Source organism: Schistocerca nitens, chromosome 1 (genome assembly GCF_023898315.1).
Source record: "Schistocerca nitens isolate TAMUIC-IGC-003100 chromosome 1, iqSchNite1.1, whole genome shotgun sequence".
Lineage (NCBI taxonomy): Eukaryota > Metazoa > Arthropoda > Insecta > Orthoptera > Acrididae > Schistocerca > Schistocerca nitens.
This window is the reverse complement of record NC_064614.1, coordinates 847148653-847220741: the sequence shown is the minus strand read 5'-3', so window position 1 is coordinate 847220741 and position 72089 is coordinate 847148653. Positions and strand designations below refer to the sequence as shown.

Sequence of the window (72089 nt, the reverse complement as noted above, 5' to 3'; positions counted from 1 at the left end):
TACGGGACTTAACTTCGAAGGTCATCAGTCCCTAAGCTTACACACTACTTAACTTAAATTATCCTAAGGACAAACACACACACTCATGCCCAAGGGAGGACTCGAACCTCCGCCGCGACCAGCCGCACAGCCCATGACTGCAACGCCCTAGACCGCTCGGCTAATCCCGCGCGGCTGCTGCGGTTTACTGGGATGTGCACACACGTAGTAAAAAGTATTTTTCCCTGTTTCATAAGAAGGAAATAAAAACCTACTGATGACGCTGATGAAACTTCAGCAAAACACGTCTCGGAAATACACTCATCGAAAAAAGGTTTGCATCACGTCGGTTCCGAGAGTTCCGGAATCTATACAGAAAACTGGAATAGAGATCAACATAAACATCATTTCCGCCCTTTTTATTGCTCATGGAAACTACACACTGCATCTTCTACCACCATACAGCGAAACTTTCAAAAGTGGTGGTCCAGACTGCTGTACACATCGGTACCTCTAATACTCAGTAGCACGTCCTCTTGCATTGATTCAAGGCTGTATTCGTCGTGGCATACTACCCACAAGTTCACCAAAGCACTGTTTGTCCAGATTGTCCCACTGCTCAACGGCCATTCGGCGTATATCCCTCGGGGTGGCTGCTGAGTCACGTCGTCCATAAACAGCCCTTTTCAGTCTAACCCAGGCATGTTCGATAGGTTTCATGTCTGGGTTACATGCTAGCCACTCTAGTCGAGCTATGTCATTATCCTGAGTGAATTCATTCACAAGATGTGCATGGGGGCGCGAATTGTCCATGAAGATGAGTGTCTCACCAGTATGCTGCCGAGTTGGTAGCACTATCGGTTGGAGGATGGCATTCACGTATCGTACAGCCCTTACGGCGCCTTCCATGACCACCACCGGCGTACGTCGGCCTCACATATTGCCACCCCAAAACATCAGGGAACCTCCACCTTGCAGCACTCAATGGACAGTGTATCTAAGGCATTCAGCCTGACTGGGTTGCCTCCAAATTGGTCTCCGATGATCGTCTAGTTGAAAGCATATCCGACATTCATCAGTGAAGGGAACGTGATGCCAACCCTGTAAGGGCCACTCGGCATGTTGTTGGGCCCATCTGTACCGCGCTGCATGGTGTCGTGGTTGCAACGAGGGACCTCGCCATGGGCGTCGGGAGTGAAGTTGCTCATCATGCAGCCTATTGCGCACAGTTTGAGCCGTAACACGACGTCCTGTGGCTGCACGAAATGCATTATTCAACATGGTGGCGTTTCTGTCAGTGCCCGCATCTCGTGGTCGTGCGGTAGCGTTCTCGCTTCCTACGCCCGGGTTCCCGGGTTCGATTCCCGGCGGGGTCAGGGATTTTCTCTGCCTCGTGATGGCTGGGTGTTGTGTGCTGTCCTTAGGTTAGTTAGGTTTAAGTAGTTCTAAGTTCTAGGGGACTGATGACCATAGATGTTAAGTCCCATAGAAAAAAAAAAAAAAAAAAAAGTTTCTGTCAGAGTTCCTCCGAGGCATATCCGTAGGCAGCGGTCATCCACTGCAATATTAGCCCTTGGGCGGGCTGAGCGAGGCATGATTTCTCCAGTTCCTGTCTAACTGTCTGTCTGTATCTCATCCATGTCCGATCAACATCGCTTTGGTTCTCTCCGAGACGCCTGACACTTCCCTTGTTGAGAGCCCTTTCTTGCACAAAGTAACAATGTGGAAGCGATCGAACCGCGGTATTGACCGTCTAGGCACGGTTGAACTACAAACAACACGAGCCGTGTAACTCTTTCCTGGTGGACTGAGTGGAAGAGATCGGCTGTCAGACCCACTCAGTGTAATAGGCGCTGCTCATGCATGGTTGTTCACATCTTTGGGTGGGTTTGATGACATCTCTGAGCAGTCAAAGGGATTGTGTCTGTGATAAAATATCCACAGTCAACGTTTATTTTCAGGAGTTCTGGGTACCGGGGTGATGCAAAACCTTTTTTTGATGTGTGTAGAAGAAAAAATAAATTTGTGGTTTGCTCAAGGCGGACCCAAGCAAATGGTTCAAATGGGTGTGAGCACTATGGGACTTAACATCTTAGGTCATAAGTCCCCTAGAACTTAGAACTACTTAAACCTAACTAACCTAAGGACATCACACACACCCATGCCCGAGGCAGGATTCGAACCTGCGACCGTAGCAGTCCCGCGGTTCCCGACTGCAGCGCCAGAACCGCACGGCCACCGCGGCCGGCGCGGACCCAATCCATAAACCAATCTAATTATAAGCAAACACAGACAGAGGAGCTTCAACTCGTATTATAGCACAATTGTTAAATAAATGATAACTGACAACTGTAGTACGTAACTCCAATTCTGTCTGGACTAAGTATAAATAACTTGAACAGATTTGACAAGGAGAGTTAGATAACCACCGGTAAATGATTTCACTTGTAGGATGAGAGGCACTGTACAGTGTTGTTGTAAGTCACCGCTGGATATTAAATTTTATGCTGATGGGTAGCAATTAATATGTCACTAAATACAACTGGCGATATACCCCCCTGGATCAGTGAGCCGGATGACGGCATTGTCCAGGGAGAGGGATGACTTCTGATGACTGCCGGGCTACTCGTTGCTGGTGCTTCAGTGTTGCTCCTCCGTGGTAACTGCTGCATCTGGAACTGGCCGACTTGGTGCTTTGATACCCGCTCTTGTGTGTGGCGGACACTCAATGTGCGTAGATAAAATAGTGCCATGAATGTAACACCGCCTGCGGTGAAGCAAGCGCCGCGAGTAGTAATGGGGGTGCTGCATGTTCCCGATGATTCTGCACTAGGGAAGATTGTAAACGTACTGGCTGAATACGTGGGTCATCGTGTTTTCTGTCAAGCCGACAGACTTGTGAAGGCTACAGTGGACCTATAGCCTGCCACCCCGCTAGTTGCAATTGTGTTGCGCATAGATGGGTTCGCAGGTTACATATAGCAAACGTGCCCCGTCCTCCTTACCAAGAAATTGTCATTCAAGTCATGAAAGATAATTTTACACCATGGGCTTCAGCAGAAAATTTTGCTACTGGCAGGGAGGAAAATTGCTTGTTTTGTTATGAAATGGTGTGGTGAGTTTGAAAACGTGATGTCCCCCAAAGATTATTTTGACGTGAGGCTCAGAAAACTTTTTGTGTCTCAAAATATTGACGGTTATCTATTTAGTTATTTTAAGGTTGATATCTAAACGGTAAGGTCGTTTCAGTGGCACTTGCAATGTATATTTTTATGTTATTAATAGTCATAAGAGTGTCACCTTTTTCATTTTAACGATCAGGAATTGCACTGTAAGGCAAAAAAGAAAAGAAAAGGCGCACCACGAGAGAGTTATTGGAATAGGACGGAAATCTGTAGATTTTATGTACAAGTACAGACAAACAAACTGAAACATGATAATGAAGGGAAGGCAAGATTCGTTTACAATTGTGGACGGGGCCGTAATCAGTTACTATTGGTTGCCTTTTACAGTTACACACATTAATTTTTAAAACAGTAATTCCAGACTCAACAATAAATAAAAAATACCACACGTTATTAATGAAGGAATAAACAACTGTGTAAATAATAGTGTTTTCAGTGCGTTGCAATTTAGCAAATCAACATAAAATGCAGATACAGATAATACTTAGAAAAAAAAGAACAAGCCACTGTGATCACGGCTGAAGGCCTAACCCACCAGGAATGGCAACACATTAAGAATTGTTTAAAACTCGCTGCAACTTACAAATTACAGGTATTGAAATATCAAAGGCAAGTCGCCACACACACAGCAGAAGGCATCAGACGTCAGGAATGGCAGTAAATAAGTTTTTAAGGCTTACTGCTAAAATAAAAATACCAAAATAATATTAAAGCAAATGACCACAATCACGGCTGAAGGCCTTACTCGTCAGGAACGGCAATAATATTAAAAATTTAGAAACCTGCTGTAAAACAGCAAATACAGTAACAAACGCTCCAGGAATCGACCTCTCAGAAGGTCTGGCAACAAACAAGTTCGCGAGCGGTGAGATAGGCAGTCAAGAGTTGCAGTCACTTCACATGATTGGCAACTCACACTAGTGGCAGTCTAACGAATGATTAATGATAATCTTGCTGAAGCCACCTGACGTCCGATAAACCAAATGCAGTGATGGAACAATACGCCAAAGCCGGAACCGGCGATCTGCACTACGTTCCCAGAATACTGTGTTTAGAGCGCCCGGAACGAGACGGGAGCCACTACCAGATTTCCATCCGATTCCACAAACCGTAAAATCTGAACAAACAAGTCACAGTACAGAACACCAGACAAACTAACAGTCACCAAAAACCCACTCGATTTGTGTGCGAGGCAAAACCGAAATGTAACCAACCAGAATCAGCAACCACACATCATTGCGGAGACAATCACAAGACGAGCCAAAACCAAGTACCTAATGAGTGACATCAAATTCATTAGGCACACAAACAAACTGTATTCACTGTGAAAACTCTGACGACGGTTGGCAGAATGAAAAAAATCTCTTCACTGCTTTATTAATTCGCAGTTGAGTAACCACACAGTGTAATCACTGAGCCAAGTGCCTTTAATACAGCCGGGTCTTTAAGTACTAAGCGGTATGCAGATCCACCAAACTGCACACGACGGCGTGATGATAATCTGTTACAACATCACATACTTACTACAGCGCCCACACGGGTGACTGACTCCACTCTACTTAGATTGAAATGCACACATCTTAAAGCTTGGCTGGATCCGGTTTACGAAGAGGACATACATCCTCATGACCACAGCCCCTCCATCCATGTCCTCCAGTCCATGCATGCCGCCAGCGGTCCCGGCGTATTCTAGCACTGTGCGGACCTGGCTCCTCCTCAGTCCCCAACCGAACTGGCACACTCACACGAGCCGGCAAAACAACGACGTCGCCTGAAAGATAGGGCAACAGTTACTACATATTGATAACCGCCACTGCTGCCACTAGCAGACTGGCAACGCTTGCGAAACGAGTGGCGTCAGTCAACACATCCGCAACCATGCCAACTAAACGATACCGTCTGGCCTCCAACAGAGTGCGGAAACCTACAAACAGCACCAATGCGAGCCGCAGCACAGCTCACAAAAAAAAAAAAGGTTCAAATGGCTCTGAGCACTATGCGACTTAACTTCCGAGGTCATCAGTCGCGTTGAACTTAGAACTACTTAAACCTAACTAACCGAAGGACATCACACACATCCATGCCCGAGGCAGGATTCGAACCAGCGACCGTTGCGGTCGCGCGGCTCCAGACTGTAGCGCATAGAACCGCTCGGCCACTCCGGCCGGCACAGCTCACAAAACTTTCACAAAAATTTAGTATATTATTCTAAAGAAAAATTCCATAAATTGGTGAAGTCAATAAAGCGTTGGTCTACGTACGGCGCTAATTAAATCAGTTATTCGACATGACACTGATTGATAGAGCTTTTGGAAGGTCTCCTGAGGTTATCATGCCAGATTCTGTCCACCTGTCACGTTATACAGTCGAAATTCCGAGCTGGTTGGCACGACCTGCCGATAATGGTCCTAACGTCCTCAGTTAAGGAGAGAACCAGCATCATCTGTCCTGGTTAACGGGCCGTAACGTGGTAGACAGTCAGGTCAGTCACTGTCGCACCGGTGTCTAGGCGTCCCCAGACACGTCTCTACTGGTCTTAGGGGCTCAGTTCGAAGAGAGATTCAGCACTAAAAACACTTCTACTACTGTCAATGAGATTCTAGGCCGAGACGTGTCCAGAGACGCCACGAAGAGCGGTGGAATACTAACTTGACTGCCGCCCGCCATACGGCCCGACAAACAGGAGTGGCCGGCCCCGGTGACCGAGCGGTTCTAGGCGCTTCAGTTCGGAACGACGCGACTGCTACGGTCGCAGGTTCGAATCCTGCCGCGGGCATGTATGTGTGTGATGTCCTTAGGTTAGTCACGTTTCAGTTAGTTCTAAGTTCTAGGGGACTGATGACCTCCGATGTTAAGTCCCATAGTGCTCAGAGCCATTTGAACCATTTGAACCAGGAGTGATGACTGTCGCGGCATTTCATTTCATAGCAGGACTCCTCTGGTTGTCATTCGTGGCACCCTTATAGAGCAGCTGACGATATTTTGCACCCCCTTTTGTTACGCTTCATAGCAAGACATCCTGGGCTTAAACTTAAGCATTACAATGCCCGCCCGCACACAGTGAGTGTTTCTACTGTCTTCAGTCACTACCTTGGCCAGCAAGGTTGTCGAAGCTCTCCACCAAGAGGACTCTTGGAGCATTATTGGCTGGGCCTTCCAACCAACTCGGTATTTTCACGATATAACGCGCCAATCGGACACAATTCGACACCGTAGCCCTCAAAATGAAATCAAATAACTCTGTCACTCATTGCCAAGCCGAATAACTGCTTCTATAATGGCTAGAGCTGGACCAACGAGTTATTGGCTTGCTTAATTTTTGAAGCTCTTTCTCTCAAATAAATCATTCAATACTTTTGAAATTGTAATCATTTGTTTGTCTGTACATGTACATCACGTCTACCGGTTTCCGTCCAATTCGGATAATTCCTTAGTGGTGCGTCGTATTTTGTCTTAGAGAGTAAGTGTATCCTCACTAGATGAAACACATCGTATCCAACTAGTTATGGACAAGACATAAAAAAATTTTTAGAAGAAATAATTACTCACGGTTCTATAATCTTAGGGTCAAAGAGAAAATTTAAAAACTTGGAAGAGGAAAAACTGCTAGAACAATGGAGTAATCACCAAGTTATTTTTCCTTGAGATCGGCGAACAGAGAACAAACTTTTGAATAAAGCCTTATTGAATTTTTATGCCATCTATGAAACTATGTTTCCTTATAAGACTTCACATCTGATTACGTTAATGGATTTACTTTCATGAGTTCCAGTTTTATTGTACTGGCGTAACTGAATATGCATAAAATGTATTTTGCAATCTTCATTAATTTTAAATGTTATTCGAAGTGAATCCCAGCGCGGTATACGACACGATAAATGGAGGAAATTTCTCAACATCACTCTCAAACCTCAAACTGGCTTGTAGGACCGACTTCTACCAACCTCGGACTGAACCATGGTAATATTCGTCTCCCCAGATTATCATGTTATTGTGCATCCATACCAACTGGAACGCAGAATTCACACATCTGTGAGTACATGTGGAGCAGTGTTGCTCCAGTAGACTTAGAGGAGGTTCCGATTCTAAAGAGGACGTCTTCTCAATCTTGAAATTTCACACCTATTTCCAATGTCTTCTAGCGCAGATATGGTACTTTTGGTTCTCGGATGACATAATTGGAGTTCTGCATCTCTATCTACATCTACGTAGATACCCCGCAAGCCACCACTACTGGTCATTTCCTTTCCTGTTGCAGTCGCAAATAGAGCGAGGGTAAAACGGCTATCTGTATACCTCCGTATTAGCCCTAATTTCTCGTGTCTGATCTTCGAGGACTTAACGCACAACGTTTGTTGGCGGCAGTACAATCGTTTGACAGCCAGCTTCAAATGCTGGTTCTCTAAATTTTCTCACTGGGTTAATCATACAATGAAGCGCCAAAGAAGCTGGTATAGACATGCGTATTCAAATACAGGATATGTAAATAGGCAGAATGTGGCGCTACGGTCGGCAGCGCCTACATTAGACGACAACTGGACAGTTGTTAGATCGGTTACTGCTGCTACAATGGCAGGTTATCCAGATGTTCAAAAATGTTCAAACGTGTGTGAAATCTTATGGGACTTAACTGCTAAGGTCATCAGTCCCTAAACTTACACACTACTTAATCTAAATTATCCTAAGGACAAATATACACACCCATAACCGAGGGAGGACTCGAACCTCCACCGAGAATATCAAGATTTGAATGAGTTTGAAGTGTTACAGTTGACGCACGAGCGATGAGACACAGCATCTCCGAGGTAGCGATGAAGTGGGGATTTTCCCGCACGATCATTTCACGAGTGTACCGTAAATGTCAGGAATCTGGTAAAACATTAAATGTCCGACATCGCTGCGGTCGGAGAAAAGATCCTGCAAGAACGGGACCAACGACGACTGAAGAGAATCGTTCAACGTGACCGAAATGCAACCTTTGTCTGGGCCCTTCAACGCCGACATTAGCCTATTGATGACAGGAAACATTTTTTTCGATCTGACGAGTCAAATTGTATTGAGCGGATAGACGAGTGCGGGTAAGGAGACTCTCATGAATACATGAACCCTGCATACCAGCAGGGGACTCTTCAAGTTGGTGGAGGCTCTGTAATGGTGTTGGGCGTGTGCAGTTAGGGTGAACGTCCTTTTTGATCACCTACATCCATTGTGCGTTCCGACGGACTTGGGCAATAACAGCAGGACAATTCGACACCCCACCCGTCCAGAAATGCTACAGAGTGGCTCCAGGAACACTCCTATGAGCTTAAACACTTCCGCTCGCCACCAAAATCCTCAGACATGAACATTATTAAGCGTATCTGGGACGCCTTGCAACATGCTGTTCAAAAGAGATCTCCACCCCTTCGTACTCTTATGGATTTATGAATAGCCCTGCAGGATTCATGGTGTTAGTTCCCTCCCTCCCTCCCCTCCCCCCCCCCCAGCACTATTTCAGTCATTAGTCGAGTCTATGCCACGTTGTGTTGCGGCGCTTCTGCGTGCGCGCAGCACCCCCACACAATATTAGGCAAGTGTACCTGTTTCTTTTGGCTCTTCAGTGTATGTTTACATATCTAAGGTTAATTTTATATTTACACACCTACAGTACAGCATGGCTGTGTTCTTCCAAGTGTTATGCAACAGATTGTTGGTCCGGCTTCTTTGTGTAGCTCGGTAAGGGTTGATCGAGGAAGTGACAGAAGAGATTAAAGACAGTATTTCTGCAACGTTCTTTCATGGTTCGCATCCATCTCGACAGTAGAACAGTGCGGAAACTACAGCCACACCAGTCATTATTCACAATTTCCTGAAAGTAGTGTGACAACTAAGTAACCCAAATATACAGCTCAGTCGAAAACAGTCTTGTAAGGATGCTGGGAGGAAATTTGTGTTGAGAATAATTAATAAGAAAAAAAAGATAAGTCGCACCATTGCCGATTTAACTAGCATGTCGTGACCCTCGCAAATTCAAGCTGCGTTCCAGAAAGAGCGTCCCCAAACCTGTTCTTAATTTGGCTCCCTCAAGCAGAGCTTTTGCTCACTTAACTTAAATTTATCACTGTCGAAAGAGACACATTTTAACACGTAATGGACATTTCAGTAACTGGCATCTCATTGACGCACAGATATCTGTGCATTAACGCATTTTAACATGTGCAAATGGATGAATTTGCATGCGCATCGATGTGGCTGGCTAATGTCAATGGAAATGAAATAGGAAACACCGCAAAAACCGATTTTTTTTCGTAACAGTTATTTCTCAGTACAGCTCCCTGAAACACTCTTACAAGCTTTCCGTACTGTTTCTGACCACTCTGCATTGTGAATTATGTGCTCAGATTCCTGGAAGGGGGAAGCACCCTCTCTTCCCCACCTTCTCCAACCAACTTTCCTGATGAGTGTCATAACTGATCGTACTTTCATTAATAAATTTTGATATAGCACTAAGTCAAATGCTTTTCTGAAGGCTAGAAATACAAACTCTACCTGTCTGCCTTGATCTATTGCCTTCAAGCCTTATGGCAAGTTGACAATCTCATTTGTTGACTGTATTTTCGCAGTATCCTTCCGATGAACTGAAGTCTGCCACCTGCTTTACTTACAATGTTACTGAAATCTAGAGGCACATGCCCTGAGACAACTCCACATATAGGCGATAACACAGCCCATAGTCCCGCGCAGTTAATAGATTTTCTCGACGCTCGTAAAAGTCGATCACCTCAATGGCAGCGGACGACCAATTTACGACAGGGAGCTCCGCCACTTACACTCTCAGTGGGACCCTAAAAGAAATCTGCAATAAATGACTTGTCCACTAACACTGAGGTTATCGATACTACTAACGAATGAGGGCGTCACACATTACTGAATTCTTAGAATAAGAGGTTAAGCACATTTCTTCGGTACAGGCTAATGGCGGATTCAAGTTCTAAAATGGCTCATTCATTTACCAAAACAATTAGTTCCTATATGACGATAGCAGTTTATTTGCTTTTAGGCCAACCCTCGTATTTCAGTAGGTGACGAATGTGCAAGGCTAGGCAACGCACCATTTGGTGACAGGTTTCCTTAAATATATTTACACGGTCTGTGCTTCTATACCGCGATGTGTATAGATTGTGGTAGTACTAACGCTTGAGTGCATTACACCTTACTGAATTCTTAGAGTCAGAGGTTGCGCACATTTCTACAGTAAAAAATATTTTTGAATACTGTCAGATACCCAATTAATGGTATAAAGGTTATTTACTAATTCTTCGTGATCAGATTGGGCCCTTCTGTAGCTCTCTTACATAGGACGAAGGTCTTGCAAGCACAGTATTTACTTACATAAGAAATAACAATAATTGTAATGTGACAGTGGTAATAAAATTATTTGAGTGTACTATGCAGAGACAATGTGATTAAATAGTACTAACAATGAACTAATAAAGTTAATTTGTAGTGATTCTACTATTGTTGTAAATAATAATAATAATAATAATAATAATAATAATAATAATAATAATAAAAGCCATAACAATAATAACAACAATACTCAGAGTGAAAGATATAAAAATAATTTATAGGTCTACAAAAACAGATATTTTCTGATATAGTGATTTCTGGAGAAGGGAAATTTAAGGAGACTGTACCATCTAAGAATATTGGGAAATGATGGAGATCTGGTTGGAAAAAAGTATGTAAAAGGGTAATAAGAGCGTGCAAAAACAATGGTAGTCAGTATTGTTCCTTCAGTAGATAGACCGTTAACTGTCGTTTGAAACTGGAGGCGTTATTCACTTTTCTAATATAATGAAGGAGGTGATTCCAGAGTCGGATTCCTGCTACTCAAAAGATCTTCGAGGAAGTGACTGAGCGATGGCGGGGGACATCAAGGATTTTGCCCTGATGGGAGTGGGTGTTTCTGTCATGATCAGACAAGAGCGCTAAGTTCGTGGAGATATATGAGGGACACTGAACGTTGATAAGACAGAAGAGGAGACAGAGTATATGGAAATCACTGCACTTGTTTGCACATAGGTAGGATAGCGATGCGTATGAAGGTGAAACATCATCGAAAAATCGAACGTCACATATTTAACGAATACAGGTGTTCATAACCAGTTGCATGTGCCTCGACGTTTCCTGTAAAAGACATTACAGGACAACATTGCTGTTATCAGTACTTGGACCTGTAAGTGTTTGTACAAGTTTCTTTTTCGGATCAAGAAGGAAGAGATTTTTCCATTTCTGTAGCTCATAGAGAGATGCTGTTGCCTAATTGCATGTTGCAGTTACGCGCACAGCCCAATTTAGATTTTCATCTTCTCATACTGTTACTCCTAGACTATTTGCTGAGGGAGAAAAGTTGATATTTGTCCCTTTTAGGAGTAGAGATGATAGGGGTTCCTGATTTTTGGACTAATGAGACTAGAATGACCAGTCAGTACTGCTTGTGTTTTAGATGGTCTAAGCTTCAATCCTTTATTCCGTGCCCATTTTGATAGTGCACACAGGTCAGAATAAAATTATCGATAGCTGCTGTCAGTTTTATTGGTACTGTAGCTAGATACAGCAAGACTTCATAACCATAGATGTGGTATGTGCAGTAGGTCAAAGCTGATGTCACATCATTTACAGACAATGAAAAGATTACGGGATCTAGTACTTATTCATGGCCGGCCAGAGTGGCCGAGCGGTTCTAGGCGCTACAGTCTGGAACCGCGCAACCTCTTCGGTCGTATGTTCGAATCCTGCTTCGGGCATGGATGTGTGTGATGTCCTTAGGTTAGTTAGGTTTAAGTAGTTCTAAGTTCTAGGGGACTGATGACCTCAGAAGTTAAGTCCCATAGTGCTCAGAGCCGTTTGAACCATTTGAACTTATTCGTGGGGGACGCCTTTTACCACTTGCCTCCTATGCAACTTTATATGCGAGACACGACGCACTGCTGGCGAGACGTCAGGTATGAGCGAAACCGTTGCACTCGCTTGAGAAATTTAGGTTGTTAAGGTTGGCAAATAAAATGTCGAAGTCGATAGTGTCAAAGTCGACAAAGAATTTGCTGAAGTCTAAGCGCCTCTTGTCCATCCTTGGCAAGCTACAGATCCTCTGTTATCTTTGTTAAGGTAGATATTGTGCTGCAATGCCTACGGAACCTGACTGGTATTCGTCTAGTACAGTGTTCTCAAACCTTTGTTCCGCGGAACACTGGCGTTCCGTGGCATCCGCGAAAACTATTAATAATATGGCGCTTTTCTTTTCCGGCACGTCGACCATATAAACAATTTTTTTAACTTACTGTTATTCTCTAGTATTAATACCGATTTATAGCTAAAGTAATCACTGAATAAAACATATATTTCTCGTTTTTAAGAGTGTTTTGATTTTCAAACTTAACAAGATGTTCCATAAATGTACCAGGATTCTAAAAATGTTCCACCAGCCGAAAATCTTGGCAGCCGCTGCTCTAATAGGCTGCTTTTAGTTGCACAGTTTGTTAGCTAGTCGTGGGCTATATAATTTAAAGCCTTAGAAAATGCAGGAAAACTGTTAGTAGATCGGTTATCATTGGGTTTTGTGGCAGCGTCCTTTTGAGGTAGTGACTTAACTAATCGCTATTTGCAGGCCACAGGGGAAACCCTTGTGGTTAAGGAATGGCTGAAGATACTTGCTGTAGTGTCTAGTAGTGAGTCAATAATAAGCTTCATCATTTGGAGAGTGATGCCATCGTGTTCAGTCGATACTGATCTAATACGCATATGGCTTCTTGAACCCTATTCCGAGTAACATGCTTTATACAGAACTTTTCGTAGTTGCGATAGTTTATCCCTACGAAGTAATCAAAGAGTCTGTCTTTCGTTTCGTGGTTCAGTTGTCGTTGTAAGTAATGAGAAGTTTCGGTTCCCGGCGGAGGTTCGAGTCCTCCTTCGGGCATGGGTGTGTGTGTTTGTCCTTAAGATAATTTAGGTTAAATAGTGTGTAAGCTTAGGGACTGATGACCTTAGCAGTTAAGTCCCATAAGATTTCACACACATTTGAACATTTGAGAAGTTCCGGTTCAGTTATTCGGCTGGGAAAATGGGATTAGCTGCAGCTTTCACTTTTCCTGTACCAAGACTACGCAGTTTTTTCCGCTGGACAGTGGTCTAAGTGTGTTGGCTATTCTATTGGCATGCCTTAGTTTAGCATTTCTGACAACTTGATTGATCCTGTGACAGTTCTGCTTGTAAGCAGATTGATTTCAAGGGATAGGGGTTATTTTGTATGCCCGATGTGGAGCGTCGCTGATACCCATGAGCTGTTTTAGTCTTTCAGTTGCCCAAGATGCTGGTTTCCTTCTTAATTTTCCGGTCTTTAGGGGAGCGTATTTGTCATGTGTTTGACTAAGTTTGTTAGTAAGTCTACCAAGTTTTTCGTTTACGAAGGGAGTACATGTCGTGTTCCAAAATGTTCCTTGCGTCTCAGTTGTAAGTTCAGATAAACTAATGTGTTTGAAGTCTCGGTTTCGGTTTCTTTATGGGAAATCCTAGTGAGTACGCCATAAATATTATGTCGTGGCTAGCAAGCCAAGTGCAGATATTTGAGAGTACTCAGGTATATCTATGAGAGTGTGACTACTGGCAGTGCGATAGGAAGGTGCGAGGTGAAAAAGAGATACGTTTGGAGAAGAGAGCACCCGCTGAAGTTCCACGCTAGACGGAGATCGTACAGAAAATTTATGTTGGTGTAACCAACTATAATTACATGTTCGTGTGTCGACTGGAGACTTGCGAGAAATGTTTTGAAGCAAGTAAACACATTTATTTTAGCATGTTTTTGGAGGAAACATATTAGGCACTTAAAGGATTTGATCTCCATGAACATACATTCCAGACGTTTATCTTCATTTTTGATGGGTTTACCGAAGTTTTGGGAAAATTTGGTTTTGTCCAGCACTCGGACGGAAGTATCACATACAAGTATGGGCCTTGAAATATATGGCAGAACTCGTCGAGATTATTACTTCTATTAACTTTTCTTAAAAAATTTAACTAAGTAAATAAAATATATAAAATCTTCAAACCAATAAAGAAAGTCACTTAAAGTCGTGAATAGAACAAAACTGTATAGAGTTATTTCTCAAATTTTACAATATAGAGTATCTCCTGGAACTAATACCTCGTATCCAGATGTAGGCCCGCTGTGTGGCGCTTAGCTCCTAGCGTACATGCTAGAGGCTTACTCCTTTCTAACAAATGGCTCTGAGCACTATGGGACTTAACTTCTGAGGTCATCAGTCCCCTAGAACTTAGAACTACTTAAACCTAACTAACCTAAGGACATCACACACATCCATGCCCGAGGCAGGTTTCGAACCTGCGACCGTAGCGGTCGCGCGGTTCCAGACTGAAGCACCTACAACCGCTCGGCCACTCCGGCCGGCTCTCCTTTCTAACAGTGAATATACATTTGTGACATAACTATGTGGTGGATACAACAGTAACCTCGAAGGGTGCAGAACAGTCCACAAGCCGCCTAAAATTATTACTTTTCCAGTCATCTGCAGTTTTCATGTTATAGGTTACACAAGCCAAAGAGAAAGAATTCTCTTCTTCTAATCCCATAGGCCGTATACTCGTAGTTGAAGGTGTAAAATGGCAGAACTGTTGGCTGGATCGGGGGTCAACTTCCGTTAGTAAAACACCAACAACCATTATTTTGGTTTTATTTGTTAGTCAACCAGTTTCGGCATTACACTATGCCATCTTCAGCCCTGCATATAATGAGTAACCCTCGGGTTCGAAACCAGTGCAGCACTGTCAACTGGTATCGTGAGGATTTTTTTCCCACCGACATGTGCGCTCCTTGGACTGGTTGTGTCTTCTGTGCGAATGACTGAAATTGCTGGAACCGAACGTTGAGAAAATTAGGAATAAACATACAGATCTAATTTTCTCACTACTGTATGCTATGCTAGCGTCTTTTAATGGCTGAAAACGTTCTGTAGCATCTAATGTATGCATCACGTAACAATCAGAATCTCACGAACTTTAGAACTACGTAGGCAACATTTTTTCTTCCTGTTGACTGGAATCCAGCTCATAAGACAACGGTTAGTATCGTTTGTCCACAACACTTTAGTCCATTATAAATGAATTTAAGAACGGTGTACATGTATTTCTGTTTTATAGATGTACGCTTATGAGCTATACAGTTCGCTTTTTTTATAATTATCACTCCCACTACTGGAAATTGGCTAACTGTTTCAGTATTGTTATGGAAACACTTAAACTATTTAAATTTTATCCCCCTCATACAGTTATAACTGGTGGAGACTTCAATCTACCCTCGATTTGTAGGTGAAAATACATGTTCAAAGCCAGTGGTAGACAGAAAACATCTAAGGAAATTGTACTAAGTGCTTTCTCTGAGAATTACTTTGAACAATTAGTTCATGAGTCCACATGAATTGTAAATTGTTGCGAAAATACACTTGACCTCTTAGCCACAAATAATCCTGATCTAATAGAGGGCGTCATGGCGGTCCAGGAATTAGTGAACACAAGGTCATTGTAGCGAGGCTGAAAACCGTATCAACCAAAACCACTAAAAAAAAACAAAAATATATCTATTTAAAACAGGGGATAAAAATTCGCTTGATTTCTTCCTAAGGGAGAGTCTCCATTCCTTCCACACTAATTATGTAAGTGTAGACCAGATATGGCTCTATTTCAAAGATACAGTATCGACAGCAATCGATAGATTCATATCGCATAAGTTAATAAGAGACGGGACTGATCCACCATGGTACGCAAAACACGTCAGAGCACAGTTGCAGAAGCAACGAAACAAGCATGCAAAATTCAGAAGAACGCAAAACCCAGATGAGTGCCTAAGTTTCACGGAAGCTCGAAATTTAGTGCGGACGTCAATGCGAGATGCTTTTAATAGTTTCCACAGTGAATCATTGTCTCAAAATATGGTAAAAAGCCCAAAGTGATTCTGGTCGTATGTAAAGTACACCAGTGGCGATAGCGATTGAAATGTTACCGAAGATGGTGCCACTAAAACGGAGTTACTGAATACAGTTTTCCGCAATTTCTTCACGAAATAAGACGAAGTAAATATTTCAGAATTTGGAACCAGAACAGCTTTTAGCATGAGTGACATAAAAGCAAATATCTTAGGTGTTGCGAACCAACTCAAATCACTTAAGAAAGGCAAGTCTTCCGGTCCATATGGTATACCAGTCACGTTACTTTCAGAGTATGCAGACACAATAGCGCCTTTCTTATCAATCATATACAACCGCTCACCTGACGAAAGGTCTGTTCCTAAACACTGGAATGTAGCACACGTCCCACCAATATTCAAGAAAGGAAATAGGAGTAACCCATTGAATTACAGACCCATATCACTGACCTCAATTTGCAGTAGGATTTTGGAGCATATACTGTACTCAAACATTATGAATCACCATGAAGACAATGACTTATTGATACATAACCAACACGGATTCAGAAAATATCGTTCTTGTGCAACACAGCTAGCTCTTTATTCCTACGAAGTAATGAGAGCTGTCGACAAGGGATCTCAGATCGATTCCATAGTTCTAGATTTCCAGAAGGCATTTGGTACCGTTCCTCACAAGCGACTACTAATCAAACTGCGTGCATATGGAGTATCGTCTCAGGTGTGTGACTGGATACGTGATTTCCTCTCAGAGAGTTCACAGTTCGTAGTGATAGACGGTAGATCGTACAGTAGAACAGAAGTGATATCTGGCGTTCCGCAAGGTAGTGTCATAGGCCCTCTGCTGTTCCTGATTTACGTAAATGATGTAGATGATAATCTGAGCAGCCCCCTTACATTGTATGCAGAAGACGCTGTAATTTACCGTGTAGTAAAATCCTCAGACGATCAATTCCAATTACAAAATTATCTAGAGAGTATTTCTGTATGGTCCGAAAAGTGGCAATTGGCACTAAACAAAGAAAAGTGCGAGGTCCTCCACATGGGTACTAAAAGAAATCCGATAAATTTTGGGTATACGATAAATCTCACAAATCTAAGGGCTGTCATTTTGACTAAATACCTAGGAATTAAAATTACGAGCAACTTAAATTGGAAAGCCCAGATAGACAATATTGTGGGGAAGGCGAAACAAAGACTGCGCTTTGTTGGCAGAACACTTAGAAGATGCGACAAACCCACTAAAGAGACAGCCTACATTATACTTGTCCGTCCTCTGCTGGAATATTGCTGCGCGGTGTGGGATCCTTACCAGGTGGGATTGACGGAGGACATCGAAAAAGTGCAAAGAAGGGCGGCTTGTTTCGTGTTATCGCGCAATAGGGGTGAGAGAGTCACTGATATGGTACGCGAGTTGGGGTGGCAATCACTGAAACAAAGGCGGTTTTCTTTGCGGCGAGATCTATTTACGAAATTTCAATCACCAACTTTCTCTTCCGAATGTGAAAATATTTTGTTGGCACCCAACTACGTAGAGAGAAATGATCATCATGATAAAATAAGAGAAATCAGAGCTCGAACGGAAAGATTTAGGTGTTCCTTCTTCACACGCACCATTCGAGAGTGGAATGGTAGAGAAGTACTAGGAAAATGGTTCGATGAACCCTCTGCCTGGCACTTAAGTGTGAATTGCAGAGGAAACATATAGCTGTAGATGTAAATTGCTGTTCTTGAATCTACTTACTACTGACGTTATATAAAATCTGTTTTGGTGTACTGCGCCTGTTCTGCTAAAGAATCTATTTCAACGTTTGTTACAAATATCTGAAAGGTCAAAACTAATGACGGAAGTATTTACAGATTTGTCGAAGTAATATTTTACAGTTAACTGCGTCTGTATTTTTATTTTCTTATGTAAGTCTAACAGCAAACGAAAAGCGTTAAGTCGATGGTAGCAAAGATATCCTTGCACTCGCGGAGGAATAGCCAGCATTATTATACCTCCATGCTCGCACTTATTTAAACAGATGCTAGCGAAGACGTTTAACCAGTTACCGCAGATTTTCACGTGTTTATTCTTTATGAGGTTGACAGCTTATTGTTTGATGACGATGCTCGATAAACGTAATCTCTGCTTCAAACAAAAGCTATGTGTTGATTTAGTGCTTAGTTATATTTCTTTAAACTTTTTCTAAAAATTTTAGCAAGAAGAAAACTTTTGTAATTGGTCTGTCATGAAGTCAATACGTAAGAAGTGCAGCTCACTACTCCGGAGAACCGCCGATGGCATAAGGAGCATTGGTATGTTTATTTCAGTGGTATTTTATTCATTCGCCTTTTTGCTGCTTTGCAAAAATATTTCCTCTATACTGGAGAGCGCACGATGATAATACGCGCGGAATTATTAAAAACCGTTTCTCAAAGAGATACTACGATAAGAAATGTATGAATGTAGCAGCCGTCTGGAGAAATATAATTTTGTCTGAGGCGTCATAACTTGTCATGTTCAAGTAGTTAGCGCATATTTGTGCGTGTATATTCTTCATGCGCTTGACAGCTTATTGTTTGGTGACGTTGCGTGATAAACGTGATCTTTGCATCAAACAAAAGCTATGTGGGGACTTAGTGGTTGTTTACATCTCTTTAAGCTTTCCTTACACATTTAGTAAGATTAGAATTTTACTTCGTGGTCCACATATTTTATGTACGTCGGAGAAAGCGTAATGTTTGTAGACACAGAATTATTATGAAATTTTACCGCGAGAGACATTACGACAAGAAAAGTAGGAATGTGACGATCGTCTGAAGAAACTGCTACGGTATGTCGTAATTTAATTTAGAATGTTGTTCAGTACACTGACAAGCGTAGAAAAGTCTATATGGCTTGAAAATGTTATTAGAACTGTAAATAAGTTTGAATTTTAAAAATTGTGTGTCCATCCATAGCACGGCAGATTCCACAAACAAATATTTCTTTTCCGTTTCCAGCTTCAGTCAGCACGGTATGCAGAGGCGTCTCATTTCTCGAAGTGTGACGTGTTTCTGAATTTTCTAAACATAAACTGCTACAATATTTCAACTAAAATGCGGAGTAATTTAAATGATTAGATGTCTTTTTCTGTATTGCGCTCACGTGAGTGTCGTTTCTCTCCGGCATCCTTAGCATTACAGGGAATAGAGGTTTCACTGGAAATATAAAGCGGTAGTTTGTGGGATATGTATTAATTCTTTCGTAACGGGATGGTAGGATAATTTACGCCGGATAGACCGACATATTCTTTGACAATCTGTAAGCGACGGCGAAATGTGTGCTGAATATCTTATAGGAATTAATGTTAAAGTTAACAATCCGTTTGTTAAAATGTTTCGTATTTCATTAACATACGCTGCCATATACTTCAGTGACCAACAAAACAATTGCGTCAACTTCTGATGAGATACAGTAGTAACTTCGATTTATTTTGTAATACAGCGTCTTCAAAAGAACATCTATAATTATTTTACTGAATTTGCGTACGTCGTAGCATAAAGAATATTTTGTTTTGTTTAGCTACGTTTTCTTTAGACTAACCTCACAAATGCGTTGCATACGGGTGCACTTCCACTTAGCAGAATATCACATCCAGAAATAATGCAAATATGACAGTAAGTTATATACTGGATATAATGAATGATGGGATTAATCATGATCAGCAAAAGTCGCAATCCGTGTCATGTGACTTAAATTTAAATATCCCCACTGGAGCCACTCCAATTTTGATGAAATTGTTACAGCTTGTACGTAGAGCTTTCGCATGAAGCTATACCAAATTACAGTTTGATAAGTAGTATGGTGACGCCACTAGCCATGCTCTTGGAAAGGCTATTTTTTTTCATATCGTGACAGATATGGGTAAGTCACCGAGTTTCCTTTTCTGTGGCTCATAGTTTGTAGGAAAATCGCATACTGGAACTTCGGAAAGTGTTCAACTTTTCAGGTATAACAGTCTAGTTGCTGGACACGTGCTCAGTGTGTAGAAGGTTTGCTGTCGAGAAAGTTCACAAAATCTTGTCACAGATCTGGAGCATGTTTTTTTATCTAGTGGTTTATGACAGAAAGACTATCTCAAGCTGATTTCTTCCTCATTCGCAACCACCTAGCAGGTTATAGGACTAGGCAATTGGCATCTTCATTACTCAAATAATTATTTATGTATTCAAGATTAAAATCCATTCAAAACTGAATAATCATCAATTCGTGTGATATTCAAAAGGATAGATCTCGAAAGAGTCCTCTTAGATTAGATTTTTCTTTACATAATTGAATAGAGCTTATTTTGTTTGATCATGAAAAGTATGTTTCATTTTGAGACAAACCAGTTCAAAGACAAAGAAGTTAAAAAAGCTTTGGCTGCTATAATGAGCGAAGAATGTACGTGGTTTTCTTATACGAATAACTGAAAATACTGTAAAATCTCTCAAAGCTGATATTAATTGTCGTTGTTTTTCTTAAAACAGAAATTAATTTGCCCAGCCTTTGAACTGATATTCTGTTAGGTTATTTCTGCGCTATTTCGGAATTGACAATACTTCTCACCGCGCAGTTTTTCAGGTGAAAAACCCAGCGTTCAACAGTTAAAGGAAAAGTCAAGGCCTTATTTCTATGCATTGTTTAAACTTTTTTTTTCAGACATACTAAACTCCAGCATCACTGCTTTTGTAATCCACCTTCAAGGTGACAAAGTCAAAGTCCGCAATTTTTTGACTGTTATAACAAATACAATTTTTCTTCGAGTTTCTTAATCAGTAGCCTATGATCTACGCGTTCAATTCATGCCTTACATGAACTAGGTGTCTGAAACCTTTTGGAACAAGACCCCCAGCAGCAGCAATGTTACGTGCTATTCCTTTTTGAGTCTCACTTCTTTCACTTCTATCATCCCTCAATGACGCCAGTTGAAATGTCAGAGGAAAGGTCTGAATAGCAGTTAGGCTTGTGTTGAGTGATTGCGATGGATTTAATTTTTCTGCTCCATCTTCTGCATGTGACGATGCTGGCTACTGCAATAATACTTTTCTTTTGCTGGAATTTAGTTTCGATATGTTGAGCGCAGTTTCTGACCAGATTTAACACTGATCTTTATCATAGCTTTCAACTGATCATATGTTTCCAAAGAAACAATTCAGAAGCTCTTTTTCACTGACTGGTTCTTCAGAGCAAAAGGATTACAACAGAATATCTGTACAATTCTCTTATCAAAAAACAATGCTTTGTGATGAAAGCATATTTAGGTATCTTAGCGAAACAAATTCACTTCTTCAGTAAAGTGACTGTTACTGCTTTGTCGAAAATTCTTTTACTCTCTTAAAACTTTTTTGAAATGCAAATTTTGTCAGGTGACATACAAAATAATTGCAGCCTAAAAAATTGATGCCACACCGCACTTAAATGATGCTTTCAACATCGATAAAGCTACGGTTTTACATATTAGAAAAGTCTGTATGTTCTTCACTCGTAATGGCAGTCAAAGCTTGTTTTTGAACTTTTTTTATTTTTCAGCATATTTGTCTCAGAATGAAAGGAACTTTTCCTCATCGAACTGAACAAGCTATTTCTAATAGTGCAAAGAAAAATCAAATATGTGAGGAGCCTTTTGAGATCTGCCCTTTTGAAAATAACACGAAATTAATGATAACATTTTTTTAATCGACTTTAATCTTGGATCCCTAAATAATTATTTGATTAATGAGGATGCAAGTTGCACAATCTGATTATAAGCTAGCAGGCTTCGAATGAGGAAGAAATCACCATCAAAAAGTCAATCTATCGTAAGATATTAGCTACGAAAACATGATCCAAATTTGTCACAAGTTTCATAAGCTACTTCTGCAGCAAATTGTGACAGATCCGCCTCACATGGATCTCATTTTTTATTTTAAGAAAATCAAAAGATTTAATAACAGCTTTAACTGATTTTTTACATCATTTTCAGACTGTGCGTCTTTAAAAAGTCCTCAAATTCTTCGCGCATAGTAGCTGTCAATCCATGTTTATGAACTTCCTTAATTACTTTCAGCTGGTCTTCTCGAAAATGAAACAAACATTTCCTGATCAAAAATAATAATCTCCTTTCAATAGCCCAAATAATACTAAATTTGAAAGGGCACTTTCCAGTTATATCCTTTTTAAAATCAGACGAAAGTGATGATTAAATTTTTAAACCGATTTCAGTTTGGGATATCTCAGTACTTACTCGAACAATCAAGATGCACTGGCTTATAGCATGGAGCGAATGAGGGAAAAAACAGCTTTAGAATGTCATTCTGTTGTAAGATATTAGCTGCGAAAACTTGATCCAAATTAGTCACGTTATGCGCTACTTGGACAGCTAATTGTGACAAATGCACTGCAAACTGATGGCATGTTAACCAACTGGGCTATTTTCCGTAACAAGTTGAACAGATTCACCTTCTTTCAGCATGGAGGTCACCGTAGATCATGAACCACAGTGAAGCAAATTTGGCAATGTATTCATATCTTCCGCAGTATAAAAAAAGGCCTTTAGAAAAGTGTGGCATGTCGCTCCTCCATATTATTTATTAAGCTATGATTTGGTTGGGCTTAATGTAATTGGAAGCCGATGAGTGGAGACTCCTACACCAGTTTACATGGAATGACTTAGTCTTTTTCTGCCGTTTATCATCGAAAGAATTTTACTGACAAATATCTTCATATGTTATTTGTATTCCCCTTTACTTTTAGTTCATTTTTTCCGTGACTCATTATATTTAATAAACTAAATGTGTGGGCAGTGTCAAAGATGAGCCATATTTTACATGAAATGTATTCGCGGTAGCGAATACGGAAAACCATCAGTTGTATAGACTTTAAATCTTAAACCGAAAATATAACTAGACGTAAAATGTGAAACGCTAACGTCTAAAGCACAATTTTTCCAAATAAAATTTTGTTGGCACTGCAACGTATAACCTCAACAGTTAAACACAGTCGCATGATCAACAAATATATATCACACAACACTAACAGCTGCTCAAGTACTTTTACAGTATCTGCTGCAGTATTATTTCAAGCAATCTGCAAGACACCATACTTAATTTGATGGAAAAACACCAAGAGATTTTTGAAAATTTTTACAAGTGATGATGATGTGGTGGATGACGTCATTCGTGTGCTTAAGGGCCCTTTTAACGATAGTTAGTTTGTAGATTTTATTGGATTTGTAGGGGGCGCTATAATTTGTGATGGTGCTGGCACAGTCGTTATCGTGATGCAGTTCTGTTAAATAGCTATCTGTACTCATAGCAGTTTTTGGCTTTGTGTACTGTGCTTTTCAGCTGAGCTGTATAGGTCAAGTGGATAGAAACGAAATTGTGACAGCAGACGTTGGCTCTTATTAGAGACGTAGAGAACAATCGATAGATATCGTAAACAAAATGGTGGCTATACACCATATCGTTGAGGAGACTTTGAAAGACAAACTACACATACAGCTCTGATTACGAGAATTACTACATTGGGAAAGAAAGAGTTCGAATTACAACTATTATAATCAGTCAAATATAAATAAGAGAAACAGCCTAATTGGCTAGCTTCAATGCTAATTAACTTGGAAGTAAAACGAATCTAGTATCGCAAAACTGGTTTAGAGCTGTAATAGGCATCAACACACAGTACTAAGGGAGAAAAAATTGTCGGAAATAAATCGCAGTTCGTATCGGAACAAACTCCTCAGGTCAAAGTTCAAGTGGAGACTGCTGTACGTCGTTCCGAATGCATATATTTACCGGTAAGAAATCAAATAGTTATCAAAAGAAGAACTTTAACACTTTATCGAAAAGAAAAAGAATCAGTATCGTAAAAAAAAGCACTATAGCTTTAGTGGGGACCATGACGAACACTACAAATCAAAATACGCATATACAGGTTGGTCAGACACAGTCTGAAAAGATTGTAAGGGTGTTGTACGATAGGTTGTATCAAGAAATAATTGTTTCGAAAATAATCGATACGTTTCACCTTTACCAGGTTAGAACTGAAGTTAGGCAATCAAGTCGTTGCGTAGGCCACGGTATCGGCAAACGTGTTCATCGTTTAGTTTCCTAAATCCGAAAAAGAGACCGATACAAAAATTGGACGTCGGACGGTAATCAGGATCGAACTCGGGCCGATGACTGATGAGTCCCGTGCGCCATCATCTACGCTATGATAGCAACTGATTTTGATTGTATCTGGCAGCCGCTTGAATTTGCGGGCGAAACAGCATAATTGGCTACCTTTAATGCTAATTAACTTGGAAATGGCAAAATATAAACTTTTTTTTTCTTAACAATTATTTCTCAGCACAATCTGCCACGTTACAAGTTGCTCAGACTTCCAGGCCACCCTGCATATCTATCGTAAATCGATCAACTATCATAATTCCCTCCGATACGGGAGATGCAGTACTTTGTTTCTCATAGATATCAGAGACTAAAAATTTAATTTCTCTCGAAACTATGAAATTATGACAACAAACAGCTCTACGTAATAAGTAATTTAAAATGGACATCAAGAAATGACACCACAATACCCATTACCATAACGTCACTGGTCAGAACCTACGGTTAGTGTTGCTAATTCCTCTTGACCCGGTCTAGTGATGTGTTCAGTAGGAGTTAGTCAGATAGTTAGCTATTTATTTTGATACCAACTATTTCATCCTGTTTTCGGATTTCTTTGTGTACTGTAGTGATTTTTCAGCTTTAGGTTTAGATGGTCGTCGTAAGGACTATTCATCACACAGAAAATTTAAAACAGCCTCTTGTGAAATTAAAAGCAATGGCGGTAACATTAAGAGTGCAATGAACATTTCTAAAAAAATTTTGAGGGAAGCAGCAACCAAATGACTCTTCATGTCGGCGTGATAGATACTCTAAACCTGAAGATAAACCATCAGACTTTCGAAAAAATGTCATCCAACAAATGGCCGCAGTCTGAGGATGAAATAACTGAAAATGTACGTTTGAAGTACAGCATTGTATGGTAATGAATCACGGATAGGTGGAAAAATGGAACAGAAGAGAATGGAAGCATTTGAGATGTGGTTCTACAGATGACTGTTGACAGTTATGTGGACAGGCAAGATATGGAATCAGGATATTCTCCGCATAATCGGCGAAGAGGGGAACGTACGAAAACAGTGGCAAGAAGAAGGGACAGGGTGATAGGAAATGTGTTAAGACATAAGGGTGTAACTATCATGGTACTAGATGGAGCCGCACATCGTACAAACTGCAGGGGTAGACACAGGCGGAACAAGTAATGTAGGATGTAGGGAGCAAGTGCTGCCCTGCTTTGAAGATGTTGGCACAAAAGAGGAAATATGTGGCGTGCCGCATCATATCTGTCAGAAGGCTGATATCTCAACTAGAAATGTGGAAATTTGGGTTAGTCCACGTCCAAAAGCACCAACTGACCGCGAATTTCCCGTTAGATTCAATACTTATTACTTTTAAGCGAAGACATTAAATTGTGGATGTTGCACAAATACTGTACGACATCCACAGTTTAGTGCTTTCCGTTTATAATTGTGGAGTTTTTTTTTTTAATACTTTATTAACACAATACATCAAACAATATGAAGATACAAAATAACCCACCACCTCAATAATTATGGTTCAAATGGCTCTGAGCACTATGGGACTCAACTGCTGTGGTCATAAGTCCCCTAGAACTTAGAACTACTTAAACCTAACTAACCTAAGGACAGCACACAACACCCAGCCCTCACAAGGCAGAGAAAATCCCTGACCCCGCCTGGAATCGAACCCAGGAACCCGGGCGTGGGAAGCGAGAACGCTACCGCACGACCACGAGATGCGGGCCCTCAATAATTAGTGAGTCTACATATTATACTAGTTGTCACCTAATACACACAGTAAATATACTTTATAGCCGCTATAAATCGTGAATCAGGACGAAGCAGCAATTCGAAACCGATCCTAAAATTAAGTACTGTGAGGAGACAAGGCAGGAAATTTAACACCAGGAATCGGAAAAGGAGGAGCATATCATTTCAGTCTTTAGAGATTCACAGGTATTGCGGCTGGAACAGACAGACTCACATATTCCAGTAATCTAAATGACACTGTATGATGCTTCAGAAGTAATCAGTGCCACAGTCTGAAATGAAGAAGGTATTTGCATCAGAACTGGCATGGTGTGCGCTTAATCTAGCAGCAACTTTACTCTAAATCACTGTAGCGAAACCAAAATTGAAACAGCGCTGTGGAGCTTCATATCGGAAGAACGGTGTCGAGTATAAGTGCCTATTTTTGTGATTGAAATTTTGGCATCTTTTCATGTGTTTTTCAGTTTTGTTGAAATATATTAGTTTTGTCAAACTTTAGTTCTTCGGTATTATTTTTTTGTAATAGTTGTTCTGTTTTATTCATGTATTCCTAATTATTCATTAGCACTATACAATTACGTTTGTCTGCTATTGCAGCTGTTGTCCCGCTTTCCTGAAGTTCTTTTTCTTATATTCTTAATTGTTAGTGCTTCTTTGTCATCTCTCCTTTCGCTTCTATGGATTTCCTTGGTTTGATGAAGCCATCCTTTTTTTGTGTTCTGTCAGTTTTCGAACTAGTCCTGCATTTACGTATATCGTATATGTCAATGTTTTGGTTTTCTTTTTCTTTTGCTACAAAACATTCAGTTTCTATTATGATTCCTTTATGCCTGAATTTGTTAATTCACACTTTTTAGTGTTGTATTTAAGCGCTTTAGCTAGCAAATTCTTTTTCTGCTTCGGTTAGTTGTTTGTCTCTAGGATTCATAACTTTTGAGTAAAGTGTGCGTGTCAAAATGTGTTGACTGTGTGAGTGTGTGCGGTATGTTCTCCTGCAGTTGCTTTCTTGGGAGTATATTTAATTTCCTCTTTGTTCCTTCTGCTGTTGTGTTGATGTTCTCTTAGCTGTTTGTCCTACAAACAGTACAGTTTCTTGTTTGGTTCAAGTTGTTTTGCATACTGTTGCTTAACTGAATTATGTACACAAGATCTCTGTGCTGTTAACATTGATTTCGGCTTTTCTTGAGAATCTCTTGAGAGAACCTGTGTTCGAAGATGACTGCGTGACCATTATGCTGTTACCGAAGTACATCTCACGTACAGTTGATGACTTTTAGATCAGAGAGATAAGGGCGTTTACACTCGTATATAAATTATAATTTTTCTTAGCTCAGCAAGCAGATTGAATATGAAAAAAAATCGATACCACTGGCATGATACAACCTACAATATTCATTGTGCCGTGGCCTGCAGAATGTTCACGTAGATGTAAATGAACGAAACAGTATAGACATAACGATGTCGGAATGCAAATAAGAAGTGCAAAAGGTTTACAAGAAGAAATTAGCGTGTTAAATTCTACCAAATCATAAGAAAGAATAGTCCCACGAGTAACTCCAGGCACACTACAAAAACCAATGTAAAACGCGTAATCACGAAGTAGCAATTGGAATTCCAGCAACTATGTACGGAAACCACGTTCATAGGAGAGATGACTTGTCTACGCAGACAACTAGCTCCATCTTCTCCACTGGCGATCATGGCATCAATCACTAATTAACAAACAACATTTCGAGACATTGCGGCTACAGTTAGTGAGCGTATAAATTCACGTTTGCTACCGAAGGTGTGGCGTAGTGGCAGGTATCGGCGGCTGTAAGTTCGACGTTCAGTCAGTAGCGTCGTTGATGATGTTCCCGGACGTGGTTTCCTATCCTCGATTTGTTCCTCAAGACGCCCTCACCAACCCTTCGAAGCTTGTCACAAGACTTCTAGGCCACCTTTACGGAAAGAAAAGCAGGGAATTCACGAAATTAGACAACTGAAAATAACTTACAGCTCAAAATAAACTGCCCTTCGTTTTTTAAGTCTGCCTGCATACTGCCGTATCCCGGTACCGTCCACTCTTCCAAAGACATGGGCCCCTTCTGTCTCCACCAGCTATCCTACGTCACATCACTTGACAACATGCACAAAGGAGAGGCTCCGTCTGTAGCAAGTCCCAAAGACATCAGTTAGCACCACAGATATCTGTAATGCCATGAGTGACATTCTTACAAGAGAATAATGTCAATAACCAAAGTGAGCAAAGATATTAAGTTAAAAGATACCACTACAGCGTTGTACCTCCCATGTATCAGAAAACTAACAGACATACACCAATCAGTGGCTAGACCATCTCTCCAAGTTTGTACTCGTAATACACACCACGGCGTAGCTGCAGAGCCACCACTAGGGGGCAGGTGTGTCAGAACATGCAGACGAATCATTTCGTTAAATTACACTACTGGCCATTATAGCTGCTACACCAAGAAGAAATGCAGATGATAAACGGGTATTCATCGGACAAATATATTATAGTAGAAATGACATGTGATTTCATTTTCACGCAGTTTGGGTACATAGATCCTGAGAAATCAGTACCCAGAACAACCACCTCTGGCCGTAATAACGGCCTTGATACGCCTGGGCATTGAGTCCAACAGAGCTTGGATTGCGTGTACAGGTACAGCTGCCCGTACAGCTTCAACTCGATATCACAGTTCATCAAGAGTAGAGTGGTGTATTTGTGACGAGCCAGTTGCTCGGCCATAATTGACCAGACGTTTTGAATTGGTGAGAGATCTGGAGAATGTGCTGGCCAGGACAGCAGTCGAACATTTTCTGTACCGAGGAAGGCCCTTACAGAACCCGCAACATGCGGTCGTGCATTATCCTGCTGAAATGTAGGGTTTCGCAGGGATCGAATGAAGGGTAGAACCACGGGTCGTAACACATCTGAAATGTAACGTCCACTGTTCAAAGGGCCGTCAATGAGAATAAGAGTAGACCGAGACGTGTAACCAATGGCACCCCATACCATCACGCCGGGTGATACGCCAGTATGGTGATGAATACACGCTTCCATTGTGCGTTCACCGCAATGTTGCCAAACACGGATGCGACCATCATGATGCTGTAAACAGAACCTGGATTCATCCTAAAAAATGACGTTTTGCCACTCGTGCACCCAGGTTCGTCGTTGATTACACCATCGCAGGCGCTCCTGTCTATGATGCAGCGTCAAGGGTAACCGCAGCCACGGTCTCCTAGCTGATAGTCCATGCTGCTGCAAACGTCGTCGAACTGTTCGTGCAGATGGTTGTTGTCTTGCAAACGTCGCCATTTGTTGCTCAGGGATCGAGACGTGGCTGCACGATCCATGCGGATAAGATGCCTGTCATCTCGACTGCTAGTGATACGAGGCCGTTGGGATCCAGCACTGCGTTCCGTATTACCCTCCTGAACCCACCGATTCCACATTCTGCTAACAGTCACTGGATCTCGACCAACGCGAGCAGCAATGTCGCGATACGATAAACCGCAATCAAAATGGTTCTGAGCACTATGCGACTTAACTTCTGAGGTCATCAGTCGCCTAGAACTTAGAACTAATTAAACCTAACCAACCTAAGGCCATCACACACATCCATGCCCGAGGCAGGATTTGAACCTGCGACCGTTCGCATTTCTCCTCCTTACACGAGGCATCAGAACAACGTTTCACCAGGCAACGCCGGTCACTGCTGTTTGTGTATGAGAAATCGGTTGGAAACTTTCCTCATGTCAGCACGTTGTAGGTGTCGCCATGGGCGTCAACCTTGTGTGAATGCTCTGAAAAGCTAATCATTTGCATATCACAGCATCTTGTTCCTGTCGGTTAAATTTCGCGTCTGTAGCCCGTCATCTTCGTGGTGTAGCAATTTTAATGTCCTGTAGTTTAATTCGTGACAGCAGATGGGCAACCCGATGAACAGGTTACATCTTCCTTGGTAGCAACAATGACTTGCACGTTCGTTCTCTTCCATTAATGTTGACGTTCGGTACGTCTCAAAAGGTGTCCATATTGAGCACCGGTAAGGGAGCGATGCTCTGTCAACTGCTATGTGTCTATTTTCGTATGTGTTTAGTTTCCACATAGTTCTCTTACTTAGTACTTAGGAATAAACGTGTAGAGACAATGCCACAGATAGTAAAAAAAAAGACAGCGATTGGTGTAAGTTTTTGTAGTCTACACAGACTTAGGTGTTGACTGACAGTCATACACTCCTGGAAATTGAAATAAGAACACCGTGAATTCATTGTCCCAGGAAGGGGAAACTTTATTGACACATTCCTGGGGTCAGATACATCACATGATCACACTGACAAAACCACAGGCACATAGACACAGGCAACAGAGCATGCACAATGTCGGCACTAGTACAGTGTATATCCACCTTTCGCAACAATGCAGGCTGCTATTCTCCCATGGAGACGATCGTAGAGATGCTGGATGTAGTCCTGTGGAACGGCTTGCCATGCCATTTCCACCTGGCGCCTCAGTTGGACCAGCGTTCGTGCTGGACGTGCAGACCGCGTGAGACGACGCTTCATCCAGTCCCAAACATGCTCAGTGGGGGACAGATCCGGAGATCTTGCTGGCCAGGGTAGTTGACTTACACCTTCTAGAGCACGTTGGGTGGCACGGGATACATGCGGACGTGCATTGTCCTGTTGGAACAGCAAGTTCCCTTGCCGGTCTAGGAATGGTAGAACGATGGGTTCGATGACGGTTTGGATGTACCGTGCACTATTCAGTGTCCCCTCGACGATCACCAGTGGTGTACGGCCAGTGTAGGAGATCGCTCCCCTTACCATGATGCCGGGTGTTGGCCCTGTGTGCCTCGGTCGTATGCAGTCCTGATTGTGGCGCTCACCTACACGGCGCCAAACACGCATACGACCATCATTGGCACCAAGGCAGAAGCGACTCTCATCGCTGAAGACGACACGTCTCCATTCGTCCCTCCATTCACGCCTGTCGCGACACCACTGGAGGCGGGCTGCACGATGTTGGGGCGTGAGCGGAAGACGTCCTAACGGTGTGTGGGACCGTAGCCCAGCTTCATGGAGACGGTTGCGAATGGTCCTCGCCAATACCCCAGGAGCAACAGTGTCCCTAATTTGCTGGGAAGTGGCGGTGCGGTCCCCTACGGCACTGCCTAGGATCCTACGGTCTTGGCGTGCATCCGTGCGTCGCTGCGGTCCGGTCCCAGGTCGACGGGCACGTGCACCTTCCGCCGACCACTGGCGACAACATCGATGTACTGTGGAGACCTCACGCCCCACGTGTTGAGCAATTCGGCGGTACGTCCACCCGGCCTCCCGCATGCCCACTATACGCCCTCGCTCAATGTCCGTCAACTGCACATACGGTTCACGTCCACGCTGTCGCGGCATGCTACCAGTGTTAAAGACTGCGATGGAGCTCCGTATGCCACGGCAAACTGGCTGACACTGACGGCGGCGGTGCACAAATGCTGCGCAGCTAGCGCCAGTCGACGGCCAACACCGCGGTTCCTGGTGTGTCCGCTGTGCCGTGCGTGTGATCATTGCTTGTACAGCCCTCTCGCAGTGTCCGGAGCAAGTATGGTGGGTCTGACACACCGGTGTCAATGTGTTCTTTTTTCCATTTCCAGGAGTGTATTTTCACTACGTGAATTGAGGATGTGCCTTATGCATGCACACCGTTCAAGATAGCTGTACGTTAGTAAAATTAAGCCCACTACATAATAAACTGAAATGTAATAAATTTAGGAATAGTAGAATGTGACAACTGTGTTGCCGCGCAGTGCGGACGGGTGGGACGCCAGACACTTCAACCGATGCGAGCTGCAGCGATGTCGGCGACAGCAGCGGCACTCCGGAGAAGCTGGCGCCGGGCCTGCGCTGCGCGGGCGACGCGTCGGCACACCCCAGCGGTGGCGGCGGCGACGGCGAGGTGCGGCCGAGGCGGCGGCAGCGGCGGAAGAAGGCGCGCACGCAGCGACAGATACGCTCGTACGCGCGCTACGTGCGCTCGCTCATGCGCACCATACACCCCAGGAGGCGCATCTCCAAGGCCGCCATCGCCGTCATGGACTCCTTCCTGTCCGACATGCAGGCACGTCTCTCGCTGTTAAAACACCAGTACATCTAGAGTGGTCATCGAACTGCGCCCCGCCGGCCTAATCAAGAATTCGTGCGGCCCGATGTTCTAAGCCATATTTTATAATAAAATGCATCGCCAGCTAGCAGCCCATTCCAAAAACGCCTAGTAATGTTATGAGCTTCCTAAAAGCGTAGTTTTCCTGTTTAGTTACAAAAAAAAATACTTACACAGGCAGTAATGTGTTAAGACGTAATTAATTTTAATTGCGTTTGGTAACTTCGGCCTTGAGCTAGTAAGCTGGTCGCCTCAGAGAGGTGAGCAGCGCTACCCCTGAGGGAATAGAGGATGTGAGAGTGGGATGGTTTACTGTTTGTCTTCCAGTGCTGACAACTCATGGGCGTGCGCAACTCTTACCGATGAGTTTTTGTGGTATAAATTTTGACTTAGAAGTAATCTGGATTCGTGAATACACATTACAGAGACAGTCGTCTCCATAGGCTGTATAACCCGTTCAGTTTACAATTTCCACTTTAGTTGGGCACGCTGCCAACTGTTGACGTGCGTTGCTATAGGTTGTTTCGGATGACGCACGAACGGTACAACTGCGCTCATTGACAATGTAGCACAGTTCGTGAACTTTACTTTTTATACGTGCAGCAGATAAAACAAGTGTACATTATGTTAACACATTCTTGTATTTACAAGCAGTCGAAATGAGGAATAATAATATAAAACTGTTGTATTACAATCGAATAATGCAGCTGTGAGTGCGTTTAGGAGCAATGGTACATTCGCTTTTAATCTATGCTTCTGCAGGAAATGAAAATAAAAGAAACTTGTTTTACGATCTAATAAGTGAAACAAACGCGTAACACGTTTTCTACTAACACATTCTTCTACAGAGAATCGTGTAAAATTTAAAAAAAAAACTTGTGTTTTTGTATGTAATAATTGGGCGTGCAGAATATGAAAATACTGTCGCCGTTACTACATTATTCTGTAGGAAATGATAGAGAAACTTTGGTGTAGGATGTAGTAACTCACAGAAAGGTGCCTACTGAGGGCATCGCCTTTTGAAATCGTGCAGACGGTGATGTATGTTGAGGTCCTAGGTATAACATCCTGGATCGATTCACCCCAGTGGGTCTTCGTTCGGAAGAAATGGACGAAGAACAATAATTTTCGCAACTTCACGCGAGAATGTATACTAATAAAAGAAAAAAAACACGTACTGTCAGCTGAAGTAATGCAGACGTGCCAGTGGACGCTTAATGTGCAAGAGGTTGTGCGTTCAAATCTTGTCAGGTGCTATGACTCTTTCTTATTTTCCGATCTTTCTGGAAATGACTTCGATAACTATATTATTAAATCTGCCTGTGAAAACTACATTTGTGACCGCATTACACAATCAGAAGAAACAGATTAATCAACTTTTGTTTTTTAATCAGTACATCGGCATTTTCAAACGTTTAAATATTACGATGGATAAAAAAATAATTAAAATCCCATCACTAGGATTCCAAATGAAAAAACAAAGACAGGAACAAAAAATTTGTCTTAATGAAAAAACTTAATTCAATGTTTTCAACAACATTTAATCCATGTGTAAGGGCAGAACACCTAGTCTTCTGCAAACAATTCTATCTCATCTACTGACTGGATACAGCTGTTGCCGATGTCCGAAGCCGCGGTCTCTGTCTAGTCTGAATCTGCCTCGTCCGATACATCCTCAGAATGAGGCAACGAAATTTCACACTCACTGTCTGACTAAAGTTGAATAATGACGCTCTCAATATCTTCGTCCATCAGCGCGTCTCTGTGCCAGTATTCGCTCATTATAGTTATCATATTATCACTGCCTTCTTCCTGTCGTCTGTCGTAATGCTCTCTATTTAACCCGTTGTCATTTGTTTATGGTGGCAAAGGGTAGTGCTGCTGACGTCGTTCGATGAAACTTTCTGTTTCATTTTATTCCCGTTAAGTTCGATGGGGTTCAGAACACAGTTGTAGGGTAGAGGGAGTAACACTGTGAGCCCTTTACCGGATTCCTTTAGTACTCTATCTATCGTATATATTGCCACCGTTTGTGATGTTTCACAACTTCCAAGAGTTACTTGCTTATTACATTTGCATCTACATACATCCTCTGCAAGCCACCATGAAGTGCGTTGCAAACGGTACCCTATACCACAACTGGACGTTTCCTATTCCATTCACGGAAAGAGCCTCCGTATGAGTCCTAATTTCTCGTATCAAATCTTCGTGGTCCCTAGCGAAATGTATGTTGGCGGCAGTAGGGTCGTTCTGCAGTCAGTTTTAAATGCCAGTTCTGTAACTTCCTCATTAGTGTTCTTCGAAATAAATGCCTTATTCCTTCCAGGGATTCCCACCTGAGCTCCCGAAGCATATCCGGAACACATGCGTGTTGATCGAACCTACCGGTAACAAATCTAGTAGCTCGCCTATGAATTCCTCCGTGTATTCCTTCCGTTATACCTGGTGCAGATCCCAAAAATTTGAGCAGTACTCAAGAACACGTCGCACTAGAATCATATGTGCGGCCTCATTTACAGATGAATCACACTTTCCTAAAATTCTCCCAATAAACCAAAGCCAACCAGTTGACTTCCCTACCACAATCCTCACATGCTCTTTCCATTCCGTATGGCTTCGCAACGTTAATCCCAGATATTTAAATGATGTGACTGTGTCAAGCAGGTCACCGCTGACATGCTCCGCAGGCATTAGCTGCGATAGATACTGGGGAAAACATCAGACATGGCCCGAGGGCCAATGCTTTTACGTGGAAGTTGTGGGGAGTTTCGGCAGGCACCGGGTCTCTAATAAAAGCTTCTTTTACCTTTAAAATTTTTCAACTATATTAACTTGATTGTAAAATAGCAAGTGAACAATCGTTATCATGAACAGCAATATCCTCAATATATTTTCTCAATGAAAGTTCCTGAAGTATTTTTTTAACAGATGAAGGAACAGCTCTCGGAATCAATATACAACGCTTAAAACTCAAAATCCCTTTCGAAGCAAAGGAAAAATACAAATTGCTTATCGCAAGGTTTAATAAAAGATCTAACGCCACATGACAATACATATTTTTTCTAGATACCACTTGCGATCTCTAAAGGTAATAAAATATTGATCACAAAATTTTGATTAAAACAATAACTTAAATGCAATGATATCTGATTACTATCAACGTACACTCAAACCCGTAGACTACGATGCGCATCTTATCACAAAATATTTTCCTTCCTTTTAAACACTTTATACCATAAACCTCCCTACATGTGATGCATACTACATCCTACATCTACATCTACATTTATACTCCGCAAGCCACCCAAAGGTGTGTGGCGGAGGGCACTTTACGTGCCACTGTCATTACCTCCCTTTCCTGTTCCAGTCGCGTATGGTTCGCGGGAAGAACGACTGCCGGAAAGCCTCCGTGCGCGCTCGAATCTCTCTAATTTTACATTCGTGATCTCCTCGGGAGGTATAAGTAGGGGGAAGGAATATATTTGATACCTCATCCAGAAACGCACGCTCTCGAAACCTGGACAGTAAGCTACACAGCTATGCAGAGCGCCTCTCTTGCAGAGTCTGCCACTTGAGTTTGCTAAACATCTCCGTAACGCTATCACGCTTACCAAATAACCTTGTGACGAAACGCGCCGCTCTTCTTTGATCTTCTCTATCTCCTCTGTCAACCCGACCTGGTACGGATCCCATACTGATGAGCAATACTCAAGCATAGGACGAACGAGTGTTTTGTAAGCCACCTCCTTTGTTGATGGACTACATTTTCTAAGGACTCTCCCAATGAATCTCAACCTGGCACCCGCCTTTCCAACAATTAATTTTATATGATCATTCCACTTCAAATCGTTCCGTACGCACATTCCCAGATATTTTACGGAAGTAACTGCTACCAGTGTTTGTTCCGTTATCATATAATCATACAATAAAGGATCCGGTACAACATACTGGATTGTATCGCTTAAGAAGCCTTCGAGCCAGTCGCATATCTGGGAGCCTATTCCGTATCCATTTAGTTAAGAATCCGCAGTGGGGTACCGTGTCGAATCCTTTTCGGAATTCTAGAATTAAGCACTTTCCCTGCTGCTCTTCGTCCATAGCTCACAATATATCATATGAGAAAAGAGCAAGCTGGGTTTCGCACGAGCGATGCTGATTCGTGGACGTGAGCTTTTCAGTGGCTCAAATGGCTCTGAGCACTATGCGACTTAACTTCTGAGGTCATCAGTCGCCTAGAATTTAGAACTAATTAAACCTAACTAACCTAAGGACATCACACACATCCATGCCCGAGGCAGGATTCGAACCTGCGACCGTGGCGGTCGCTCTGCTCCAGACTGTAGCGCCGAAAACCGCACGGCCACACCGGCCGGCGAGCTTTTCAGTCTCTAGAAAATTTACTATATTCGAACTCAGGATATACTCTAGAATTCTGCATCAAATCGATTTTGAGGATATTGTCTGTAATCCTAGTTAAATCCGCACCGAACGGAATTTTATGCTTAGTCAACCATGATTGTATATCTGCTTTAGGAGAAGATGTGTTAGGCGCTTTATTTTCGTGAAGTCAGTGGTAGAGTGCTTTGTATAATATAATACATCCATATGGAATATTTGATATTAGTCGCTCTTACAATCGTTTTACATAATTTCCATAACCGAGCTAGGTGGCGCAGTGGTTAGCACACTGGACTCGCATTCGGGAGGACGACGGTTCAATCCCGCGTCCGGCCATCCTGATTTAGGTTTTCCGTTATTTCCCTAAATCATTTCAGGCAAATGCCGGGATGGTTCCTTTGAAAGGGCACGGCCGACTTCCTTCCCCATCCTTCCCTAAACCGAGCTTGCGCTCCGTCTCCAATGACCTCGTTATCGACGGGACGTTACACACCAATATCCTCCTCCATAATTTCCATTATTTATTTGATTATGATAATCCTCCGATGTTGATCTAGAACCATAGATGAGCTCTAGTGCTCAGTGAACCCCACTTCTCTTCCAGCATGAAACACTATTGCTCTTTATTCAGAAACTTCATTTTTCCGCACACCTGGTACGTCAGTATGCTGCCAACATGTACTATCTGTATAGTGTGTTTGCACCCATGTTCCATCAGTATAAACTATGGGCAGAAACCCGTTTTTCGCACGTTTCTCTTGATGTTCTAACACAGGGTGCACACCATACTATGCCCTCCCTCTCATCCAGAAATATTCGTCTATTGTTACATCTTTTAAAACTAAACCCCAAATCATCCAAATTTTTCCACAAAGTGGTGCGTTTCCCAGTGAAATTAATGTCTGTATCCTCCTTTACCCAGTTGTAAGCGCCGCGCGGAGTAGCCGCGCGGTCTAGGGCCTCTTGCACGGTTCGTGCGGCTCCCCCCTTCGGAGGTTCGAGTCCTCCCTCGGGCATGGGTGTATGTGTGTGTGTTGTCCTTAGCGCAGGTTAGTTTAAATTAGATTAAGTAGTGTGTAAGCCTAGGGACCGATGACCTCATCAGTTTGGTCCCATAGGAGCTTACTACAAATTTCCAATTTTCCAGTTGTAAGGCTTTCGAAGAGTGGATATTTCTGTTTTAAAGTCGTAATATTCCAAGGATTTCTTTTTCAGTGAACAGTTATCAAAGTCGTCGAGACACTCCGTTTTCTTGCTGAGTCTGTTCTTCCTTAGTGCCACAGTTTTCTGACGACTCCCTCTGGCTTTCTTAATATCGTTAACAATACTACGCACTGCCCTTTAACACTCTTTCCTACTGCGGTTGCTGCTCTCTCCAGAGCTGTTTTGTAGCGGCATCTCGACAGAATTTAACTATGTTCTTAATAAAGACTTTTCCGTCTGAGTGTACTCTTCGATAACGTATATTTTCACGATGGCGGTCCATTCTGGCAGGCTCTAACAGTATACAGCAGTAGTAACGCACTATGACCATAACGTGACTGTACAATGCCAAGCCGCGGCCGTCATTCGCGTATCGCACCTTCGGTGCCGTCAGTATGTAAACAAAGCTTAGTTCCGCGTTCTGCCGTCGGAAATTGTAAAATGAATAGGTAGTACTTACTTGTAACAATTAATAAAATATTATACTAAGAGTTTTACAACTCAACACAATGAATAGAACAAATATGACATTCAAAAACTTTCATAAACATTTGTGATCGTGTCTGGTATCGCAAAGGCGTTTAGATAGCAGTACAATTACTCACACAAACAACACAACAACAGTTCGTCAGGCAGTTACAGTCTCACAACTTTGCGGGCGCTGGGAATGGCACCAGTATGAAACAGGATACAGTCAGCACCACTTGTTCCGAATAGTGGCGACTTTTGATGTTCAGTAGTTGGAGACCAGCGGCCACCATATCGCGTTCTTGCTATAGCTAGTCTATTAAGGACTCATGTTGTTGTTGTGGTCTTCAGTCCTGAGACTGGTTTGATGCAGCTCTCCATGCTACTCCATCCTGTGCAAGCTTCTTCATCTCCCAGTACCTACTGCAACCTACGTCCTTCTGAATGTGCTTAGTGTATTCATCTCTTGGTCTCCCTCTACGATTTTTACCCTCCACGCTGTCCTCCAATACTAAATAACACATTGATTTATGTAGGTTGATAGTTAACAAGATGATCGGTACACACGTGGCCAGAGGTTTCGCTCCACAATGTCAGTATTGGCTCTTGTGCAAAAAAGTTGGACGATTACTGCTCTATACAGTCATGAACGTCGAGTCCCATACTGTCCGATGATCTCTTCAAGCGGTTGAGGAAAGCAGAAGGCGTTTCAGAATGATACATCCGATAACAATGCCGGCGCTGTAACATGACACTACCGAATTTGTTTATACATCTGTTGAAGTTACGCGGTTAAGAACAACATTTTGTGTTCAGCCACAAATGTGTTCAGATATTCAGGACGCTTCCATATTTATCAGGAACCGATATTGTGGAACTGTATTGAACGCCTTCCTGAAGGCAAGGAATATGAAATCAATCTACGACGGTGCGGATTTCGTGTATGACAAAAGCGAGCAGATTTTAGAATGAATTTTCCCTCTGCAGCAGCGGAATGTACACTGATTTCAAACAGTCTCACACATTAAATTTGTGTGGAACTGGGAGTCGAACGGGGATCACGACCTTGGGGGTAAATGCTCTTACGGAGTGAACCATCGAGGCACGAGGCACGAATCGCCTTTAAAGTTTTACTTCTGCCAGTACCTCCCTCCTACCTTCAAATGTTCAATGAAATTCGCTGCGTCAGTAAGATCATGTAAGGGGAAAAGCAAGTTTCCTTATCGAAACCCCGGTCCAGTAAGCAATTTAAATCCGAAAGGGTGTTTCAGATCAACTGAAGAGTTAAACATTCTGGAAACTATCGACTAGACTGTGGCTAAGCACTTTCTTCGCACGATCGCTCTTTCCGGATGCCCTAGTCTTGCAAGGTTGCGAAAAATTGTGTGAAGTTTGCAAAGTAGGAAAGATGATATGGCCGATATGAAGTTGTAGCGTTGTGCCTTGATCCGCGTGTGCGTAGTTCATTACGGAAGGCGAACTACTCGCTGTTGAGACGAATGTCGTTACACGTATTGCCAAATGCACTGAGGTTGACGGACATCATTTTGAGCATTTATTGCATTAATATGATATTTACAGGTAAACACGCTGTAACAGCATGCGTTCTCAGAAATGATAAGCTCTCAAAGGTACATGTATCACATTGGAACAACCGAAATAAAATGTTCAAACGTACCTACGTTCTGTATTTTAATTTAAAAAACCTACCTGTTACCAACTGTTGGTCTAAAATTGTGTTTGTGACTATTATAGCGCCATCTGTCACAAAGCGAAAAAAGTGGTACAACTAAAACATTCATATTTCTTTACGTACTACGCGAATATGTAATAAAAAAATGGGGGTTCCTACTTTAAAGAAAGCAGTTGATATCCGTTTGACCTATGGCAGTGCCATCTAGCGGGCCACCCATAGTGCCACCTGGTTTCCCCCTTCAAGCTTAAACAAGTTTCGTTCTTGGTAATTTTTTCGTTTGATGTTTATTTCGTGAGATATTTGGTCCGGTCACTATCAATGGCCCACCCTATATATATATATATAGATATATATATATATATATATATATATATATATATATATATATATATATATATATATATATATATATTCAGAAGTCAAATCTTAATTAGCCAAAACATGTCGATGCCATTCTCATAAATTCATGAGGAAATGAAGTTTGAAATTTTCCAAGCGTCTTCAAAACACAAGAGTAAAACTACCTTTCTGCAGGTACGCAGACCATGTCGTACACAGCTAGCCTGCCACGTAGGGGTTCTGGGTTTCTTTCCTGGCTGATGCAAATATTTCGACAAACGCGCATTTTTTACAAGCATTAAGCCTGGGCCACTGATGTGGAAGATGAGCACTCTTCCACAGAACCACGCGGCCTGTCGAAAACGAATTTAAAACCCGATTTAAATGAGAATTTTTGAGACTTGCATCGAACTACGTTGGAGAAGTGATATTTGAATTCTGAACTTCACATAACATCACTATGAAACAATAAAAGAATCAGACTGCCATGCGCTGTTCCTGTTATTTGGGTCGATATGTGCAACTTACTTTCTGAAATCCGTACTTAGAAATTTTAACGTAAATATCAGTGAAATGATACAAAAGTACTCAACCTCACTTAAAAACTGGACAAACAAGTCGCAGCTAGGCAGGCATACAGATAAAGGCCGCAAACGATTCGTCTGATTGGATCGGGATTCCGTGCTATCAGCAATCGATCATTCTGATTTGTAATTTGCCCACGCACGAGCAGCCTGTCGCTTGCGTTCCACGATCGTGTGTGAGGCCCGTTGCAGTCCCACAATCACCATAGTCGGCAGTTGCAGTTAAGGCTGACAGAGTGACTGTGTGCGGCAGGTGCGGCTGAGCGAGGAGGCGCGTCGGTTGTGCCGCAAGGCGGGCCGGCGCACGCTGAAGGCGTCGGACGTGTGCGCCGCGGTGCAGCTGCTCCTGCCGGGGGAGCTGGCGGTGCACGCGCGGCGCGAGGCGGAGGCCGCGCTGCAGCTGGCCGCCGCCAGCAGAGCCACTGCCGGCGACAAGGCGGGGGCGGGCACCAGGACGCGCTCCCAGTCGCTGCCGCCCTCCTGACCTCCCGTGTTCCCTCTGTCTGTGTCTTACTGTTGTGCGTCTTGTTCTAATAAAGTTAACTAGAGTTAGGCAATCACTCTCTTTCTGGACTATCTCTCCACAGCGCTCCCGTGCAGTCGGGTGGAGTACCACTCGAGTCATCGCTCAGAGTCAGAACACTCTTAAGGACCCCATACACATTCAGACGAGCCTGGCCTCCTATCCTTCCCCCCCCCCCCCCGAACCCGCTCTACCCATTGGGTATGCCCGTACCCCTTTCGCCAGTGTGTTGGTGATGGGTACAACTGGCCCTAATTCATCGCCTATACAGGGTGTTACAAAAAGGTATGGCCAAACTTTCAGGAAACATTCCTCACACACAAATAAAGAAAAGACGTTATGTGGACATGTGTCCGGAAACGCTTAATTTCCGTGATAGAGCTCATTTTAGTTTCGTCAGTATGTACTGTACTTCCTCGATTCACGGCCAGTTGGCCCAATTGAAGGAAGGTAATGTTGACGTCGGTGCTTGTGTTGACATGCGACTCATTGCTCTACAATACTAGCATCAAGCACATCAGTACGTAGCATCAACAGGTTAGTGTTCATCACGAACGTGGTTTTGCAGTCAGTGTAATGTTTACAAATGCGGAGTTGCCAGATGCCCATTTGATGTATGGATCAGCACGGGGCAATAGCCGTGGCGCGGTACGTTTGTATCGAGGCAGATTTCCATAACGAAGGTGTCCCGACAGGAAAACGTTCGAAGCAATTGATCGGCGTCTTAGGGAGCACGGAACATTCCAGCCTATGACTCGCGACTGGGGAAGACCTAGAACGACTAGGACACCTGCAATGGACGAGGCAATTCTTCGTGCAGTTCACGATAACCCTAATGTCAGCGTCAGAGAAGTTGCTGCTGTACAAGGTAACGTTGACCACGTCACTGTATGGAGAGTGCTACGGGAGAACCAGTTGTTTCCGTACCACGTACAGCGTGTGCAGGCACTATCAGCAGCTGATTGGCTTCCACGGGTACACTTATGCGAATGGTTCATCCAACAATGTGTCAATCCTCATTTCAGTGCAAATGTTCTCTTTACGGATGAGGCTTCATTTCAACGTGATCAAATTGTAAATTTTCACAATCGACATGTGTGGGCTGACGAGAATCCGCACGCAATTGTGCAATCACGTCATCAACACAGATTTTCTGTCAACGTTTGGGCAGGCATTGTTGGTGATGTCTTGATTGGGCCCCATTTCCTTCCACCTACGCTCAATGGAGCACGTTATCATGATTTCACACGGGATACTCAACCTGTGCTGCTAGAACATGTGCCTTTGCAAGTACGACACAACATGTGGTTCGTGCATGATGGAGCTCCTGCACATTTCAGTCGAAGTGTTCGTACGCTTCCCAACAACAGATTCGGTGACCGATGGATTGGTAGAGTTGGACCAATTCCATGGCCTCCACGCTCTCCTGACGTCAGCCCTCCTAACTTTCATTGATGGGGTCATTTGAAAGCTCTTGTCTACGCAACCCCGGTACCAAATGTAGAGACTCTTCGTGCTCGTATTGTGGACGGCTGTGATACAATACGCCATTCTCCATGGCTGCATCAGCGCATCAGGGATTCCATGCGACGGAGGGTGGATGCATGTATCCTCGATAACGGAGGACATTTTAAACATTTCCTGTAACAAAGTGTTTGAAGTCACGCTGGTACGTTCTGTTGCTGTGTGTTTCCATTCCATGATTAATGTGATTTCAAGAGAAGTAATAAAATGAGCTCTAACATGGAAATTAAGCGTTTCCGGACACATGTCCACATAACATATTTTCTTTCTTTGTGTGTGAGGAATGTTTCCTGAAAATTTGGCCGTCCTTTTTGTAACACCCTGTATACAGGCGATGTGATCACGATCTGATCACTGTGTCAGCACCCACCCTTTCCCCTCTGGTGAGCGTCTGGATAGTGATCGGATTCCCCAGTGAGTGTATTTGTCACTACCAGTTCCCCTGGATGTGGGTAATGGGCTTATGTTCGGATTCCCTGCTGAGTGAGTCTGCCCCTAGTTACTCACCAGGATGTGGGCGATGGGCTCACGGTTGGGTCCGTACCTGACCGCTACCTGCCACCCCACAATCCGTCAGTGCAGGCGGGTAAAATCGACAGAGTAGTCGCCGTGGTCCACGCACAGTAAGACAGGTCAGCGAGCAGGTCGGCGGGTGAGTCACCACATCGGACAGGCTGTGAATGCGTGTCTTTAGCACCATGAGGTGCGCGAGCCCAATTACGCAACATATTCCTATGTAGACTTCGTCCGAAACGTATTTTGACGGACTTGGATTGTTTCTCTGCTTTGGTATACGTATACTATCGTGCTAAAGAAGTGTCACCGACCTCGCTTTTATCCACAAATCAGTTAAAATTATCATTTCTTCAACACCAGCAATGCAAGCCTTGCAGCATTCTAGAAACTTTCAAAAGTCTCTCAGATCTGACCACTAAATTGGAAAACGAGCACCGAGGACAGTCACTACTCGTCTCGGAACAGGTTTATAGTATATCCTCCATAAACAAAGTTGGATGACACCATAAAATTGAAAGTAATAACGAAACACACAGAAACAGCCAGGTATCTACGGGAAAAAATGTAATGTAACCGCTTATACTGAGTAATTCCGTTCCGATGACACAAATTTTTAGGTGTGATAGAGAAGGCTTCACTTTGAAGTAAGGGAAACGATCGACTCGAAAGTTATAAGTTAAAATCGTTCTCATACATCTGACTGGAATAGATGTACTGGTATTGTTGTTGCTAAGAGTGTACGATAGGCAGCTTCAGAGGTGGTAATATAGACAAAAACAAAACAGAAGTGTCTGTTAAATATGCACTCTAAAATTAATACCTAAAGAGTTTTATGCACTTGTTCATCTTCACTACTAAGAAACACATCCTTAATACTGAATTTTGATATTCTCAGTACGTTCTCCAGCTTTTATGTTCCGGTACAGGACCGTTTACCTTTTTTTCCATTATAACTTTGCTGCCGGGTGCCCTACTTGTCGCAAAAACTGTAAGTTAACTTCAGGAGACCAACAAGCGGTAATCTGTTTATGAATGGTGTAAACCTGTGTTCTAACTGTTATCTCATTGTAACTGTTTCTGTAAATTTCAAAACTGCGACATAGACAGTAGTGTGTTCCTTCTATGATCATAAAATTGTCTTCAGGCCTCTTCTAAAGCATGTCTTAATATAATGAAGCCAGAGTGACATCGTCAAAAAATTCACACAAAATGAGGTTATCTTCGCCAAACATATGTATGTATATTCAAAATATGAGTATTTTACTTATGCGCCACGATGCTGAGCTGATTGTGTGTGTCGTTCCGGTTGCATTGTACTAGGACGTTTTTTAAAACAGATCTGAATATGATTAACGCTGATCGAATCCGATAATCTAAGGACCAAACAATTTTGTGATCGTAGACAGAAATAAACAAATTTATTCTAATGTTTCTGTATAGTGTTCTGTTAGGCAGAGAAACCGCTTAAGATCCATACTCAGGATAATGATCGTTGACGCACCTTGTGGAACTGGTCTGCGTTTGGCTCCCCTCCAGTTTTCTCAGCCAAGTGCGCTGCGTGTTAAACAATACGATCAAGTCTACTTGCTCCTTGAACCAGACATGTGATCCATTAAAAAACTCGTGTTCTCACTGAAATCTCCAAGAGCATGAATACCACTTTCGTTAGATACAACGATAGCCACACAGTGGCTATTTAAGAAACAGAATAATACCATAACACAAGTACTGCCAATGTGGCTTACTCGTGTTCATTATGACTTTCTGTTTTGTCTACTAGGCCTAGTCACATTATCATCCAACCAAAAAGTGTCTGCAGCACCTATCTTTCCAGGCGAAGTTTACTAGAAAACTGTAACTAAGGTGTAACTACGAATTCACTCATTTTCGTCATGGGAAATGAAGTCTTTAACTCCATGAACCGAGCCAATGACTGAAACAGAAAATTCTTGTCTTTAGTGAAAATGTCGTGAAAACTGCAGATATTTGGATAAACCGATAATTTGTGAGATGTGTGTCTAGGGCAAACGTACGAGAAGTTCAACCGAAACCCAACATATACAAATAAAATACGTAGTTGTTTACACGTAAAGGCTAGTAAACATTACCAAACGACTAGTATTTAGAATTTTTTACAGCCAGTAGGGAGTCAACCTGTCTGTCGAGTCTTGGGAGATCCACTGACATCTTCGCACACAATCTTTGAAACTAGTCTGGTCACTGAAGAGATCAACCCAAAAGATGCATCTTTAAGCCATTGTTCCGCAGTAGCACAATCGCCAAACACAGCCGACAAGAGAAGCGATTAGAAACTACACCACTGATATATCCAAACAGTCAGCACCGATGCAGGTTCCGAGATGCCCTGGATAACCATTGTCGAGCCTTGGTTACCCCAGGTTCTCAACAAGCACCCTCGATAGATTTGTCTAAGCGCTTTTTACGACTCTCCGTGGAGGACACTTACCACCTTTGCCCTGCCTCCCTACTGCCCATTACCCTCAAATGTGGAATGATGTAATTCACGCGGACGTGAAGCTTCATATGGTCTGCCCAAGACTTCATTACGACATGAAGGTTGTTGAATTCGTGTGTATCCCATCACTTAGATAGTAGATAATACTATACATTCCACAGACAACTTAGAAGGCAAACACCACATAAAATGCTTAGGGAGTTTGTCGTTGCCCTGAAGGGAAAGTGGATACCAATTATCTCACAATGCAATGTACAGCAGGAGGAATGGTCGTTATTCAGCGATATGACGATCATCCGAAGCAAAACTGTGTAGTAAAAGTGAGCTGTAAATGCATATCGTAAAAGCTACGGGTACTGCTTCGTCTTTAATATTCAGGAACAAGTCTCTTCTACTGCAACCTCTTTGCTTTCCATATTTTGGGGAGAGGTAGTATGGATAAAACCAAGAAAACAAGACCACTTAACATGGACTCTAAAAGGCATACCTTAAGAGCTATAAGGTTTTCTAGCCTATGTTTAATAACTATTTTTTATTCTTTTAATCGAAACTACATCCTTCTGAATCTGCTTAGTGTATGCATCTCTTGGTCTCCCCCTACGATTTTTACCCTCCACGCTGCCCTCCAATACTAAATTGGTGAACCCTTGATGCCTCAGAACATGTCCTACCAACCGATCCCTTCTTCTGGTCAAGTTGTGCCACAAACTTCTCTTCTCCCCAATCCTATTCAGTACCACCTCATTAGTTATGTGATCTACCCATCTAATCTTCAGCATTCTTCTGTAGCACCACATTTCGAAAGCTTCTATTCTCTTCTTGTCCAAACTATTTATCGTCCATGTTTCACTTCCATACATGGCTACACTCCATACAAATACTTTCAGAAAAGACTTCCTGACACTTAAATCTATACTCGATGTTAACAAATTTCTCTTCTTCAGAAACGATTTCCTTGCCATTGCCAGTCTACATTTTATATCCTCTCTACTTCGACCATCATCAGTTATTTTGCTCCCCAAATAGCAAACCTCCTTTACTACTTTAAGTGTCTCATTTCCTAATCTAATACCCTCAGCATCACCCGACTTAATTCGACTACATTCCATTAACCTCGTTTTGCTTTTGTTGATGTTCATCTTATATCCTCCCTTCAAGACACCATCCATTCCGTTCAACTGCTCTTCCAAGTCCTTTGCTGTCTCGGACTGAATTACAATGTCATCGGCGAACCTCAAAGTTTTTATTTCTTCTCCATGGATTTTAATACCTACTCCGAATTTTTCTTTTGTTTCCTTCACTGCTTGCTCAATATACAGATTGAATAACATCGGGGAGAGGCTACAACCCTGTCTCACTCCTTTCCCAACCACTGCTTCCCTTTCATGCCCCTCGACTCTTATAACGGCCATCTGGTTTCTGTACAAATTGTAAATAGCCTTTCGCTCCCTGTATTTTACCCCTGCCACCTTTAGAATTTGAAAGAGAGTATTCCAGTCAACATTGTCAAAAGCTTTCTCTAAGTCTACAAATGCTAGAAACGTAGGTTTGCCTTTCCTTAATCTTTCTTCTAAGATAAGTCGTAAGGTCAGTATTGCCTCACGTGTTCCAGTACTTCTACGGAATCCAAACTGATCTTCCCCGAGGTCGGCTTCTACTAGTTTTTCCATTCGTCTGTAAAGAATTCGTGTTAGTATTTTGCAGCTGTGGCTTATTAAACTGATTGTTCGGTAATTCTCACATCTGTCAACACCTGCTTTCTTTGGGATTGGAATTATTATATTCTTCTTGAAGTCTGAGGGTATTTCGCCTGTTTCATACATCTTGCTCACCAGATGGTAGAGTTTTGTCAGGACTGGCTCTCCCAAGGCCGTCAGTAGTTCCAATGGAATGTTGTCTACTCCGGGGGCCTTGTTTCGACTCAGGTCTTTCAGTGCTCTGTCAAACTCTTCACGCAGTATCGTATCTCCCATTTCATCTTCATCTACATCCTCTTCCATTTCCATAATATTGTCCTCAAGTACATCGCCCTTGTATAGACCCTCTATATACTCCTTCCACCTTTCTGCTTTCCCTTCTTTGCTTAGAACTGGGTTTCCATCTGAGCTCTTGATGTTCATACAAGTGGTTCTCTTATCTCCAAAGGTCTCTTTAATTTTCCTGTAGGCAGTATCTGTCTTACCCCTAGTGAGCCGGCCGGTGTGGCCAAGCGGTTAAAGGCGCTACAGTTTGGAACCGCGTGGCCGCTACGGTCGCAGGTTCGAATCCTGCCTCGGGCAAGGATGTGTGTGATGTCCTTAGGTTGGTTAGGTTTAAGTAGTTCTAAGTTCTAGGGGACTGATGACCTTATAAGTTAAGTCCCATAGTGCTCAGAGCCATTTTAACCATTTGAACCCCTAGTGAGACAAGCCTCTACATCCTTACATTTGTCCTCTAGCCATCCCTGCTTAGCCATTTTGCACTTCCTGTCGATCTCATTTTTGAGACGTTTGTATTCCTTTTTGCCTGCTTCATTTACTGCATTTTTATATTTTCTCCTTTCATCAATTAAATTCAATATTTCTTCTGTTACCCAAGGATTTCTACTAGCCCTCGTCTTTTTACCTACTTGACCCTCTGCTGCCTTCACTACTTCATCCCTCAAAGCTACCCATTCTTCTTCTACTGTATTTCTTTCCCCCATTCCTGTCAATTGTTCCCTTATGCTCTCCCTGAAACTCTGTACAACCTCTGGTTCTTTCAGTTTATCGTTGTTTCCATCATTCGTCTAATTTCGTTCTTAGTAGCTAGGAGTATACTGAGGCAACAGAGAATCATGTAGTTCCTACTTCTAAAGAGTAGATGGTAGACCACCACAGCGGATGGCTGTGGTTGTGAGGGAGCGCGGGAGTGAAAAGCAGTAAAGTCGTAAAAGTCACAAGAGCAAGTGATAGGCGTAATGAAGGACGATATAGGAACGAAGAAGGAGCTGTATCGGAGTGCGGAGTGGAGATCTGAGAAACAGGATATTGGGGAGTGCAAGTCATGATTAGAGAACCGCTTGTCGAAGTGCTCAAGCATCAAAGAATTTTATATGGGTGTGCGTCCTCTTATTACATATATCTTGATGTCGAAAATTCGTGAGTAGAAAATAGATACCATGAACCATTTTGTACACGGTTTGAGTTCTAAATAACTTTGTGTAGGCTTTAACGTCGCAAGGGTTCGAAGAGAGAGTGAAGTGATAAATAGTGAGGCACTGACCAAATAAAATTATTGTAGATTTACAGTTAGTTTCGACGAAAGGTCAGGCACCTGATAAAGCACGCACTATGTTCTTTGGTTAAAGTTAGTTGTTTACAGGTTCGAAAACAATAAGTTTCCTGTTTATGGATGGTATTTTCCGCGTAGTTTTGTTGTCTCTTTAAAGAAAAACATACACACTGTCATTGCAGCCGGTTCATCCGCGATCGCCTTTCTGTGCGACGGAAAGGAGTAGTATGGTACCTATATTCTAGTGGGTGAAAGTAGTCTTGAGTATTGCAACTACATATCAACGTTCTATGAGTTGCTGACTTGCCGGAACTGACGTCAAAATTAATCTCTCATATGTTTAACCAAAGGTAGGTGAGGGATCATGCTGGCCACGGAAGAACTTAAAACATTAGGTATCATTCTATAGACATTTGAGTTTTATGTACCGTGCTTGATCGTTTTTCGTTAGTGGTGAAAGCAAATCTACCAATATTACTAATTTTCCATCAGAGTGTCGCCGATAAATATAACAGATACAAAAAATGTCTACTTGTGTTACCAACAGTACTGTAAAATTCATACTTGCTTCGGCTCTTTAGTCGCTCACGAGTAGCGCCTTCGATCGTAACGTGATGTCGCTCGCAAGCAGTCTATGCCTGCCCATTAGCCCAGAAGTCGGAATGCAGCGATCTGTGGTCTGTTTACGGAGACATCTACTTACGATAGAAGCGGCAAAATAAGGTCGACAAGAACTGGCTGTAGGAAGGCACAGAGCGTTGCATGGAGTTTAATAACAAACAAGATTGTTCAGGGATGCCTTCTGAGTGTTTTGCTCTACGACGGCTCGTTACAGAGTAAAGCCACTTAGTTCGTATTCTTGCTCCAAGTTGCTTTGCATCTGTACTGCACCGTAAATAGTGTTCAACAGTACAAATGTCGATGATATGTTCTGTGTACCTTGTATCCATTCTCTGACAGTACCTTCTGTTGACAACCGTAGTACCCATTTCATTCTCCCCCATCAAGCCTGCACTTAGTACTGCTCGATCTTGTATTGCATTTGTTTGTCCGTCAGTGATGGTTATATGTCAACAGTGATACACGGCTGTATGGATAGGCTTACTGATGAAGAATAGGTCGATAGGCACCTCGCGTGTGGCTTCATTGAATGTAGTGTAAGAGCGGCAGAACGACACTCTATGTTGAGCTGTCCCAGCAGCGAAGACAACCACATCAGATTACAATGTTTCGTCTAAGAGTTGTTGTTTCATGACTCCGTGTTTTTTTCATGCTTGTCATTGTGGCACGTGTATAAACTGACATGTTTACTGTCCCTGTACAATGACAAATGAAATGTAAATTAAGCAATACGATGTTCTGTATATCTTAAGGAGATGGAAGAATGCTGGCACACACTGCATCATAGAGCCGTAGCTGCAGTATCAGAGCTATAATATAGGATGTCCCAGGAGGCAAGGTGAATATTCAGGAATATGCCAGAAACGATCATCCGAAGCAAAAAAGTGTAGTAAACATGGACTCTGATATTCATACCTTAAGAGCCTCGAGCACCTCATCATTGACACTCTGAACCAATTCTCTTATACTATAAGCTCTTTGTTTCTAAATTTGGGAGGAGGTAGCAAGGACTAAAACAAGAAAAAAAGTCCAGTGAATATAGCCTCTAATATGCATACCTTAAGAGCGGTGGATTTCAAGAGCCTAGAACTTAACGCCATAAGCTTCGACTGACACAACGAAATGCTCTGTTTATCTGCTTTCAGAATCTAGAAAATGGGTAATGTCCAAGATATGTTGTCTTATATGCTGATTATATTGAGATCACACACAAATTAGAACATAAGAAACATAGACATCAGAGATCCTCTTTAATGAGTTGCTTTTAAACATAAGGTATTGTTTACGCCATATGCGCGTGTTATGACACACTACATAAATTAATAAAACGTTACTTGACAGGCAGTAAACAATGTCATGGGCTTTACTGCTATATAATTATTAGTGTTTCTACACTTTTCATCACACATACTCAAACGTTTAACTTTACTAATTATGATTCTCTATCATGTTTTAGAAACAACGTCAGTGGCTTTTGATCTGTCACTGAAACTAATAACAAACAGCTTAAATGGAACAATATTTTGTAATAGTTTTTAAATTTCGCTTTAAATGTCACCTTTGGCATAGCTTTCGTACAATTTGCCTCCGAGTTTTTTCATTCGCTACTTTTTCTTAATTTTCTTAATCTCACAAATATGAAGACAACAATTACAGATAAAGTAAAATAACATTAATTTTTGTGCCCAAACAAACTGCAGCAGTATATACTGTTGTTACTGGTATGTTGCAAATTTTTTTTAGAACGAAAAACTTGTTTTATATTTTCAATAGTGTACGCCTGAATCACAGGTTCATATATAGAGTAAAGATCGGTAATTTGGATAATTTCAGAATTCTTATATTTTTCTTGAAATTCATTTAGGTGCTTTTTAAATTTAATACATAATATTGTACATACATGTTTAAAGATGATCTACAATTTTTATAAAATAAAAATATCTACAATTTAACGCACAGTTTAGCTATCCGATTTACCCACCAATTTCTGAGAATTAAAAAAAATTGGTGGACAATGTATATATTGTGGGATACTATATCTAACTTTTACCTCTCCATTTCCCTTTTTAAATTTTCTAACCTACCTGCCCGATAAAGGGATCTGACATTCCACGCTCCGATCCCTTAATCGGGCAGGTAGGTTAGAAAATTTAAAAAGGGAAATGGATAGGTTAAAGTTAGATATAGTGGAAATTAGTGACTGGAATACTCTCTTTCAAATTCTAAAGGTGGCAGGGGTAAAATACAGGGAGCGAAAGGCTATTTACAATTTGTACAGAAACCAGATGGCAGTTATAAGAGTCGAGGGGCACGAAAGGGAAGCAGTGGTTGGGAAGGGAGTGAGACAGGGTTGTAGCCTCTCCCCGATGCTATTCAATCTGTATATTGAGCAAGCAGTAAAGGAAACGAAAGAAAAGTTCGGAGTAGGCATTAAAATCCATGGAGAAGAAATAAAAACTTTGAGGTTCGCCGATGACATTGTAATTCTGTCAGAGACAGCAAAGGACTTGGAAGAGCAGTTGAATGGAATGGACAGTGTCTTGAAAGGAGGATATAACATGAACATCAACAAAAGCAAAACGAGGATAATGGAATGTAGTCGAATTAATTCGGGTGATGCTGAGGGAATTAGATTAGGAAATGAGACACTTAAAGTAGTAAAGGAGTTTTGCTATTTGGGGAGCAACATAACTGATGATGGTTGAAGTAGAGAGGATATAAAATGTAGACTGGCAATGGCAAGGAAAGCGTTTCTGAAGAAGAGAAATTTGTTAACATCGAGTATAGATTTAAATGTCAGGAAGTCGTTTCTGAAAGTATTTGTATGGAGTGTAGCCATGTATGGAAGTGAAACATGGACTATAAATAGTTTAGACAAGAAGAGAATATAAGCTTTTGAAATGTGATGATACAGAAGAATGCTGAAGATTAGATGGGTAGATCACATAACTAATGAGGAGGTACTGAATACAATTGGGGAGAAGAGGAGTTTGTGGCACAACTTGACTAGAAGAAGGGATCGGTTGGTAGGACATGTTCTGAGGCATCAGGGGATCACAAATTTAGCATTGGAGGGCAGTGTGGAGGGTAGAAATCGTAGAGGGAGACCAAAAGATATATACACTAAGCAGATTCAGAAGGATGTAGGTTGCAGTAAGTACTGGGAGATGAAGAAGCTTGAACAGGGTAGAGTAGCGTGGAGAGCTGCATCAAACCAGTCTCAGGACTGAAGACCACAACAACAACAATATGTATAATACTAAATAAACTGAAAAATCAAACGAGACGTTATTTTTATACAAATTTAGATATTTACCTTCAAATAACAAACCCTGTACATAATTATGAGCATGAAAGATATAACATAACAAATAGCAATTATTTCTAATACTGAAATGTTTACACACACCGACATCACTTAAACTGCTTTCTTCCTTCCGTGCCAACATAACGCTCGTGGTACCATGTTTTGCAACTTTGACACCGATACCAATCCCCCTCTTCGGAAGAAAGTTCAGGTTAGTAGCTAATGTTGCAAAATCCATATTTAACAGTTACCTTCACTACCCTCAAATCTCAGGTCTCTTACCTCATTGCGATTGAGACTCGATTCTTCTTGCCCGCGCTCAATTCTGGACCATTTTTTTCTGTTTTGTCCAAATTCCTCTTCTCAGACTATTTACACTCTTTGTCAGATTTCATCTCGTGTTTCTCTTTCACAGTTTTAATATTTTCATGAGATGTGGTGTTATACACCTTAGGTGTCAGACGTTTGCCTTTCTTTCCAGGCTTTATTTGTGGGCTTGGAAGTGCCATTTTTACTGGAAAAATGCGTTTTGTTTCGGAGCTTGAGACGAATTCGTCTGTTTTAGTTCTACAGAAATGATTTCCTCTGCAAAATGGTAGTAGGTCTCCGATCAGGCGAACTTGAAGTCTTCAATGGCTTGTTAACTGAACGGATAAATTCCGGTGCATGAAAAACTGTTGACCGTTAATGGAACTGACGCCGTGAGTTTCCAGACGTGCGTCAAAAACAGTCCAAACTGAAATTTAGTGATAGCAGACCCAGGGATCCGATGACTCAACATTGTAGCCCCCTGATGGTAGTAACAATTTGGAGCCTTAAAAACGCATAGGTCATGCGGTTGGTACAATCGGAGGTAAGATGACAACTTAGATCCTATGTTTCAAACAAAATTTAATAGCTGATATGGGAAAATGTGATGTGTGACCACCCACAATTAACAAAACTTTCTCTGGAAAACGATGTTTCCCAAATTTTCAAGAAATTTCATGAATTCGTCATCACTGCTACAGCCACTCTCATTCATGCGTAGAAGTGATCCATTAGGTAGATTACTTCGTAGCTCACTCTCTTGTCGCACACGTTTGAGTATCACAAGCGGGGGGTACGTAAAAGCCAATGGCATTACAGTATGTTACAATAGTAATATTAGTTGCAACGTTCAACATTTGTAACGTTGACGATTCCCTTTTTCGCTTTCTCTGGCGCTATTTTAGGTGGTCTGTTATTGGTAAGACATTCGCTCTCATCCGTATTGTAGATACAGCTTGGACGGTTATGCAAGTCGAATTCGGTCATAACCTTTTGTAAGCGGTTTAAATAGGTTTGGACTGCCTCTTTGTTAAATCCTGCTGCTCTAGTTGTAGTCAGCCCTTCCGGTTGTCTTAAAGATAGGCTCTTTCTGTGACAAAAACTTCAATACCAACTTTTGCTTGCTGCACTTTTAGTGGCCATGATTCTGGTAGCTCACGGCTGCAACGTCTAGCATAAGAATATGCAGCAACAGAGCGTTCTCTCTGGGTTAATACGAAACTCCTTGCCTCCAAATATTTCAAACTGTCTACCGAAGTTTTCTTCAGATTTGCTCTAAATACTGATGTACGCCGAATATCACCAATCGGTTTAGGTATATGAAGCACCAAATCATCCATTACCAACATTTCGCACAAGTACATGAGAATAAGTGTTCTGTACTTTTAATAAGGCCTAAGGAACGTGTTTTCAACTAAGAAAATTGAAGGAGGGTAATTTGTTCTGGTACTCAACAAGGTCGGACTCTCTCCAGCCTTAGTTTTGCTTCTCGGCTCTCTCCTTTTGGTGCAAAGAAATTTAGTATGAAAGTTACATTAACTTCTAAAGCCTTTTCATGTTTGTTTGCTGTACGCAAATTTCAAACTTCTAAAGCTATTATAAGCCACTTTCAGGAGCGGCGTCGGGTAAACTCAGATCTAAAGTCTCTGTCGGAGCCGCTCTGTGAAAATGTGATGGTACTGTTCGGAGACTTTGTTGTATTTCCATTAAATAATACCAATCTGAGAGACATTTTCTGTGGCGTTGGTTACACTAACTTCATTCTCAAATTTAAGCGTCCAGTCATGTAGTTCCTCAGAAGTATTCTCACGATCCATTTTTTTCATTTCAAATGGGATTGTGCTGGATTGTAATCATCTGTAATAATAGCGAGCGGTCGCCAAAAGATATATTGTCCTTAACGTGAAATCTCGATAATCGTTATAACTCTCAAGTGAAACTAGTTCGATCCCAAAAGTAAATCAATATCAATTTGACAAGACTGAACTGACAAAGCTATGATAAAAAGTTAATAGTATGCGTATAACTTCACAGATGTTTTATTGCGCGTCTATGGACGAAATGTAAAGAATGATTATCAACTAATAACAGGTGATGTGACTTTTTACGCAGCCGTGTTATGGTAAATGCCAAACGTACTATAGCAGTGTAGCTCGTTATCTATCATAGCATGATTTCAGATTCGATCATTAGGTCGTACACGCACCGAGTAAAGCTTTTCACCTATATTAACTTTACACGTTACACCACGTGCATAGTGTGGATTAACTGTCGTCCAGGTATTGGTGTGTGGGGTGTAAGGTATTATTCCTAATCACAGGTCCCGCTCAAGTACATTAAAAACACTGAATAACTGCTGCTAAATTAGAGTATTGGTACAACAGGACACTTGAGTTGTTAAGATTATACCGGACTAACAAGTCCTCTCAATGTCAACTACGTTCAACATTTACTATACCGTTATCGAATTATTCGCTTAGCTAGAGACGATAAAATCCCGTTAATAAACACTGTAATGTCAAATATGCACCCCAAACCACTCTCATACTGAGACAATCAGTAATTAAGGACAGCTGGTTATTGTCTTGCCCGGAATGCAACGCAGATGAACAATAGTCAACAACGCTGCACGAGGCCGGCCGCGGTGGTCTAGCGGTTCTGGCGCTGCAGTCCGGAACCGCGGGACTGCTACGGTCGCAGGTTCGAATCCTGCCTCGGGCATGGGTGTGTGTGATGTCCTTAGGTTAGTTAGGTTTAAGTAGTTCTAAGTTTTAGGGGACTTATGACCTAAGATGTTGAGTCCCATAGTGCTCAGAGTCATTTGAACCATTCAACGCTGCACGAGAAGGTGCAGCTCCATTCGCAAACTAATTTCGAATAACTAGAAAGAGCAGGATGATCAACTGAAATACAGATAACAATAACATTATGCATTTGCATGCGACTATAACGTAAATGTTTAAGGGGGGGGGGGGAGGTCGTTCAGGAAATTGACCGAAAATGTCAATTTTCGACTTATATTTTATTTGTTAGTACAACTCATGGACAATAAGTTCCCTAAGTTTCAATGTTGAAATCGCATCCAAAGTGCCTGAAAATTCATCAAAAGTGTGACGCGGCCTCCGTGCCACGCCCACGTTTTGAAGCAGCATTTCAATACCAGCTCAGTGAAAACGATTCTGTGTATTACTTTCAACCAAAAGTGTATGGGATACAACTAGAAAGCCGTGACGCAAACTCTTTGGTCTTGTAGATCATCTCTGGCCGATCCTGCACTTCTCAAAAAGTGTGTTCATGGCAAAACCCAAAATCCAAATGAGTCTCCAGATTCAGTCACATGGAAACAATGCCAGAAAAATACATTTGCATCTGCAACAGTTTTCAGAATTGCAACTTACGATGCAGTTATTGTATATAATGATGGGATCGTCGGGAGGATGAAGGTATTAGAAAGAATGAGCTTCAAGATAGGAAATTTTACTTAAGACATCCTGACAAAAATAGATTTACAATGCGTTCCCCACACTCGTTTAATGAACAAAGTAAGAGCATATGGACTATCAGACCAATTGTGTGATTGGATTGAGGACTTCCTAGATAACAGAACGCAGCATGTCATTCTCAATGGAGAGAAGTTTTCCGAAGTAAGAGTGATTTCAGGTGTGCCACAGGGGAGTGTCATGGGACCATTGCTGTTCACAATATACATAAATGACCTGGTGGATGACATCGGAAGTTCACTGAGGCTTTTTGCAGATGATGCTGTGGTGTATCAAGAGGTTGTAACAATGGAAAATTGTACTGAAATGCAGGAGGATCTGCAGCGAATTGAGGCATGGTGCAGGGAATGGCAATTGAATTTCAATGTAGACAAGTGTAATGTGCTGCGAATACATAGAAAGATAGATCCCTTATCATTTAGCTACAAAATAGCAAGTCAGCAACTGGAAGCAGTTAATTACATAAATTATCTGGGAGTACGCATTAGGAGTGATTTAAAATGGAATGATCATATAAAATTGATCGTCGGTAAAGCAGATGCCAGACTGAGATTCATTAAAAGAATCCTAAGGAAATGCAATCCGAAAACAAAGGAAATAGGTTACAGTACGCTTGTTCGCCCACTGCTTGAATACTGCTCAGCGCCGGCCGCGGTGGTCTAGCGGTTCTAGAAGCTCAGTCCGGAACCGCGCGACTGCTACGGTCGCAGGTTCGAATCCTGCCTCGGGCATGGATGTGTGTGATGTCCTCAGGTTAGTTAGGTTTAACTAGTTCTAAGTTCTACGGGACTAATGACCTCAGAAGTTGAGTCCCATAGTGCTCAGAGCCATTTTTAACTGCTCAGCGGTGTGGGATCCGTACCAGATGGTGTTGATAGAAGAGATAGAGAAGATCCAACGGAGAGCAGCGCGCTTCGTTACAGGATCATTTAGTAATCGCGAAAGCGTTACGGAGATGATAGATAAACTCCAGTGGAAGACTCTGCAGGAGAGACGCTCAGTAGCTCGGTACGGGCTTTTGTTAAAGTTTCGAGAACATACCTTCACCGACGAGTCCAGCAGTATATTGCTCCCTCCTACGTATATCTCGCGAAGAGACCATGAGGATAAAATCAGAGAGATTAGAGCCCACACAGAAGCATACAGACAATCCTTCTTTCCACGAACAATACGAGACTGGAATAGAAGGGAGAACCGATAGAGGTACTCAGGGTACCCTCCGCCACACACCGTCAGGTGGCTTGCGGAGTATGGGTGTAGATGTAGATGTAGATGTAGAAGAGCAAATTTTGAAATTCTGATTGCTAGCTGAGATACGGGGCAAAGTGCTTGGAGTTTTGCATGAATTTAAAATTGTACTTGTAGAATTATAATTAAAAAATTATGAAAGTTCTCCTATTTGACCTATTGCGAGAAGCTTACAACATATAAAGAAATGAAACAGAGAAATTTTTGTAGAAATCTCTGGAATATTTTCTAAGGAAAGGGAACATACATTATTCTTTGAAAATTAAACTTCAAATTTCACTAAAAAAGAGTTTAATATACACTCCTGGAAATTGAAATAAGAACACCGTGAATTCATTGTCCCAGGAAGGGGAAACTTTATTGACACATTCCTGGGGTCAGATACATCACAAGATCACACTGACAGAACCACAGGCACATAGACACAGGCAACAGAACATGCACAATGTCGGCACTAGTACAGTGTATATCCACCTTTCGCAGCAATGCAGGCTGCTATTCTCCCATGGAGACGATCGTAGAGATGCTGGATGTAGTCCTGTGGAACGGCTTGCCATGCCATTTCCACCTGGCGCCTCAGTTGGACCAGCGTTCGTGCTGGACGTGCAGACCGCGTGAGACGACGCTTCATCCAGTCCCAAACATGCTCAATGGGGGACAGATCCGGAGATCGTGCTGGCCAGGGTAGTTGACTTACACCTTCTAGAGCACGTTGGGTGGCACGGGATACATGCGGACGTGCATTGTCCTGTTGGAACAGCAAGTTTCCTTGCCGGTCTAGGAATGGTAGAACGATGGGTTCGATGACGGTTTGGATGTACCGTGCACTATTCAGTGTCCCCTCGACGATCACCAGTGGTGTACGGCCAGTGTAGGAGATCGCTCCCCACACCATGATGCCGGGTGTTTGCCCTGTGTGCCTCGGTCGTACGCAGTCCTGATTGTGGCGCTCACCTGCACGGCGCCAAACACGCATACGACCATCATTGGCACCAAGGCAGAAGCGACTCTCATCGCTGAAGACGACACGTCTCCATTCGTCCCTCCATTCACGCCTGTCGCGACACCACTGGAGGCGGGCTGCACGATGTTGGGGCGTGAGCGGAAGACGGCCTAACGGTGTGCGGGACCGTAGCCCAGCTTCATAGAGACGGTTGCGAATGGTCCTCGCCGATACCCCAGGAGCAACAGTGTCCCTAATTTGCTGGGAAGTGGCGGTGCGGTCCCCTACGGCACTGCGTAGGATCCTACGGTCTTGGCGTGCATCCGTGCGTCGCTGCGGTCCGGTCCCAGGTCGACGGGCACGTGCACCTTCCGCCGACCACTGGCGACAACATCGATGTACTGTGGAGACCTCACGCCCCACGTGTTGAGCAATTCGGCGGTACGTCCACCCGGCCTCCCGCATGCCCACTATACGCCCTCGCTCAAAGTCCGTCAACTGCACATACGATTCACGTCCACGCTGTCGCGGCATGCTACCAGTGTTAAAGACTGCGATGGAGCTCCGTATGCCACGGCAAACTGGCTGACACTGACGGCGGCGGTGCACAAATGCTGCGCAGCTAGCGCCATTCGACGGCCAACACCGCGGTTCCTGGTGTGTCCGCTGTGCCGTGCGTGTGATCATTGCTTGTACAGCCCTCTCGCAGTGTCCGGAGCAAGTATGGTGGGTCTGACACACCGATGTCAATGTGTTCTTTTTTCCATTTCCAGGAGTGTATATACAATCAAAGGATTTCATACATAAATGTGTTAATTTCATGTAAAACATGGTACAAAATTTCGTTGTCATATCTCCAAAATTGTAGGTTTGGTGCATTTTTGAAATAGTGTGTGCTTTTCATCAACGTCCCCCCTTAAATGAAATAGTTATTGCAATCAGAATTAGTTAACAGTAATAGGCAACGACTGAGCACACGAAATGGCTAAAAAAATACACTTCAACAACGTAATAATTTTGAATTTGAAATGCAGGATGTCGAATTACTTAAGATCAAAATTCTCATTCAGTTAGTTTCCTAAGATAAGGAAACATCTGTCGAGATTGAATGTACCAGGCAGTACAACATATTGAATTAACAATGCTTTTAAGCACATGGTTATACACTGTTGATGTTATATTTCAAACAGACACCTCACTCAGCACTCGTATATACTAGTGGTGCTACCTTAAAAGGTAATGGACTACCGACTATGACGTGTCCACAGCGGAGTTTGCGAAGGTTAATAGTTCATAGCAAATTGTCGAAGATGCAACGTGCTCGTTACAAGAACTTGAGGACACAGAGACCTGTTGGAGGTTCCTACAAAAAAAAAAAAATTCTCTGGAGTATAATTTCAGGTGGGACAAGATTCACAAACGACGACTTTCTCGTTAAATTCACGTTTCGAAGAATGCACTATGGATAGTACTGGATGCTGTTACAGCCGTATCGCATGCAACTGGTGTGACCAGTGGGCCCAAACTATTTTGAGCCCACAGTTCTGTACTCGGAATAGATTATCCAGTTGAGTACTGCGAAGTCGAACTGACTACTTTAAATCGTGATTAGCGGTTATGCCTGGAGTGGTTGATCGGTCGTTCGTCTAAGGTGAATTTTGTTTCATGGGCATCAGGTCGTGCTCCAAGGCATGTTTACGCGCGGATTGTTACGTCTCCTAATGCTGGAGACATCATCAGAAGCCTGAAAGACGTAGATAAGTTTCAAACTTAAACCAGCTCAGTAAGGCGGACTGTTTAGACGTATCCACCCTTCGGCAGGTATGTGACGTTATCAAACAACTACTTTCTTTTTTTACGCTAAAGCTACTTTTGTTAATAAAATCTTTTTGGTTTATCAGCCGAGTTGTGGCGTCGTTTTGTCGAGACCTTTCAACGCGTTTCCTGTTCATCTTCAGCGTCTTGTTCGTGTCCAGTTCGCTCCTTCATAGCCACTGGATCACATAGTGGGCGAATCGCGTGCCTCCAGAAGATATGCTGCTGCCTCCACCCCTTGGAATAGATGAGCATCAGCAGAACTCGAAGTCAGACCCACACAGGACCCCTGCGTATGGCAACCCACTATCGGCCGCAGCAACTCCTCCGGAGATCCGCGATTAGCCAGCCCTTTGAACCCTCGCTAGAGACGTCTGCAGTCTAGCGGCTATAAAGGACGAACCGAGCGTAAGCCCAGCACTTCGTCTGACGACGACAAATACGAAACTGTCCAAACGTTGCGAAAACACGACGGCACGACTCGGCTTATTACCCGAGAATGTTTCATCAAAGAAATTCGCCGAGAAAACCCGCGTTGCTGTACACCTGTTTTTGCGCTTTTCAGTTTCTGTTGCCTCTGCGTACGTCCTAGCTAATAACTGGAACATGATAAAACTATAGTCTTGGAGAAAAGAATTTCTCTGTCCTTGATGCATCTTCTGGTGTTGCTGTTTCCCAGGCGACAGTTACCCTTTTGTTTCTTGCGTCGGGTGCTGGAGCTTGTTTTTGTAGTTCCAATCCACACCTGAATACACTACTTCTGTGGGAGCAGTGGGAATAGGTCGTATGCAGTGATCAAATTTCCACACACCTTTTTTTTTTTTTGCTAGTTTAAACACTGCGTCAATACCGAGTGTTCTTAGCACTCTGCTCGTCTCGGATCACCATCAAAAGATCTCTGCCAATGTAAGGGAGGGTACTGTACAAGAGCATGTTGCAGGTGGTTATTTCCTATCACTCTGTTTGAGTGATGCACGTTACGTGGTGTTCGTTCCATATGTACTGCCACAGCTCTTAGGGATTGCGGCCCTTGCTGCGCGTGAGAGGATGTGTTTCAAACGTGAGGGTGTACCACCTCTCTTCGAACTTAATGTACATGTGCTACTAAAGAAAAGATTCCCCGTATCGTTGGAGTGGAATCAGGTATCCTGGCGACTGTTGCTTTGAACAGTTGCTATGAGTTGAACTCGTTTCCATAAAATAAAACCTTCAATAATCCAACATGAATGCCTTGTCTCAAAGCACTCATTTTGGGATCCTCTAATGCCTATATGATTTCATTCTAAAATATTTGGAATACACTGAATTTAAATCTTCTCGGGAATCAGATAAGTAAAAAAATGGTTCAGATGGCTCTAAGCACTATGGGACTTAACATCTGAGGTCATCAGTCCCATATAACTCAGAACTACCTAAACCTAACTAACGCAAGGATAGCATACACAGCCGGCCGAAGTGGCCGTGCGGTTAAAGGCGCTGCAGCCTGGAACCGCAAGACCGATACGGTCGCAGGTTCGAATCCTGCCTCGGGCATGGATGTTTGTGATGTCCTTAGGTTAGTTAGGTTTAACTAGTTCTAAGTTCTAGGGGACTAATGATCTCAGAAGTTGAGTCCCATAGTGCTCAGAGCCATTTGAACCATTTGATACCATACACATCCAGGCCCGAGGAAGGATTCAAACCTGCGACCGTAGCAGCAGAGCGGTTCCGGACTGAAGTGCCCAGAAACACTAGACCACAGCGGCCGGCTCAAATAAGTAGCGGACGGTATTTGAATCTGTGAGTCAAACACATTATCGACGGTGGACGACAGTGCTTCCTACCTTACTGTTGCCATGAAGATCGTCAGCGGCGTTTTGCAGCGTTGCAAATGAATATATTCACTTCATTTCAGTTCTGAAGTCGTTCTAGTTATCTTCTTTTAACGGTCGGCAGGCTACCGTGGACAGATTTGGCTTTCATACTAGGTAGATTATGTACAAATATTTGTCTCCAATTTGGTGCAAGCGAAGCTGGCGTTTCCGTAGTGATAACCTGTATCAAAAGTCGCTTAAGAAGAATTTTCATCTCTTTCACCGTCTACACGTCTACATCAATAACGTTTTGCTTACGATACCTGTTTCTCGTTACTCAAGTGTTTGTATTTTAAATAGATACATCGAAATGAATATACTCTACGTTGCTACAAGCAGCCTAATTTAAATGAATACATTCAGTGTAGAATCGTAACATAATTGCGGTATACAAAAGTTATACATTTATTCCTAAACTTGGTAAAATGAGTCCTGAACCTGAAGTCAGCTTTGACCACCATAATTCTTTCCTAGGTGTGTTACCATTGGAGATGTAAGCTTTTGGCTGTCTCCAACTTTTGAAGAAGTTGCCCAGTCACTTATGCGGGGACCCTACAGTTTAACGTGGATTCCAAACCACTGTGCAACTCGGCTCATTTCGTAATACCAAACGCTCCAGGAGGAAAATGAAATTACAAGCATACAGTTTACATGTCTAAATAAGGATCTAGCTCCAGATCTTTGGATCAGTAGTCTAGCACGTAACCACTGATCCACCTAGTCACACTGTTTCTAGATATGGTTTCTAATAGTAAATAAAGGTGACAGGTATTCCTCCACGCTCCAAGACATACTGAAACCCTACAGCAGTGACGGTAACAAATATGTCTGAACATTAAAAATAAATTAGCACGTGTCCGTGGCGCTGAGAAGTTGGTAGGCTTCCATACAAAGGTAGAACTCTTGTACCACAAAGCAAGTATGCTGCTGAGTATGTTTTACGATATGACGCAGGAACCTCTCATTGTACGATGATATTGTTTACATCCGTTATACCGAGTGTGAGGACGAGAGATAAACCGGATAAATGAACTTAGTTGTTGTTACTAAAGAGTGAAAAAATTATCGATTTTAGATTTTTGTTCTTGGTAACTGCTTTATACACCGAAAATGAAATGTTATTCGAAAAAATCATGTGCCTTGACAACTGTAGTGCGTGTTACCACTATGATATTAGTAATAGCACAACCACGTTGCGGTCCTGTCGACGGCATTAGTCCCACATTAACAAATGTGAAAAAATAATTGCATCTGGAGATTATCTACCTACAAGGAGGGACGTTACTCAGACACTGCCATAAAACGGAGATACGGAAAGTGCTGTGAAAAAGGTTTTATTGTCTTCGTATCCACATCCTTCATATAGTAGGCAGCTAAACCATTACTCTAATGGGCCTACTAGTGACGCTTCTAATTTGCGTGAGAGGTGCTCTGTTCTATCTCCGCTAACTGTCTCGCTGTCCATTTATCACCGTAGCAGCGAGACATTCATCGGAGGATCCGAGCGTAACTGAATTCCAGAAGGGAGTGTCACGTCAAGTACACACTGTGGAAAAACCTAAGGCTATTTGTCCTTATCTGCATACTGGTCACATGTTACGGTCTATTAACGGAACAAACACGTTTGTAATTTGAAGATTTGGCTTAAAGTTATGATGTTCTTCAGAAGTAACTTCTAATAATCATGGATCAGATGGAGCATCATCTTATCAGTACCTGTAAAGGTAAGTTTTTCCACAGCAAAGCTGTTAAGAATGTGTTACAAGAAATATCCACATACATTACGTACCGAAACATAAGGACTTCATTATTAGACCCGCACAATAAAGACAAAGCGAAGACAAGGTGGGATAGTGAAATTTTGTTAATATATTTATTCATCGTGACAAACTTACTTGATACTTCTCTTTCAGACGTAATTTCGGAATAATATAGTACTGTGCAATAGGCCGCTCACAGAAAAATTCTGCAATTACAGCGAAGCTGTACTCATGTGTGCTCATGACGTAAGTACTTCTAAAAGGTAAAGAAAATTCATAAAAATCAGCTGAAAATTTTGTAAAGTGGTTATGTAGGCCAGAATGAAGAGAAATGACTTGAGGAATCGGTCAGTATCGAAGGTTTTAGAGACAAAGCAGCCAAAGAAGTATTACTGTGCAGATATGAATTACAATGTCCTTCATTAAATAAGAAAACTGTAAAACCACTTTGCTTTGCCAAATAGACTTATTGATGCTGGAAGCAGCATCACAGATTTCTCGACGGCGTCTGTATTGATGGAAACAACTCTTTCGAAGTTGGCTTCAGCCATGTTCTGAGGTTTATTCTCTTATTGTTATGAAACCAAACAACAATGTAAAACTTACAGTAGTATAAATTGGATTTTTTGGCAGAGCTTTCCAACTAAGTTTATTTATAGTAGGCAAAGAGGTGGATTAGCTGCAGATGGCCATATGTGCCATGGGCAGCTCTACTGTCAAACGGCGAGCACTGCTGCACTATGAGATCTGTTGTAGTTTTAATGTGCTTGTTTAGGTAACTTACTGGAAGATTATATTCTTCCAAGCAAAAGGTGAAGCAGTGGCCTCGCAACATGTTAATGGATCATTCTTCTCAAGCGCTGTCGTTTGGTTTAAAGATATATGCGATATAGTGAGATAAGTATTCGTGGAATGTCAATTATTACTAATTAATTTTTGTAACTAAATCATAAGTAATTAAAAATACAAACATTTGCATGTGATAGGTTCCGCAATTAGTAATAATAATACAGCTTTATATATTTACAAACTTTTCAAAGTTAAAAATTCTTTTCAGAATATTATATTGCTTATCTGTCTACTATTAACCATAAAAAGCGTAAAAGATAATGTTATGCTTTAGCTGATGAAAGTTGTAAGTACTATTCACACACCGTCTGAAATTCTCGACGTCCTTCCAGACTGCTCTTGTATGGGCGGCATTAAACTTGATGCTTTGTCATCACTGTCATTTCTGGAAATATGTAGTCGCAGCAGGCATATCGGTAGCTGGGTATCATTTTCAGCGACTGTATATAAGGGCACTGGAAAGTCTTGATATTTTGCTAGCTTTCAGGAACTGTGGGCCACTCGCTTATGCTTGTCGATAGCGAGAAAATTAAATTTTTATCGCTAGTCAGGCAAATATTGACAGGTGAAGCCTTGAGTAATAGGAGCGAAGATTATTAGAATGTTTGGTTTCACAAGTGAGTTTGGATAAGGTTTCCTAGAAAGGTACAGTGTAATAAGTGAACTGATAGAGTACTGTACAAAGAAGGAGATATTACAAAATCAGACCGAGTACACAGTTCTTGGACAGACGAACCCTGTTGGTCGGGCTTGTCAGACGCTTCCACGCTCAAAAAGTGAAAAACGGAAGCCTTCCTACTATGTGATTAATTTCCTCGGGACTGACTAATTCTATGCATTAAGGAAGCATTCATGAAAAGCCAGTTCTAAATTGCTTTATCTGAACCTCTGTAAAGTTGATAAGACGTGGGGCAGTAATTTCTTTTTGAAGAAGTACTTCAGGAAAATTCATGTCCTTGAGAAACAGCAAATCGATAAATAGATAGAATTAATTTCTGGAGATTAAAAGTTCAAATGTGGTTTTTCCATAGGAAATTAGATCCCTCTTTGCTTGCACTAATTTCTCCAGGTAGTTGTTAGAACTTAACCTTCATCAAGGCTACTGGTCATTCCTTTACTGTGAAACGTCCACTTAGAAAAATAAATGAATTACTGTGCTGCTAAATCTCTTATATTATTTGCTTTTCAAACTGCTGAGCAAAACTGAACGTACTGAGACATTACTCTCTTTACTTATTCTGATCAACACTAAACTGACACACAATATTTTTAGCGCAACGCAATCTGACTTTCAATAATCCCTACAAAGGAATGGCCCTGACTAACATTATCCTATACCTTTCACAAATCACTTACCTCACAAAAATCTTCATTGCTCGAACTACTGCAATACAGCGAGCGCCACTACTGCCAGCTAAATAAAAGATTCAAACTACTCAAGTCACCAACTACTGATAGGCATAGCTAGCAAATGAAAGATTTTGCCGGCCGAAGTGGCCGTGCGGTTCTAGGCGCTGCAGTCTGGAACCGCGAGACCGCTACGGTCGCTGATTCGAATCCTGCCTCGGGCATGGATGTGTGTGATGTCCTTAGGTTAGTTAGGTTTAACTAGTACTAAGTTCTAGGCGACTAATAACCTCAGAAGTTGAGTCCCATAGTGCTCAGAGCCATTTGAAACATTTTTGAAAGATTTTGGTAGAGAACAAGCAATGTATTTACGTTAATAGTGTTCAAAAGTCATAATATATATAGCAGTTCATGACATCCGGTCTTACAAATTTACTGTCTGATGGACACACGTCCAGATCATCCGCTCTCAAAACGCCGCCATTTATCTCCCCACAACCACCACTGCTGGCGGCTCACCTCCAACTGTGCAACGCTACGCGCTGTTAACAGCCAACTGCCCAACACTACAATAGCATATACTCCAACAATGCAAACGAACCACAGCCTTCACACAGCACAGTGATTTTCATATAGAGTGCTACGTGGCATTACCAACATAAAAATCCAAACAGCCTACTTACAACTGTCTATTATGCTAGTACTTTGTCTCTAGTGGAACTACTGTCAACAGGGAGTCAAATTCAAATGAGAAAAGAATAATGCTCCGCAGGATATTCTGTAATGGTTTAGAATATATATAGAAAATTCAGTATTTGTACTTACAGCTTCTTAAGAAATTTTCTTCAGCCTATAAAGCTGCATTTTGGCAATCCTACGTGATAAAATTTTCTCTCTTTAACAGTGTTGCCCTGGTAAGTAAACTTAGTTCTAATTAAATTGTAAAACGAGCTTGTACTCTGAGAACAGCGTCTTATTCTCAGTCTGGAGAAAAAGGCGCTTGTAGCGTCGTTCATTATCCTGTTGCATGTTGAAACTATACTTATTCCGTGGAATGTTTCTAATTAATTTTTAAGGAGTTCACTGTTTTCCTATGATCTACCAGTTATATTCGATAGTTCCGAATATTTTAATTACAGATGGCCGCCATGACTGCTCAGAAATGTCAACCACTGTAGAAGCAAATTTTAGCTATAGGTCACAGGATGGTCGTCAGTAAAAGCTTATCTATTTGTACTTCATGACTGCTACAATGAGCTCGCCTTCACTGGCACATCCGGCAGAATTGGGTAATTGACTAATCCGGGTAGCTAGTCACGGACTATCTTGCAAAGATCGCCATTCATCTGATTGCTCTATGGGTACCTTCTTAACAGTTGTACAACTTATTGGTCAAGGGTACACAAAACAATTCTTTGCTGACATTTCAGTTTCTCACGTTTCTTATGCAGTACTACTGGGTATCATCAGCGAACCTCTGTAATACAGACGCATTAGTCATCATGCAAGTTTTCCAATTGGACAGAATGTGTTACATATCTGACCTGACTAATTACGTATACTACAGGTTCTCAACACCATAGCCATACGGACGTATAACAACGAAAGGCTTTCGAACATAATGCAGATGGTATCTGAGGTACAGTGGTATAGAACTAAACGAACATGAACGTAAAACAAGGGCTTGTCACTACGAAAAAGGAAAGAGAAAGAAACACAACATCAGAGAGATCGACAGTACTAAATTTATTTCCTGAATGCTGTTGTTCTTAAAGGCTCAGTATCTAATCTCATCATGCTTTAACTTTTATCTCCTCAAGAGACATTTAAGGAATTGACTCTGAAAATTTGCATTTAAAATAATAGATGTATGGCGTAGTTTTTCCATCTTGTCTGTGGACAGCGTATTAGACCCACTCACTTCTTTTCCTCTCCAAGAAGATACGCGATACAAAGAGACTTCCTTCCGAGGTTATGTATAAAAGAAAAGAAATATGAGTATTAGCTGCTCGAATATTAGTAATTTCGTAATCATTAGGTGGAAACTTGAGCTAATTCATTTTACACACACATCAGCATACTGTCACTGTCCATTTAATAATCAGGGATTATGGAGAATGTAATGACGTACATTATTTGAAATGATTAATTTATAAACATCTATTTAAGAGACAAAGCCGAAATGTTTTGTTCACAAGGACGACGCAATGTTTCTTAGGACATACAATCATATTAGAAGGAATAAGCACTGCGGCGACTACAGAAGCTATGAAATGAGTGAAATGTGTCCAGAGTTGCTAATAAAGGCGACACCAGCTGTGTAACGGAATGACAACAATGAAACTGTGTTCATGACCGGAACTCGAACCCGGGTTTGCTGCTTACCGAGAGCGATCGCCTTCCCATTAGTCTATCTGAGCACGACATACGGCCTTATGTAAACGTCCGTATGTGGTCAACGATGTGTCTATAAACTTCTCTCGTACATCCATTCTGTATAATCTCCTACAAGTGAGACGTTTTAATTGGGAGTCGCTTGCCCAGTGTCGACCCATAAATATGATATTGCAATGCTTGTGTTGTTCAGGTATGATGCAATGTTGCTTCGGAAATAGCATATTAGCATTGCGTTATGACACCATTAGATATTTTTCCTGAGTCCAATTGTAAGCATGAGTTTGAAACAACCCCTATTGTCCCTTAGCCTTTTTTTTAAAAAAAGGTCCAGCTTTTAGTCGTTTACGCCGGTTTACCAACTGCGAAGTGGAATTAAAGCAGTGTGCGCACGTTGTCGGTTACACCTGACACATAAACGGAAGTCACGGCGGTACTAGCGGTGACAGCGGCAGCTCCTAAACAGGAGTGAAAGACCAGCTGCTGTCCGCAGTGGCCGTTATTTTACCTCCGTATGTAGGTGCTATTCTGGGCAGATGTGGCAAGGCGTGCGGTACAACCCCAACATGCTGCGATGGCCGTCCCATGAAATACGGCAATCGGCGTGGAACTCGAGTCGAGCCGGGTGCAAAGTGTATAAATGTACTGTGCGGCGCGGCCCGACACAGCTCCTCTAATGCAGGGTAATATTCTAGAGACTGATGTTACGGTTGTCAGTACCAGGATCGTCGTGGTGCCGTGTGCATGGTTTACCATTACACAACGCACCTTTCCGTTCTTCATTGAGCGCATCAACCTGTAGCTTATCTTACTTTCTCAAACTACACTGAAGAGCCAAGAAACTGGCACACCTGCTTAATATAGTGTAGGGCCCCCGTGAGCACGCAGAAGTACCGCAACACGACGTAGCATGGACTCAACTAATGTCTGAAGCAGTGCTGGAGGGAACTGACAATATGAATCCTGCAGGGCTGTCCACAAATCTGTAAGTGTACGAGAGCTTGGAGATCTCTTCTGAACAGCACGTTGCAAGGCATCCCAGATATGCTCAATAATGTTCATGTCTGGTGAGTTTGGCGGCAGGCAGAAGTGTTTAAACAAAGAAGAGTTTTCTTAGAGCCACTCTTTATCAATTCTGGAAGTGTGGGCTGTCGCTTTGTCCTGCTGGAATTGCCCAAGTCCGTCGGAATGCACAATGGACATGACTGAGTGCAGGTGATCAGACAGGATGCTTACGTACGTGTCAGCTGTCAGAGTCGTATCTGGACGTAGCAGGGGTCCCTAACACTCCAACTGTATACGCCCCACACCATCACAGAACCTCCATGAGCTTGAACAGTTCCCTGCTGAAATGGACGATCCGTGGATTCATGAGGCTGTCTCCATACCCGTACACGTCCATCCGCTCGATACAATTTGAAAGGAGACTCGCCCCACCAGGCATCGTTGGTCCCATTCTCACAGTATCTTTTTTCGGCTGCAGTGATGCCGGAGATTTGATGTTTTACCGGATTTCTGATATTCACGGTACACTCGTGAAATGGTCGTACGGGAAAATCCCCACTTCATCGTTACCTCGGAGATGCTGCGTCCCATCGGTCATGCGCCGACTGTAAGACACGCTGAACCTCACTTAAATCTTGGTAACCTGCCATTGTAGCAGCAGTAACCGATCTAACAACTGCGCCAGACACTTGTTGTCTTACATAGGCGTCGCCGACCGCAGCGCCGTATTCAGCCTGTTTATGTACCTCTGTATTTGAATAGTCATGTCTATACCAGTTTCTTTCGCGCTTCATTGCAATTCCCAAAACGCTCAGTCAATCTTTGCAGCTTTTGGGAATCACTCATTCAATTTTTCGCAAGTTCTTTTTCGCCTCCTCAGCAAACATATCGTGCAACAGCTGCAGGAGCTTTTTACTGCATAAGACCTTAGCTTTTGGAATAAGCATAGCCACATCAGCTAAATGATGAGTATTACAGAAGAATTATCTCGAGCTTTATTAAAGAACCAGCTGTCGTTGTTTATCTTTGATCATTCCATTTCTTTTTTCGTTGATATCATATGTCTTAGTACTCCCCATATAGAGAAGTAAATAACATCATTGCTGAAAAAATGAAATCTCATTATCATGCAGCAGCTGCAAAAGATACATGTGAAACTACAGAAAACCAGTAACGGCAAGGGGCCGACTACCACTACCTGTTCGATTCTTTCTCCTGAGATCCTTCGTTCTGCGTGTACCACAAATACGCTAATTGACAATTGCTAATAACAACGACGCTAGCTAAGAAACAACTGCCGATTGCTACGGAACAGTCGACAATTGCCACGTAACACCCCATCAAATACAGAAAAAAGAAGTGAAGAGTGTCGGACGTCTTAACTGCAGCCAATCGTGCGGACGAGCGCTCTCTATGCATTATTAGTTCATGCAGTAGGGTGTCTAGCGAACGTTGTCATGGAACCCATTAGTTCGACATACGATGTGGTACGACAACATGTCTCTAAGACGTTATTGGGTGCTTACGATCGTGGGCGCCTCGAAGCCGGTCAAAGTGCCAGTACTGTGGACACAATAAGAGATGTTTCAAAAAGTGTCATCCTGCGATTTGAAAAGGTCGCTAAATGCGGAAATGCTATGCGAAGGCATGCTGGTGGTCGTAAACGGAACACCACACAGAAGGAGGATGATACATTTCACTAGTGGCGAAAACGAACAGACATCCACTCCTAGGCAGACGGCCGCAAATCTTGCTGCCGGTACCCTCACACGTGTCTCTACCAGAACGATTTCGCGGTGATTAAATAAGGCTGGTTTGTATGTTTGGAAGTCGGTTAAATGCATTCTACTTCATCCACGCCATCGTCAGAGAGCATTGGCTTCGGCAATTGTGGCCCAGAGTAATGTTCTCCGACGAGTCCCGCATCACTATGGCAAGTGATTCTAGCGACCAGTTAGTGTTA

The 72089-nt window shown here is 42.3% G+C and overlaps 1 protein-coding gene across 1 annotated transcript; it reads left to right on the top strand.

The window, feature by feature from the left end:
• The first annotated feature begins 24028 nt into the window (after positions 1-24028).
• Positions 24029-41368, top strand: LOC126209063 (uncharacterized). Its single transcript, XM_049938892.1, has 4 exons — positions 24029-24064; positions 32023-32180; positions 36730-36739; positions 41138-41368. Exons 1-4 carry the CDS (start codon positions 24029-24031, stop codon positions 41366-41368), a joined length of 435 nt encoding a protein of 144 aa, XP_049794849.1.
• Positions 41369-72089: the final 30721 nt, after the last annotated feature.

What these genes read in the sequence shown, in the direction of transcription:
- LOC126209063 (XM_049938892.1), top strand. Translation starts at nt 24,029, where the DNA reads ATGACGAACACTACAAATCAAAATACGCATATACAG. An exon ending in ATCAAAATACGCATATACAG is followed by an intron (nt 24,065 to 32,022) that starts GTTGGTCAGACA and finishes CAGCGGCGGAAG; the next exon opens with AAGGCGCGCACGCAGCGACA.